Below are 70,125 nucleotides of genomic sequence, written 5' to 3' on the forward strand. Positions count from 1 at the left end.
GTACACCCATGGAAGGTGTATGGTGGGATCCAATATTTTAACTGGTTTTCTAGCAGGGAAATATGGCCCAGGGTGTGGTAGGTGCATGACAATGCTGGTGATGATGGGTCAAGGCACCCATCCTGAAGGTTCCTCAAAGAACTAGCCTAGACCCTCTTACAATGCCACAAGACATGTTTTATAATTGGCTCCTTTTCTTACCGCTTTCAGGTGAGCAGAGATTGCTTGTCTTGTTAATTGCGGAGCTCCCACTGCCAGAAGGCGACAGGTGCCGCAACCTTGAAAAGAAGTTCGAGGATTGTTCTTTGAAACAATGAAGGAATAAATCCAAACCATTGAGTTCCTTGCATTGTGTGTAGCAAAAACGATAGTGAATATCATCCCCATCCCCATCATCACACTACCGTCACTAGAAAACCAACTTGCCTGAAAGAAAACCGACTAAAAAGTCAGATTCTACCGAAAAGTGGAGTGAAGCAGAATGACGGCCCCGGTGTCTGGGGGAACGTTTCTATCACCTCACCATGCGCACTTCAGGTTCGAGTGATGCTGGCCTGTCTGCCTCTGCTGATCCCTTGCTCTCATCCTCACACCTCTTTGACCGGCCCTTTTCAAAGAAGAAGACTAAGCCCTTCCACCCACCCACACTGGACCTCTGACCACAAAACCAGTGACTGCTCATTATTACAAAAATCTCCCTAGTAGGCTCCCAGGTTTCCTTGGGTAGATGGGAGGGGGGCAGATAATTCCTGATATAGGTGACCTCTGGTTCCCATGGCACTCAGTTCTCCAGGGTACTGAGTTGACAAGAGAGTCCTCCCATGGAGTCCGGCATGCGTTCCTTAAAGGTATGTGTCACTGGCTTCAAGAATCAGCACGGCTCACATCCATATGGTATTTCCCTTCAGGACCACATGTATCAATAATTTACCCTGTATGGCCTGCAATAGAACCTCAGTAAGGAAATAAGTGTTGAAAAACACACACATAAAGGGAGGGGGGGTATATCTGAGCATTCCCAGGCAGAACTGCCCATTTTCCACAATTAGGAAATGAGATTTCTCCTATTTATTGAAGACATTCCTTCTGACCCTTGAGAGATTCCAGAGGCTAATAACCTTTAGAGGCAAGAGTATCATTTTTCCTTGCCTAACCTAAATTTCTCTAGATGCAACTTTAGAGCATTTTTCTGTAATCCTCTTCCCTGGCCACTGGGACTAAAACCTACTTCTTCGCAGAGACAGTTACTAATTCATTGTTTTAGCCTTTCTTCAACAAATTTAATCCCAGGCCCTTTATCGTTCCCTCCCCTAGGGTCCTATTACCCAGTCCTCTCCCCGTTCCACTGCTCCTTGGGCCCTTTGCCAAGTTCTCAGAAAGCAACAGGGGCAGAAATGGCGCCCATTGTTCTCCTTGGTGGACAAACACACAGCTGCCTACGCACATGCACACAGGACTCACACCTCTACCCACCCGTTATCCTCTTGGGCAGACACTCAACACAAGTTCCTCACAGTCTCCTCACGTAGATTCCTCTCTCCCACCTGGGGCCCATGAGTCAGTCCTCACACACACACCTGGGTACACACTCACACAGGGACAGGGCAAACCTATGCTTGTTCTCAAAAGCGAGCCAAACTGGGTGGAGCTTCTGAAATCCCCCGCCCCCTTCTCTAATTCTTCCTTCTATTGGCCACCAAGGGCCACGCCTACTTCCTCTACACCTCCAGAGTGACTTTCGGCTTCACGGATGAAGGCAAAGCAAATGACGGAAAGTTGACTCCGCCCGCCGTCTTCCCCCCCCCCCCCCCGTGCTTCTCCCACGCTCCATCCCCCACCCCCCACCTCAAATCATCAGTTTGTCTTCCAATTGCATACACACACCCTACCCTCCATCCACTTCGCAGCGTCTCTGGCAGCAGGGAACAAAGCTTCTTGGGGTTTTGCTTTGTGAAAATTAGCATGAAGGAAGCATGGGGGCCTACAAAGGCGCTTGATCCCAGCTCAGATCTAAGGAGTGGTTGGGTTGCTGTGCCTCTGGGCTGGCTGACTATCTTACTAGGCAAGGGGATTTGAGAGCAAGCAGCTGGTGTAACAGGTCGTTCGTTTATTCATCCAACAAATATTTATCCAGCACCTGTAGCACCGATCTACACAAAAAAAAAAAAAAAAAAAAAAAAAACCAATAAAACCCTGCCTCTGTGCAGTGTAGATTCTATGGGCGGAGGCTGAAAATGAGTAAGTAAAACATATTGGCTCTCGGACAGTCATAAATGGCAGCAGGAAGGGAGGCAGATGCAGGCTGAGGAGGCGCGCACGGTTTTAAGGAGAGTGGTCAGAAATGGTGATATTTGAACAAAGCTCTGAGGAGATAAAAAGAGCAAACCATGGAGGGACCTCCAAGGAGATTGTTTCGGGTAGTTGGACTCTTCCTGCAGTATCAGTTACAAAACACACACAGAAAGCCACAAAGAACGGGTACTGGGAGATGACAAGCAACCTAGGGGACATTGTACAAAGGGGCTGTTTCTCCTGGCATCAGGGTTGGGACCCATTCTGGGCTCCAGGGCTTGAAATGGTGCCAGGAAATTAGAAGAGCCAAGTCAGGAGTGAAACTGACCTCAGCAGGGACCAAAAGCTAAAAAGAAAACAGAAAATGATACAAGATCTTAAGATGCTAGAGCCCCAAAAGGGTTTTTGGCTTAGTTTGCTCTCTGTTGGTGTAAGGAAGACATCAGCAACAAAAGCAACTTGGCAAGAAAAGGATTTATTTGTTTTACAAGTCCTAAGTCACAGTCCACTGGGGAGAATCAAGAAACTCAAGGCAGGGACCTGGAGGCAGGAACTGAAGCAGAACCCATAAGGGAACACTGTTTACTAGCTTGCTCTTCATGGCTCATTCAGTCTGTTTCCTATTATCAGACCCAGAACATCGTGGCCTGGGCCCTCCCCCATCAATCGTTAATCAAGGAAATGCCCCACAGACTTGCCTGCAGACCAATAGTTGGAGATCACAGCCAGAAGGAAAATGAGCGTCTCTTAGACCCCACTGCTTTCTGCCTTGGAAAAGTCACTCTAGAGTCAGATCGGGCCAGCTGACACTTCATGGTCATACTCAGCAGTACAGCAGTGCTGGGCTGTCGCACCAACAGGCTTCAGCAATCTCCCAGCCCACTGTGCACACCAAGTCCACTCTTTATCCCCTCACTTCCAATTCTTGGGTCTTTACAAGTATTCACCATGCAAGTCCTTTCTGTTCTGGGCTTACACGGCCTTCACAGGAGCCTTAGGAGAACTCAGCCCCCCATTATCCCACCTTACATTCACTGCCCAGTCCCTCCACATCCCCGCTTGTGGTTGAGCCTGTAACAGCAAAGGCTGAATGAACTCCACCTTCAGCCAGGTTCCCTTAGGGCTCAAATATCCGCTCCTTCACGGGACCATGGCTAAGTTTCTTGCCCTTTATCACACCTAAGGGGATAGAATGGGAGCGATAACAAGGTAATATCCATCTCCTGGACTTCTATAAGGATCTTCTGGGACCAGGCAGCATTAGTGCTGAGGCATATCCCATCCCAGAACACTGCAGTGTGTCGACAGCAGTTTGCAGCTCTAAACAGTTAAATCAGGGAAGGATGTTAAAAAAAAAAAAATCAGTAGATTCTGTGTTTTCTCTGCAGTGACATCACCTCTCACACTGGCAGTCCACAGAGTCTTCCTGAAGGAGAGATAAAGAGTGACAGCCAACCCCTGGAGATTTATACAGAGGCTGCAGTCTATCTTATCTGTGCCACAGTCCCTCGCAGTGCAGCAAGCAAGAAAACGCTATCTCTTCCATAGCGAGGTGTCAGGATAAGGCTGAGAGCCATGGGGCCAATGGCTATAAACTATGGCACAGATGGCGTCTGGCACACAGTAGGTGTTTCCAGGATCAGACTGCAAGACAAAAGCTCCTTGTTTACAACCTGCTGCATTACGTGAGCCTCAGGTACAGTTTTGTGGCTTTCTGCTCTGAAAGAGATGGGTAGTACCCAAAGCAGAAAGAGGAAGAGGGACAAGGGACACCACAGCCCTGAGACTGGCTAGCGAGGGTGGGCAAAGGTCAGGCATTAGCTGACCCAGCGTCCTTCAGGTTCTCCGTGGGAAGACGTGAAACCAACATAGGAAGTCTTGAGATAATGGGAGGCCTATAGGTCACATGCATTCATTACTGGGTTGGGCTGGGGACAGAGTGACCCCAAGTTGATTATCTTGTCCAAGGTCAAAGTCTAGAGGAAAGTTATGGCGAGGCTCTCCCTGGGATGCAGCTCACAGGTGCTGGGGGTCAATGGACATGACATCTCCACAGTCAGCTAACTCACTCCCGCTCATTTCCCAGCTTTGGGTTCCATCCAGCCACTGTGACCCCCACCTTCAGCCCCCATGCTGGAACAGCCTACTCCAACATGGGCCATCTTGTCCTTGTCCAGACACAGCCAGGAGCAGCAGTCCACTCACCCAGTTCCCTGAGGAAAAAGTTCTCCCATCCAGCAAACACAGCCAATGTACTCTGCATTAAGGCTACTACCCCAAGTGAGGTCCTGTCCCTTCTTAATCCCAGCCTGTCCTCTTCTAAACCGGATGACAGAAAGAGGATGCAGAGGAAAATGAAGACAGGGCTCAGCCCAGCAACCTTTCACCTCTGCCCTCCCCCTCCTTGCCTGGTATGGCTCCCGCCCCCGACGTAGGCGCAGTGGCCCTAGATACAGCCTGACTCCATCCAAAAAAGAATGAAACTCTTTATTGAAAATCAGCAAACACATGTTTCCTCAAGCCCCAGACCATGGTGGGCAGCTCTTCCACCTCTGCCTCCGCGGCTCCACCCCTTAGCCACAGTGAGAGGAATGGAAAATAAGAAGCCAAAAGGGCCTCTTGCTAGGGAGGAAAGCTGCCCAGAAGTGTGCTAAGTACAGCCCAGCTGTGGCTGGGGTGACAGCCACAGGCCCCTCCTTATAAATTAAATCCCTGCAGCCACAGCTGTAGGAGAGGCATACTCGTAGAAGGAAGGTCAGCGTGGCACAATGCCACAGGGCAGCATCTCTGACTCCTAGCCAAGGAATGGACTGGAAGCACAGAGGTCAGGAAAAGAGAAGCAGGCTGGGGGAAGGAGGCTTTTGGTCCCAAGGGGAAGGTGGTCCAGTTTTGATGGCTGTGGGGAAGGAATGTATTAGTAAGCCCAGAGAGAGAGGCAATCAACGGGCACTGCCAGAAGTGACAAGATAATTTGGACCCCACTCTGGCAGAGGGGAGCTTAGAGATCCAGGGGCTTTCAGGGAATGTCACTGCTAAAACATATATATATACATATATATTAACCATTCATGAAGGGCAGGGGCGGGGGTTTGTGTGATCAGAGGATCTGGCGTGGCATCCCATAGCCGGTCATGCCTGCCTGCGATGCTCCACGATTGGTGCCCATCTGTAGTCCAATCACATTCTTGCCCTCTTGCAACTGGTTGTCCGAGAAGTTCCGGGGGTTCTCCTTGGATTTCCTGGGTAGAAGGGGGGTACTAGTTAGGAGGCTGTCAGAGGCTAGCTACCCCAGTAAATTCTTCCCTGGACATGTAAGCTGATATCCACTCTGCCTTTGAGACCTCTGGGCTGCTAAGAAGCACCTCTTTGTCTCTCCAAAAGGAAAGTCATTGCTGCCGCCACCACCTCCCACCACCTTCTGGAGTTCTAAAGGCGCTTTGTAATGGCTGGTTCTACAGCTACATCATTTCTTTTCGACAGCCAGGAGTGAGTGAGAATACTGTACCAGCAGGGCCCTATGGCAATCCCACAGATACTTACTTAGGAAACCAGTTGGGATCCCCAGAGAAGAGTCCATCATCCCTGGCTACCGCCAGCCCACCCAGGTTCATTAGTGTCCGCTGCACACAAGCCATGTTCTTTCCTGGAAAACAAGTACGCCGCCTGAGCGGAAGTAGGGTACTAGATGCCTTCTACCTGCCAACTAGGTCCAAGCTTGGCATCCAAACTCCTTAATTCATTGTTCCCACCCTACCCTGCAATAGGGCCCATCTTCCATCAGGCACGCACACACTCTCCTCAGGAAATCTACCACCTATCGTTTTTCTGTTGTAAAGATAGCACACCCCAACCCCGAGTCTCCTGGGTAACGGCCCTGGGCCCCGGCTCACCTTCCCAGAGATCCACGGTTTGGAAGATGTCAGTGGTGTTAATGCCATAGCGCTCAGCGGCTTGCAGGAACTGAGAGATCTGCTCCATCTGCTTGAAGGCCATGGTGGAGGCCTGGATCTTCTTTACCGGGGCCTGCCCCTCAGGGTATAGTGAGTTAATGAGCTCACACAGCACCTGGAAGAGGTGAGAACATGCCTACTCAAGACCAGAGCACCAAACAGTGAACCAGAGAGGTGTTCTCCCAGGGTGAAACATCAAGGTCCCTCCTGCCTCTGAACCCAGATGAAGAGCCAGTGCGTGGCGGCTCCAGAATCGCCGGCCAGAGCTTACCTTCTCACCCTCTTTCAAACAGCCAACATTCTAGTATTCTTTTTTTATTATTTATTTTACTTTGTGTGCGTGTGTGGTGGGGGGCTTTTTTATTTTCTTTTTATTTTCTTTTTTTTTTATTTCGAGATAGGGTTTCTCTGTAGCTTTGGAGCCTGTCCTGGCACTCGCTCTGTAGACCAGAGCTCACAGAGATCCCTCTGTCTCTACCTCCTGAGTGCTGGGATGAGAGGCGTGCTCCACCACTGCCCGGCTCAAACAGCTGCTGTTCTAAGGGGCACATCCACCTTGACCTTCACCCCATGGAGAGGTCGGAAAGCACGGGAGCTCTAACAGCCTCTGGAAAGATTCAGGCTGATGACACACTTGGGCCCACTTGTCCTCTTTCTTCTCCTGTTCAGGTTAAAGAGCCCCACGCCCTCCCAGCACCTCCCAGCGTGCTCTCACCGTGCCATCCTTGAGCCAGTTCTGGAAGTTCTCACGCCCAGGCTGGGGCCGGCCCACATCCTTGCGGCACTGAGTGGTAATCCACTGGATCAGGATCTGCTCCAGGTCCGCATCGTACTGCTTCTCAATCTTCTGCTGCACCTCTCGGCTCAGGCCGTAGGAAGGTCCCCGGTTGGCCATTCTGACAGCTGTGGTGACAGTGAGGAGCTGTGGGAGGATATAATCAGGCCCACAGTCAATTCTACAATACTCAGAGTGCCTGTGAGGGCCAGAGAGGGAATTCCTGCCCAGGAGCTAGCACAGCAGGGCTCTGAACTCTGGCCCTCTGGTGTGAGGCTACACAGATACTAAATTTCATTTGAATGAATGGATGAAGCCTAGGACCCACGGGAATAAAGGATGGGGTAAATGCTTTCGGTTCAGATCTTTACTGGGAGTAATGAGGCCTGACAAAGGCAAATCAGTCATTCTAGCCCCCAACCCTGCTCTTCGGAGCCTTAGAAAATGTTTCAGGAACGGAGCATATAGAGCATAAGGGAAACCCACGCCAAGAGGGGGAGTGAGTGGCATTACCTTCCACTAACCACTAGGTTTCTAACTGACATCTGTAGTAGGGATTATAGCAGAGAACAAAGTCTTCAGCCCTGAACTCTCCCTAGTGCCATCGCAGGGACACAGGGAGTGAAGGTGATCATGTAAACAGTGTACATGATGAACACTAAGGTGCAGAGTTCAGATCATGTTACAGGAATTAACAGACCCAGGGCGACAGAAGCAGTCTGGGTGGGCTTGCTGGGAAAGGGAGGCCAGCGTTTTAGATTGCAAAGGGAATTTCCTCTGTGAAACCTCGCAGTAAAAAACCAAATGCTTTCCCTTCCCTTCGAGGCCTCATGGTAGACAGAATAACCCCCTTCTTCCTACCTTCCTCTCACCACTGAAGGTGTCCACACACTAATTCCCAGAACTGGAGGATAGATCACCTTACAGGAGTTAAAAAAGGAGGAGAGGCGCATTTGCAGACGGAATGATTACCGTGTCAGCCAGGCGGGCCCAATATTCTTACAAGAGTTCTCATTCTCAGTAAGAGGAGAGGGCAGAATGGGAGGGGGGAGGCAGAATGGGAGGGGGGAGGCAGAACGGGAGGAGGGAGGCAGAATGGGAGGGGGAAGGCAGAATGGGAGGGGGCAGGATGGGAGGAGGGAAAGGCAGAATGGGAGGGGGGAGGCAGAATGGGAGGGGGAAGGCAGAATGGGAGGGGGAAGGCAGAACGGGAGGGGGCAGGATGGGAGGGGGAAGGCAGAGGGGGGAAGGCAGAATGGGAGAGGGGAGGCAGAGGGGGGAAGGCAGAATGGGAGGGGGGGCAGGATGTGAAGGGGAAGGCAGAATGGGCGGAGGGAAGGAAGAGTGCGTATATCAGGCAGAGTCATGAATCAGGCAATGCCCCCTAGAAGCCCAGAAAAGAAAAGGAAATGGATTCTGCCCTAGCTCCTCAGCCCCAGTGAATGCAGCCCCGCCAGCACCTGGACCTCCACCAGTGATATCCCACCACGACCACCACCACACACACACACTCACTGGGTTTCTAGACCCATTAGAGCAGCCCGTGTGTCACTAGGTTCATAGTCTGTTAGAGCAGAAATGGGGAAGTTAACCCAGAGCCTTGGGCCTTATTTTCAGGGAAACCTGGGGAGAGAAACAGCAGTGGGGTGGCACAGTGCACGGCTGAGTTTAACTTTCCTGGAGGACCTTGGTTAGGAACCGGTGGCTTCTGACCACAGGTCTGAGTTGGCAGCGTTTCACTGTGGGCAGCCGTCCCCACCCACCACTTTCTGACAGGTCCCACACCCAGGAACCTGGGAGCAGGCGCTGGAGATGCTGCTGCTGCGTGAAGGAGCCAGGAACAGAGGAGGGACACTGTCCCTCACTTGTGACTCCCAGCCCCTGTTTAGGGGTCCTTCTCTGGTCAGAAATACAGCTGGCTGTCTCTGACAGCTCAAAAATTGGTATTCCCAGGACAAGAGCCTCCATTCAATGAGAGGCAGGGAGCCCACATCTGGCTCTAGGCCAGGTCAGACTTAAGGGATGAAGTCATTCTGGCTCCCTCTCTCATGCACCCCAGGTTAAACACTCCCACCACCCCCACAAGGGCGCCGGTGCTCCGCCAAAATACAAGAAGCCAGGCTGTCTCCAATAATGTCATGCGTTTGGGCAGAGGTTGTGTGCTGGGTCAGCACCCCCTCCCCCACCCTTCAACATGGCCGCCCCTCCCTACCCTGGGTTATCCAGCTGCACATTTCCGGCAGGATCCGTCCCATAAATCAGCTATTTTTAAGCTTCATTGGGAGACTTACCCCAGCCAGACCAGATAAATGTCAGGCCGGGTCCCGACCCACACCACGCCATGGGCCACACACACAATCAGCATGATGAGGGCAGGTAGAAGTGTGGAGTGGCTGCGGCCTGGCAGAAGAGGTGAGCGAGCATCCCCGCCCACACTGTCCACCCGCAGCCACGCAGCTCCCAGTCTATACGCTCTAGGTGTAACTAGAAGACAGGACAGGAAAAGGAGATGGATAAAAGCTCTCATCAGAATCAAGACTCCTTTCCCTGCCCAATTTCTAGACTTCTCTTCTGGAAATAGCCTCACCCCTGCCACTTAGGTCTGTTTCCATGGGCCTGAAGCCCGGGCATAAGTAAAGAAAGGACAAGAGAATGATTAACCCAGATACCGGGGTTAAGAAGGAGTCCAAAGACAGACTCTTCCAGTGTCCTCCCGCTGCCCCTGATCTATCTCCAGACAGAGGACTACTGAGGGTCCCTCCCCTGGCTCTGGAGCCTGGACACAGCTGGCAAGGTCACTGGCGTCCAGCTGCAGTATCTCTCTTCCACTCTGAGGCCATGACCCCAGAACCCCAAAGTGGCAGAGCCATGGGGCGGAGTTCTCAGACGAAGCTATCTCAGCCAGGCCTGCCTGGCCAGCAGCTGTGTCTCTCCCTACCCCCTCAGGCAGACAGCTGATGGGTTGTGGCTGCTGCAGCTGGAGAGACCCACCCTAGTTACACCCAGGAGACCTACCCCAGCCCTCCCTCAGAGAAAGAGAAAATAGCAAGTCTCCCTCCCGTGTGGGCTAAAGACATCTGTCCAGCTGGAACACAGGTGTGGGAGACGGCCAGAACCGGGTATCCCAATGGAGGCAGCAGCTGGACAGCCTACATGGCAGGCTGGCAGCGAGAACTCCAGAGCCAACAGCAGCCCTGGGAACAATCCTCACTCAGGCCTACAAGGTTACGAGAGCTAGGAAAGGAGGAGGGGCCGCAAAAGGCCTTCCAGCCCTGGGCTCCACCCAAACCACGGCTGGCAGCTTACCTTGCCCCATTCAGCGTCAATGCTGAAGTCAAGGGGAACACCAAGTTGGGAAGGGTCGGACTTTGGGATTCCTGACTGAATGTCTATTGGGAAAACAAGGGGGACTGTCCTCTTATGGTGCAGACGGAGCATAGGGAACTTCCCAGCTGGGACTGTTGGGACTTTTCTGAAACAGAAATGCCCAATGAGTAGGCAGAAGGCCATTGGGGAGCACTGTGGTTAAGGGGATGCCTTGCAGGGGAAAGACCCTCCCCCCACCAGGGGGCAGCCCCCTCACCACCTAGAATCCTGAGCAGAAGAGAAAGCTCCACAGACAGGAAGCCACAAGGCCTGCTCAGGAGAGGAGGGGGTGGAGGCCGTTGCCATGACTTCTGTGTACCAAACAGAAGAATGGAGGCAGGGTGGGGGCCCCCCAGGCAGGAACACCCACTCCACACAGACTTGGGTGGAGGCCCTGGGCAAAGGGGTATGAGGAATCCTAACTGTTCTCAGGATACAGGAGGCAGCTTTGGAGGACCGGGAGGACATATGTAGTTTGTGGGTAGAGAAGCAAGAATCAAAGAAGTCTAGAGGGCACATCCTGGGTAGGAAAGGCATTTCTGAGCTAGAAAGCCCACACCTGGCAATCTCGAAGGGCAAGGCCATGGAGTGAATGAAGACAGGCTAGGCGCCAATTCCCTGGGGTTTGGCATAGACAGTAAAGTTATGGGTGCGCAAGGGGATGGCAAGGACAAAGATTATTTTGCTGGCTCTGGAACGATAGCACCCTGCTCACCCCTCCTAACCTTGTTCCGAAGTCTGAGGTGTACCCTGAACTGCAGGAAGGAGAAACTGGGAGGAGCTTAGAGATGAGGCGCTGTCCCTGACTACTGCTCCGAATTAAAAGAACAAGGGGAGCCCGTCCAGCTACAGGTCTCCTACACCGCACCTCCATTGTCCATCACCGCTGCTTCTGCTCCAGATACCAAGTATTCCAGAACCTCTCCCATACGAACACGGGGAGGCCTGAGGAGCCCAACGAGGAGGCAATCTACTTCCGGTCTGCAGGTCCAACCCCTTCAGCCACCGCCCCCACCCCCACGGCCACACCCTGGGCCGTTACTGCGGATGAGTCACCCACCACCCTCCCGCCACTGGGGTGACGCAGGTCTGGGCAGCCCGCCCGCCCGCCCGCGGCCACCACCAGCTTTCCCAGCAGCAGGGGGCACGGGAGGGGGCAGCGGGGCTTAGGCTAGGGTAGAAGAGCTTGGACCGCAGCCAACCCCTCCAGACAGGACACATCCGAGTGCAGTCAGGGCTGCAGCCCCGAGATGTCCGAGGTCAAAGACTCTCCAGGAAAGGGATGGGGTCGCACAGAAGACCAGGCCACTGTGCAAGTAAGGCACTGAGACCCGTGACCCCAGGTGGTGAACCCGAGTATCCAGAAAAGCAAACTAGCAGGAAAGGGCGCAAAAGGGCAGTCTCGAGGACACAGAAGGCAGGGAGTGCCCACACGTGCTCCTGGACCAGGAAGTGAAAGGGTCGCACGGTAAATTCAGGGACTGCGGAGACGCACCAGGGCGCGCTCCAGAACCCTATTCTCGCCACCACTCAACGCCAGCCTGCGAACGTCGGACTCCCTCCTTCCTTCTTCCCCAAGAACTCGACGCTGGAGTAGACTGCTGGGGCTTGGGACCCGACCCTTGGGTCGGGACGGACGCCCTGTCTAAGCACCAGCAAAGCTCATCTTACTTAATTGCCCAACAATGCAGAGTCAAAGCTTGGAAACCGGACCTGACAGCACGGGGCGGGGCGCCCGGTTCAGACCCTTGCAATCGCCAGTCTATAACCCCCATGCTCCCTGGAGCAACAATCAAGTGTTGGCTTCTTGCTTTCTACAAACCACACACATACTCCCCCCCCATCCCACCCCACTTCCTTGGTCCCTCAGTCCTGCTCACCGTCCAAGCGGGCTGGATAAGAGCACGCGCACGTCAGGGTATGCAGCGGCGAGTGGAGCTGAAGACCCGGCCGGGCTTGGAGTTTTCTGGAGGGTCCCGCCTCAGACGGGGCGGACCAGGGGCGGGGCAAGGGCCGAGAAGGTTTAAAGGCGCAGCCTAGAGGAATGCTGGAGTGCTTAAGATAGGTGGTCCCTAGGCAGGAATGAAGGTTAAAGGACCTGCTGAGTCCTTGGCGCCCATCCCTAGGTCTCCACTCATGAGAACTCAATCTCCACTCAGCTACCTCAGACTTGCAATCCAGTAGAAAACTTTCTGCCTAGGTTAGCTCGCGATTGCAGGCTTAAAAACTGGCAAGGTAAATGAAGGTACTTGAAGAGCCTTCCCCCAGGACTGAGCAGGGTGTGACCAGACTGGGGCTTACAGGCTGGGACAGCACCCCCACGTGGTTCTGCTTGCCATTTAACTTCAAGCCTGGGCAAAAACTAACAGTGAGGTCACTCCTTGCCCAGAGACCAAGGGGTGTGGTAGGACTTAGGGCCTGGGGTTCAGACCCAGCTTCTCTCTCCCACCCTTCCATCTCCTGTTTAATAACCTGACATTTTCCCTTAAATTTTGGCGAGATCGGAAAGGGGGGGAGGCTTAGTGGAGGAAGCGGGCAGGCATTTTTCTGCCCCTTAGGGTGGAAAGCAATAGTTTAAGGGTGTCTAGGACACCTTCTGCTTTTTTCCAGGCTTCAATTAATGGAGTCCCACTTAAAACCCACCAGTGCTGTCTTTCTTCACATTCTAGGGGAGTCCTCGGTTGAGCCTTATTAAAAAAAAAAAAATGACAGCTAGTTCCACCCTGATCTTTGCATTTTCTATTGCCCAGAGTACCCACTCATCCCTTCAGAATGTAATTAGGTCCTCTGTGCCTTTAGGGTGTCTTCCCCCCAACCCCTGGAAGGTTTTTGCTTTCTTCACTGGCACCTCACCTGCCCTGTCTCTTACCTGCCATGTGGCTTTTGCTCAATTATGAAAGCATCTTAAGCATTAGTTGCCCGGTCTACAAAATAAACTCAAAGCTGTGGCGACTTAAACAGCACTCAGAAAGAGTGCAGAACCGCAGAACCGTGTCTGGCACACAGGGAATGTTCTCAGTCTTCTGTGAGGGTCCCAGGAAGTCCCATACGTTCTAAGTACTTACAAAATGACGCAACCCGGACTCTTTGTGCCAGTGTAATAGCCAGCTTACGGCTTTATCACAGAACTTAGTCTGCTGTAAATGTTTGTCTGCCGCGCTGACCAGAAAGAACTCCCCAAGGACAAAGCATTATCTCTGTGACTTCTGTATTTTCTCATGGCTTCTAGCCTAACAGTAAATCTCCACTAGCTGACCCTACTAGGCCCTCAACATCTATTTTTTGAATGATGGTTGAATGTGTCCCATTCAGTATCTTTTCTGTACAGGTCCAAGGACTTCCTCGCCTCTCTTAGACACAAAGATAGGTAACAGAGACATGTTTTTCAAACTTTTATTCACCTTTTTTTTAAAAAAAAGAACCTGCACCACCCACACTATAAACACCACACACACACACACACACACACACACACACACACGCTTCAACCCCCCAGACTCAACTAAAGAGTCAATACATTCATTCTACACCGAGCTCACAAGCCTACCCTCAGGCCATCATCAGGGGTCTATGCCTGGGCACAGAGGGGTAGGGGCAGTGGCCGAGCTTGGAGTCAGAGTCTTAGCCTCCTCTGCAGATCCATATCCTTTACTAGCCTCACTGTGCTCATAGCAGAGTAGCCTGTTCCGGGTAGGAGATGGACTGTTGATAGGCCGGTAGCCGGGCCCTGCTAGCATCTCGGCGCCGGCGGAAGGCCAGAAATTCCTCCCGAAGGGCAGCACAGCGGGCCTCAGGGCCAGAAGCATGGCCTGTGTTCAGGAGGCAGCTCTCCTCTGGAGTCTTCGCACCTTCAAAGGGAAGAGCCAAGATGCAAGATGCTGTGACTAATTGGGTGAAAGGCTCAGGCCTGAGGCTCCAAACGCCCTTTGCACGCAATGAGCCTGGGGAGCAAGAGACACTCCAGGGCAGGGAGCCCGGGATTCAGGAACTGACTGGGAAACAGACGGACCAGCTCAGAACACGGGACAACGAGTGTGGGACAGTGCAGCCGGCTAGGAAGTTCACCTACCTAACTCTGGCTCAAGTTCAGGGCGGGACCGAGAGCCGGGCAAGCCCTGGTGCCAAGTCTCCAGCAGCTCCATGTCCCCGGGGAATTCTGAGTCCCATTCGTAGTTCTCATCCACAGATGTGTTCCTCCTGTTAGGACAGGTGGAAAGTGTGAGTAGAGGAACAGAGAGCATCCTAAAGAGTATGAACCCAGGCTCCTCTAAATCAGACTGAGCTTCCTCGACCTCAGCAGAACTTCTCCCGGGTGGGAGCGGAGGAACATGGGAAGGCGAAGAGCGTAGGCGAGTGGGGGCGGAGCAGGGGAGAGATCTGGACTGACAGGGCAGCATGGAGGGCCAGGGCAAAGATGGGTAGCGACTGCCTTTACCTTTTGCTGACTGTCACCACATGTTCCCTCCGGGGCCACCTCTCGGGGCCGCTGGCCCAGCTGCTGGTGTCTCCTGGAGCCGGACTGAGGTAGCTTCCCCCTGCAGAGGGGGCTGTGGAGGGGGGCCGCAGGAAGGAAGCACTTCCTCTCCCACTGCTCTGGCTAGTGAGGCTACCACGAGGGGCGGCAGGGAGAAGCCCCGGCAACACCCGCTCCCTCAGGGTCCAGTCAGTCAAAGCTGTGTAAGGGGGCTCTGAGGAGGCCCCCACCCCCGTTATTGTCCTAGGAAGCACTGCCCTGAGGTTGATGGGAGGTGAGTCAGGCGGCGGAAGGAAAGATGAAGGAGCACAGGGCTCCGTGAAATCCAGAGGTGCAGCAGGTGTAGGCTCCTCCAGAGGTGGCCAGTCCCCATCGACATTCATCTCCCGGAAGAAGGGTAGGCTCAAGTACTGGAGCAGGGGTCCTGGACCTGGTAGGGGGGCTGCAGGAGGCGGCCCCACAGGACTGATGTCTGCAATGCAGAGGGGCTGTGGTACCCCACTGGGGCTGCTACTGCTACAGTCAAAGGACTGGGCCAGGCGTTTGGCTGAGGTCTGAGGTTCTGCCTGCTCCAGACATAACTTTTCTTGTGGAGGGGCCACAGTGGGTCCCATCACAAAGCGGCCATCTGGGCCCCGGCAAATGGGCTCCAGTGGCAAGGGTCCACAACCAATTGGAGAATCCGGGTGGGGGCTCGGAGGTCGGGCAGGCTCCCCCCAGAGCAGACTCTGACGTAGGCTGGGGACTGGAGAGCCCTGGAGCTTGAACTTGGTCACACTGTCGGGGCTGCCTGAGCCAGGAGCAGAGCTAGGGAAAGACAGAAGATCGGGGTCTGGCCTTGCAAGGTTTGTTGTACAACAGAGCGGAGCTACAGCCAGCAAGCAAGGGCAGTGCCAGGTGGTGGGGGTGGGAGGGAGATAAACAACGTGGGACTAGTCCCCAAGCCAGGGCCAACACGCTTCTAGTCTCATTTCCCTCTGTTTTATTCTAATTCCTTCTGAAGGTACAACAGAGGAAGCGACAGGGAGGCAGAAGGAAGCCAAAGAAGTCAAGGGACTTACTGCGTGCCTGACTTCCTCGGTGGGGAGAAGATCAGAGGTGGATCTGTAAGGACACAAGAGCAGCAGGCGATCCAGGTAAAGTTCTGCCCAAGCTCCAGGGATATAACCCTCAACTGCATTCCCATCCAACTGGGAAAAGGGTACGTAAGGGCCAGGTACCAGATCGGAAGGATGCCGCACCAGGACCATGTAAAAAACAAAGGGGGGGGGGGTAGGGGAAAACAGCTCTCCCAGGAAGTGACATCTGGCGGATGGGCAGCCCTTCAAGTAGCTAAGTAGTACTCAGGACCCCAGTGATGAGGATGGAGGAGTGAGGGAATGGCGCCTACCCTGGCGCAGGCGTTTTCTGTGGCGGCGGGCAGCCCTGCGCCGATTCATGAGGCAGGCAGCCAGGATGCTCACAAGGACTGCCACGCCCAAGAAGCAGACCCCGCCCACAACACCAGCTAATACAGGCTGGGGCAGGAGACCTGGTAGCTGTGTTCGGGAAGGGTACACCTCCAGGCCTGGGCAAAGGAACAGAAAAGAGGGTCAGCAAACTGTGTATCCCCATATAACTTCCAGCAATTCCCCCTCCCGCTGGGTTCTCACCAGAGGTGGAGATGTTGGCTATGTTGCTGGGACCACTGACATAGTCATCAGCGAATGCCGCGAGGCGGAACTCATAGAGAGCATCCTGGGGATGAGAGGTGGGGGGCCATGAAGCGGATCAGGGCCAGCAGTGCCCGCCACTGTCCCTTTTGTGAAGACTGCAGTCAGGAGGTAAGAATGAGGTAGGACAGGGGGTGAAAATGACTGAGTCAGGATGAGAAGACAGGATTAGAGAAGAAGAGGACAATGTCAAGTGACCAGAAGGACCTTCCCTCTCTGCACACACCTTGATGAGGCCAGGTACCAGCAGCTGGATTTCTGTGCCTGCCACGGCCTGGTCCAGTATCTCCCAGTCTTGGGAGCCTTGCCGTCCTTCCAGGACATAGCCATCCAGTCTCTTAGGGATGAGTTCTGGGGGATCCCAATGCAGCAGTACTCCCCGGGGTGTCCGCACTGCCACCAAACCTCTAGGAGCGGATAGAGGAGGTGGCGTCTCGGTCGGAGGAAGCCTGGAAGCAGCTGGTGTGGTAGGAAGCCCTGGATGGGACAGACAGACAAATGAGGGATAAGAGTCTCAGACTCCTTCATTCTGCCCCTCCCCTGGCCTTCCCCAACTCCGAGAACCCACACATTTTGCCACAGCCTTTTTGTACCCTCTCTGGACTCCAAGGGGCTCAGCATCTCTGCCCCATCTCCACCCAGGTCCTCCCCGTCCTTTTTCTGTGCAGTGCAGGGATGGGGACCCCTTACCTTCTGGTATAGACAGGACAATCTCGCTGAAGGGCCCACTGCCCAGCTTATTCTGAGCAAGGACACTGAACTGGTACTGAGTATGGGGTTGCAGCCCGGGCACTAGGAGGTGTGTAGCCCCCATAGGCACAGCCATGGATACCCAGTCATGGTGGGCTCGGTCAGGACGTTTGGCCCTGGGGAATATAGGGAAATCTCATCATCAAGGAAGATCAGGATGGTGTGGGCTTCAAAGAGCTGACCTCACCCCTCTGCTCAACCACCAAAGTCTCAGGGCCTTAGTCCTGAATGTTACGAATCTATGAAAATAAAAGGTAGCAGAGCTAGCGTGTGGCTAGGCACAGAGGGATGGAAGGAAGGGCAGAGGGCCAGGTAGATCCGGGGTGAAGTCAGGGACAGGTCACTCACAGTGGGGTATACCAGACACTGAATCTCTGCAGATAGCCACCATCAAAGCCAGGCTCCCAAGAGACATTGGCACCCTTGGGTAAAGGTACCACAGACACATTGGTGACGACATGGGGGCTGGTGCCTGGGTAGGGGGAATGGAGGGAGGGATGCTGATCAGGACCCTGAAGTAGGGTAAATAAAGAGTAAATCGGAGGTTCGTCCTCCACCCATGACCCTGGGGGAATCCCATCCCCACAAATCCCCACCTAGACCTCCCAAGAACAATACCTCCATCTCCTGTTTCACACGGCTTCCCCAGCCCCATCCCAGACCACTAACCTAGCACATAGATGTTGGTAGAAGCGGCCACTTGGGCTACAGCGTTGCTGGCACGGCATTCCCATCGTCCATGGGCCTCCTTGGTCAGGGGTCGAAGGATGAGGCTGCTGTTGCTGTCCACCTGGGCCTGGCCCTGCAGCCCCCGGCCCACCTACAGAACCACTGATGAGCCCTAAGGACACATGCAGCCACCCCTCACCAAGGGGGCCGGCCACTCATCTCTCTAGGTGATCCTTCCCCACCTTGCCTCTGACAGCCTATACCTTCACGCGTCCTCCTTTCCAAAAATACAACCAGGGGAAGAGCGGGCATGGACCCAGGTCGAGCGGAGTCGGGACTCAGGAGCCTTACCTTGGCCCAAGACACAGTAGGAGGAGGGTCTCCTCGGGCGGAGCAGGGGATGAGTAACTCTCTCCCCACTTCTTGGAAATACTCTTCCTTGGGCTCTTCTATAAAAGCTGGGGGAGCCTGCAGGCCAGATCTGTATCGGGAGGGGCCTCTTTCACAGCCCCTCTCTCATCTCTCAGCTCGGGTGTCCCCCCTTCCCAGACCCCTGCCACGCTGTCTTAGTCTCTAACTTATTCTTCATCTCTCAGTTCTGTGTCTTTGCTTCCAAGAGGTAGGACTGAAGGGCAATGGTGGGCTGGAGCCAGACTCTCTGAGACAGGTGAGTCTCTACAGATCATTTTCCCTCCCTTCTCTCTCCCTCCCTTCCTCCCCCCTCCCCTTTCCTCCATTCCCTGTGGAACTCCCGCGAGGGAGGCAGAAGGCTTGAGATTAGACAGATATCTCATTTTGTGAATGTGTACGTGACTGATGTCCCACTGCCCGGTCTTATGTCTGCATTGTCTGCTGGCTGTTGCTATGGCCACCACAAGAAACAGACTTAGGAGTCCCTCCCACACCTGTCTGCCTGTCTCCACCCTCTGAACATGGCTTAGAATGTATTATTTTCAGCCACTCAGCCACACCACAGCAGGTTGGCTGTGAGCCTCACCTTGAGCAGCACTCGGGTCACGGAGGAGGGTCCAGCAGTACCAAGGCTGTTGTAGGGGGTACAGGAGTATTCTCCCAAGGCATCCTCATTCCCCAGGGCAATGACGAGTGAGCCCTCTGGGCCCTGCGACCAGCCAGGGAACTAGAGGGCAGAGGAAATGAAAAGTGGAGAGAAACTGGAGAGGCAAAGCAGGGGAGGAGAGAGGCAACTCAGGAGAGGAAGAAATCTGGGCAAGTCTCTTGTGGAAAGCCAATCCATCAGCTCTAGGTCTGGACTCGAGACCTCCACCTCTCTCTCCTGTCAGGGGCTATTATCAATGCCTGTGAGACTGCACAGCGCAGCTTCACGGTGCGACTCCCTTCACAGACAATAGCGGAGAGTAGTGTAGATGCCATGCCTAGAGTTGGTGGGGTTCACTTCCTGGTTGTCCTCCCAGCACTGCATTGCTCTAAATTCTGCATCTCCTACCCCAAAAACCTCTTCTATAAGAAACCCCACCGCACCCCCAGGCTCCTGAATGAAGTGTAGCCCCTCACTCTCCATATCTAAATCCTCATCCGTTCGCCATTCTGGTCTGAGTGCGAAGCCTGTTTTCAGGTCCTCTCTAGCTCAGGCCCCACAAACTCTCACCCGAACTCTCTCTTAATCACCTTCCAGCTGACCCCTCCGAACCCCTACTCACAGCCCTGATGCTACACCACCGCCAAACCCCATAGCTGCTATTGCCTCAAGATTTCTGTAAACTTTCAACAGAAAATTTACCGAAATTGTTGTAAAAGTTGTAAAAAGCCCGGGGGACACTGTGATGAAAAGACGCAAAGCCTCAAAGAATTTATAGTCTCCTCAGACAAACAAAAGATCTCAATCAGCTTGGAATGAGGTCATATGAAGTTGGCGTGCAGTTTTTCCTTAAGACCCAACCTGTCTTTCCAGCCCTTTCTACACCACTCAAGTCCCTACAGGTGCTCGCAGCTGCTCCCACATCACTGCACGGTCCGTCGTCTCTTCAACACACTATCCAATACCCTGCCTCTCTGACGTGGTTTCTGCGTGGAATGACTGCCCACTTTTCAAGATCTATCACCAAGGTCCCCGAATTTGTTACTGCTCCCTCCTCAACCAGACCTAAAAGCAAGCAAAGCCTTGTTCCTTCTCTGGCCTCCCAGGACAGTCTCTGTAGCAGTTCTCTCCCCAAGGTAACACTCTAGGGATGGATACTTCTTTGTTACACCCCCACACCCACCACCCAACACAGTATCTGGTAAGAAGCATGTTTCCTAACCACAGCACTGAATTACACTTAGCCACCCACTGGAGTTGGCCATCGGAACATCACAACACCTGGCTAAGACCTTCCTTCCCCTGCCCCAAGTCTATACCTTGTCCAGCTGCAAAGCCTGCCCATCTTTGGTCCAGGTGACAAACAGCAGTGGGGGATTAGCACGAACTGGACACTGGATCACCCCCCGCATGCCAATGGGCAGGGGTGTCTCGGGAGGCATGACTGTCACCTGTGCTGGGTCTGAAAGAACATAGAGACAAGTTGGGGGACAGGGTCTTGGGCCTGTCTTGGGGGTAGGGGTGGGAGCGGGGTTGGAAGCGGAGGCTCAGACTTACAGAGCACAGTGAGATAGGCAGAAGCGGAGGGTGGATGCGGAAAGCCATTGCTGGGCACACAAGTATAGTGGCCAGCGTCATCGGGCTGAGCGGCCTGGACCCACAGGCTTCCATCTACCAGGATTCGCACTCGAGACTGTAGGCGGCTGCAATGTGGTATGTGTGAGGAGAAGCCCGGGCCTCGCCCAGACAGGGAGTCCCTCACGTGCTATTCGTCAATTCCCTGTCTCCACTTCCCTACCTAATGTGGAAGACATTGATGCCATCCTGGAACCAGCTGTAGGTGAGGTTAGCGGGGTATGCCTCAGCCTGGCAAGCCAAAGAAACATCCTGGGAGGCATTGACCGTGCTGTTGTTGGGGGGCACCACAATGACAGGTGGTCCTGTGGGAAACATAGAGCAGAAAGATGACCTCGGCCCCTCATCTTCCCAGGACCCTCGGGGCACTTCTGGCTCTGCCCTTTGTAACAGAGGATAAGTTGTGTCTGGCCTTGAGGGCTTGAAGTGGAAGATGTGACTGGAAACCCATCCTATTCCAGAGGCTGCTCCCCTATTCCAAGGTGGCCTTGTTTCACAAGAAGTGATAGGTAACCCTAGTTACCCTATTCCCTCTGCTTAGAAACTCTATGTGAAGGAGGGTCAGTTTTAACTCTTTCATTTACTCTTTCTGTCCCCATCACATCCGTGTCTCCCACATAGGTACCCATCCGTCATCAAAGATACTGTGCCAATGCCAGGATCTAGACTCCCATGTCACCTCAACACTAATGGCCTTTTATGTAGAAAAAAAACTTTCACCCCAGTGCCTACCTACCCATAACCCCTTCCTGGCCACCCACTTTTCCGTATGTCATTGTCATCTAGCCAGTCTGGGCATCTGGCTGTCCCCATGCCAGACTGATTCCTTTTTGTTCCTAGTGAATCCGAGGTCCAGAATGCCTGTCTAACCTAACCACACACATTCTGCAACATTGTATCTAGCTACCATGCCCCCATTGCCTTCTTCATCGCTGGGCCCACACACACAGCCTGTTAGTAACAAGTGGGAAATGACCTGAGTGTGCACACACACGTGCGCGCACACACACACACACACACACACAGCACCGGCCACAGCCCTCATGCCTAGCCCACTGCTGGCTCATCTCTTGAGCCCTCACAAGAACCAGTGATCCAAGATTATCTTTCTGCTTTGGCAGATGAAGAAGTGAGGTTTCAGAGGCAGGCACATTATGAGGTAACTCGCCCCAGGTCAAAGAGGGAGGCAAGACTTCTACTTGGGCCTTCCTGATGCCAAGGTCTCTGTCCTTTAACTGTGACCCAGCACTGCCCTGTGACAATGGCACTTCAGTGGATCATAGATTGATCTGTTTCCCCTCCAGGAAACCAGGTGCTATGAAGACAGATTCCTGCCTCACACAGCTCCTTTCCCTCCTCTTCTCAGTCAAGCTGAGCACGCATGACTACATGCCACTTTCTGTGCTTGTCAAAGTCCCAAGAGGTAGGTATGAACCTCTTTTTCGAGATAACACTAGCACCCATGTTCTCTCCACTGTAATACAACGCTGGGCACTAAAATGCCCATTTCCTCATCCTTTCTCTCACTCTACAGGGGCCCCTTCCTCAGATCTGAGCCTCCTCCCCATCTGCTGTGTGCTTCCCCGCAACACAGGTCCTCCCTTCTCACGTAGGTGGCCCGTGTCCCCAGCTCTCCCACCAAAGAGCACCTAGCACCAGCAGTTGTGTGGTATGGGTGACGCTGCCCTCCGTGCTGGAGGCTTGGCAGGTGTAGTCTCCAGCGCTGCCTCGCTGCACCCGGCGGATCCACAGTGTCCCGTTCTGCACCTAAGTAATGAGTCTAAGTAAGGCCCTTCCGGTTTGGTCAGCCTTACACCCTGCACTTCCAGGGATGGCCAGCAGAGGGAGGCAGCACTCCAGCTCAGGGAAGCCAATGACCAGCCCCTCCCTCCAACCCATCTCCCAGTTTGGCTTTGGCGCTTCCCCTGCCCGCTCAATTTTGCCCTCCCACTCCAGGAGGCCCACTCACTTGCACCTGACCCTGGCCCTTGCCAAGGTCCTGTCCTTGGAATTTCCAGGTCACGTAAGGCTGGGGGCTGCCCCGAGCCACACAACGCAAGGTAACAGCCTCCAGTTCCTTCACTTCCAGTACTAAGGGAGGAGTCTCCTGGAACTGAGGGGGCGCTGTGAGGGAAAGAGGCATCAGGGGCTGCCAGAAAGGATATCAGCACCCAAAGCAGTATTCAAAAGCCAGGGAGACCTGTCTCAGAGCTGTTGCCTGCCCGGGTACATGAGAATACTAAGCCCAGGGACACCTGTCTGCTGTACCAGGGACGTAGGACCCTCCCAACACTGGCTGCATGTCCAGAGCTAGGGGAGAGTCACGTGTGGGTCTTAGACTCATCTCCCACCACTCATTGGTGGCACACACTGCCTCTCTGATTCTCTGTCTCCGTGTCACCTAGGAAATGGGAATTGGTTACAACTGTCTCCCGTATAGTGCTGAGGAGTAAGCAAGGTCCCGGATGAAAAGAGCCATGCATGGGTGAGCTGTATCACTCAGAGCCCAATACACCATAACCAAGACCTCCACCAAGGGAGAAGTTTTCCTGACTCAGAGCCTAGAGGCTGACTGGGTTTTCTTTGAAGAACTGAAGCGGGGAGAGGGAGCAGGGGTAAGCGGCAAGTTCTACATGAGCAAACACAGTGAGCAGACGCCAGGATGGGCAGGGCATCAGTGATGCGCTGGGACAGACAGAGCTCCCTCTTCTCCTTCACCACCCGGGTTCCCATCACCCCCCTCCCTCCCTGCACTGCCTGCTCCCCAGCTTCATACAATTGACTGTCAGGTGCACCCAGGAGCCGTTGGCAAAATCCTGTTCAGGGCTGTGTTGGTCCAGGAAGAGCACACGGCACTCGTACCAGCCCTGGTCTTCCACCCGGAGCCCGTCAATCTGGAGAGATGCTCCTGTCTGCAGTCGGACTCGTCCTGTGAGGAGGGAAGTCCTAAATCAAGGGTGGTGAAGGAAAGGACTCTGCAGGGGCCCCCACCTGCCTCCGGGTCCTGGTCACTCAGGCCATTCCCAGAGGTTGAGAACAGCCTAGGTCTGTTATCCAAGAGTGAGGGTCTGCAGAGGAACAAATATGGAATTGAGATCACTGAGGGCAGATTGCTATGTCTAATCCTTCCGACTGCTCCTGCCTTCAATAGCTGAGACCCAGACCAGAAAAATTCAAGGCTTGGCAAGTGAAGAGAATGCTATCCTCAAATATTCCGGACTTCCCAGATGTTAGGGGATGGAGTGAAGAGCCAGTGTTTGGTCTCCCCTGGACTACTAGAAGATCCACTATCCCTGAGTCCCTTTATAGGATCAAGATAGAAGTCCTCTGGGGGTACTCCTGCTTTTAGACGACTCTGTCCCTGGAATCCCCAGCAGTGTTTGGCCCTCCTGGGGACCCATACCTCGCATGCCAAAGCCCGTAATCCCTCAGAGCTATTATCAGTGTCCTAAGCGCCTTAGAGTGGCCGGAGTCCAGCCCAGCCAGGCAGCGGTGTCAGCAGCCTTCTCGGCTCATACCCTCCCCTCCACGCCCCAGCTGACTGACCACATGCGGCCCCACAAAGCCACACATCCCAGCACACAATGACATCTCATTCCTGCCAAGTCAGCACCCACAGCATACCACCAGGCTGACTGTGATGCCCACCCAATCCCTCAGTACCCTCCTCTGAGGGAACGTTGCACTCGGACACCATGGCGATGCCCCTAGCAGGGCAGCAGAAGTGAGAAGGGCGCAGGCTTGTCAGCCCCAAATACCCAGGCACGAATCCAGCTCAGCTGTATGCTCCTGGGGGCAAGTTACTCGAACTGTCAATTTCAGTTTCCTCATCAGTAAAAACTGAGAAGGGGGAAAATTGGGATGAGGTGGAAAGCAAGAGGTAAAGCGGAGATAACGATAATGGCGCCTGGCATCACCGGATGCTCCAATAAAGGCTGTGAAAGCAATGAGTAAGATGCAGATTTGAAATCAGGAGTTGACACTCAGTCTTGGCCCCATCAGTCATCTAATAACGTATCTCCTCCCTTTCCTCTCCCATGCCCAGTGAACTACCATCATGCTCCAGGTTGCCCTCTGGGGAGCCTGGCACAACCTGGATTCCTCCGTCATCACCTGCCATACACTTGTTCATTATATCTTCCAAATCCACCTCCTAAGTATAGTCTTTCCCTCTCTGCCTCCTTCCACCTTGAAGCCTGCCGTCCGCTCACCTGGGTTGTCCAGCTGCTTCATCCCCCTGCACCTACCAGGCGCCCATCCCCACTTGACCTTTGCTGGGAACAAATGGGATTCCCTAAAATTCAGAGGACAGGCAAGTGCAGCTCCCAGGTGGTGCTTTCCGAGTCCTGCCTCTCCCAATCCTCCCTGGCAGGAGCAATCCTGAAGCTGCTGTGTGGCCCACTTTCCAAGCAGCTTCCACTCTACCCTAGGGTGGCCTATCTGAAGTAGAAACTCAGCCTGTGTGCCCTTGATGCCACTGGCAAGATGAGAGCCAGAGGATCTAGGGTGGCTAGTGAGCTTTTTCCCTTCTAACAGTTGGTCCCCAGGGTGAGGATTCTTTAGAATGGGTGGACCCGCTTATAGGTCTAGGTGTATAATCCCCTCCCAGAAGATAAAAATGAGCCTAGCAGGTAAATATTTAACATAAGAATACCCTTTCCCAAACCTTCAGGAGTCCTGTCGCTCTCACCTGCCAGGCCACTAAGCCCAGCGGATCCCAGACTGCTGCTTCCTCCAATGCCCCGCAGGATAGAACTTTTCATTAAGGTGATTGCAGAGTTCCAGAGCGAAGGAAGAAAGACTGAGTGCTGAATATGAGCCATGTAATATTAGTCACCATATTTAATCCTCCCCCAAAATCCATTATTGATGAAGGAACTAATGTCAAACTGCTTTCCAAAATTACATAGCTGTTAGGAGATGGAGCCAGGTCTCCCCAGTCGGTGAGCTTTCCACTGAACTCCAACATTAGAATCAAATAGCGTTCAGGGCACTGAGCATAAGCTTCGATTTCACTTAAGAAATGTTAGCCGCTAATGGCTAATAGTCCTGATGTCTGTTATCCAGAATATTCAGTGCAGCATGTTGTACAAACTAACCTCCCTAGGAGGTCCAGACTGTTGGGTTGCAGGGTTTCAGAACAAGGTAACCAGAGTCCAGTCCTATAACTTCCTGTCTCCTGGGCCCACTTCCGACAGGCCTGCCCTCCTCCTGCATGACCAAACCTAAGGGATTTCAGATCTGCCTACACAGGACAGAGTCTGCTCTCTCGGGCTCTGCAGAGGCAAGAAACCCACAGTAAATTAACTATGAGTATGGACAGTTGTATGTTCACACAGAAGTCCTGGGAAGACGCATCGAGGCAGCCGGCTTGGAAGGATCAAAGGCAGAAAGGGGGGATTATGAGAGTAAATTCGAGCCTTTCAGATGGACAGCCAGAGGGATTTGTCAAGCAGCTCAGCATGGTCACAAAACACAAGTCCCTTCTCCTCTGCCGGGCATCCCAGAAACACAGCAAGGGTCAAGAGCCAATCTCCCTGACTCTGCCTTAGTCTAATATCCGTCCCAGGAAACCTAAGTCCAGATTGCCTTTCCCCAGTCTGGTCTGTTTCACACCACCCAGGTGCTATGCTAAATACTTTACCAAAGCGACCTTAATCTATTAGTTCTAGATCATTCTATACCCCCTTTTACTACTCCTGTACTAGTTTTTACATCTAGGCTCCTCTACTTTGCATCTTCTAGAACCCTCCAAAGCCAGCTCTCCCTTCCCTGTGGTTCCCAAAGCTGCTCTCTCTCTCTCTCTCTCTCTCTCTCTCTCTCTCTCTCTCTCTGGGATTCCTCCCACATTCTAGGCCACGGGCCTCATGCCGTCCCAGGCCACATCTCCCCTCCACTTGCCCACAGGGTTTATGACAGAACAGCATTGTCCTCAGCAACCTCCACCTCCTGTTGCTTAGCAACCACGATTGTGAGTCCCCTGCACAAAGGCCGAGAGGCCCCCCTCTTCTGAACTGCAAAGCAATAAAGGGTTAATGGGCTCAGAGGCCTCCCCTCTGGGGTCTTCACCAGAGCAGGACCCATGTGGCTGGCTAGGAGCTCCAGGCTCAGGGGCAAGACGGGAAACAAAGGGTGGAGGTAAGAAGAAAACTGAAAGGCTAGCAATTCGCAGCCTTTAGACCTGGAGAAACCCCACAGGTAGACAGGGAAGCAGGCCATCTCGTGGCTCATCTGTCTAGGGACCAACAAACAATACCAGGCGATCACTGCAGCAAATACCAAGTTTTACAACTCCCAGGTGGAATCCCAAGGAAAGCCCTTCCCACCTCGCCTCTCCCCCCACCCCTGCCTTCTCTCTGCCTGGCGATAATTTGAATTTGTCCAGCCTCAGCCCTGCAGCCAAAGCCCCCTGGGCACAGACAGGCACAGACAGGGAGGCCGGCTGTGCCTGTGCTGTTTCTCTATACTTGTGCTAATTGAGGCCCACTTTCATTAAGTCCCCAGGGCTTGTGTAGACACACGCACACTCTCAGCTAGGCTGTTTGCCAATAACTGCCCCCAGTTTGAAAATAAACTCTCTTCTGCAGGCACCTGCCAGCACCTCCTCCCGTCAGCTCAGCCAGCCCGTGACAAGAGCCCACCCGAAGCCAGAAAAGATACCCCATCAGCATCAATCCAGGTAGCCTTTTCCGGGTTTCACTTCTGAAAAGGAAGCACCAAGGATCGCCCTTGCCTAGGAGCCCAGACCCGTACTCCTACAAGTCCTCCGAGACCTTCCAGTGAACCACTCAGATTAAGGCGCCATCCAGGATTAGAAACAAGCTGGGGTGCAGTAGGAATGAGGTCCTTCTTCAACTGGGGGGTCTACACAGTATGGAGTCTATGGAGCCTCCGCAAGCAGTGACCCAGTCAATCCTGTAGCGTTAGCCTATGCCTAGACCTTTGGGGAACTGAACTGGAGCCTACCCTGGCAACCCCCGTCTGTGTTCATGTTCTCTGACTATGTTCCTCATAACCAAAGAGCCCACATCCTTACAACTCTGCTGTCCCATCAACCCACTCCCCTCAAAAGTCTGGCCCCTCTAGTCTGGCATCCCGGACAGTAGTGAAGACACAGAGCAGCAGGTGGAGAGACCAGCATAGAGCTAAGTGGGGAAACTACAGAAGATCAAGATGGAGTCTGGAAGGCTGCGTGAGATGAGGATAGAACAATTAGCAAGTTAGGATGGGTACCTGGGACAGGGCTGCAGGGTCTCCCGTGCAACAGGCCACACATAACCAAAAGAGCAAAGCTCTAATGTGTGCATGCATCGTGTGCAAATAAATGAATCCTTCAATGATTTAGCACTACTGGGGTGCAGGGCCATGCTTGCTAAAGCAGTTAGGGCAGCTGAGCAGGAGATGCGATTGGAGAGGGCCCAGGGCAGCCTACTCAGCCCTCCTTTGTTGGTGACACTCCCCCCTCCCACTTAAGGACAACTCTTACCCACATAATCAGGGTCAATTCGGGGAGAGTAGAGGCCGAACTGGATGAAGATGGGAAGCAGGAATCCAAAGCGCAGCCACTCGATGACATGCAGAGGGGGACGGCCAGTTGGAGGCAGCAAGTCACAGCCCAGAACTGCACTCTCCCCAGCCCGGCCCACCACAGAGACCACCTCAGGCTTCCTTCGACCTAACGAGGTGGGTAGCATGAGGGAACAGCAAGGCATCAAGATGAGATATGGGTGGGGAGGCTCCATCAACATCTCTCTGGTTTCCTTAAGACTTTGCACAACAGGAGGAACCCCCAACCTCTCTGAGCCAGCCCTAGCCCCTCTCCTATGCTCACAGTTAACCCCTTAGTGGAAAGTCACATCCCAGGGTAACAAAGTCAGTGATCCCCGGGGGTCTGGCTCACCGTCAGCCCCCTGGCTGATGATCAGGCTGAGGATGGTCAGACTGAGACACCAAATCATAGCCCAGCTGGCCTGCTCACCCGGCCCCTCCTATCCAAAGGAGCCTAGATGGAGGGGCCGGAAGGATGTCTGCTGCCCAGCAATCCCAGAGAGCATCGGTCCTTCTGATCCGCCTCAGGCAACCAGTTTCGGCTCTCACTCTTCCAGTTAAAGCCTAGCTCGCGCAACACCTGAGGGAGCAGTTCCAGTCTGGAGAGCCACCAGATCTAAATACAAAATATAAGGCAACATAAGAGTTGGTCAGTGGAGGAGACCAGAAGAAACCCTGTTAGAGCAAGGTGCAGGGAAGAAGGAGGCATCGAGGAAAGGAAGGGACCTGCACAGAGACCAGAGATCTTTGGGGTTGTACTGCTGGGGACCAACTCTGCAGTCTCACTCCTGGCAGACTCTACCACAGCTAGACTCTCCTAGCTCCCAAACCGGAGATCCTGAATCCCTGAGAGTAAGCTAGGATGTGAACACTAGAGAACAAGAGAGTGTGGTCTGGTTGAGACTACACGGGTAAGGGAGCAGATCCTAGAAAAAGCAAGGGAATTCTGGGAATGCCTGGCAAGTGATACACCGCTGTTAGCAAAGGGAACTAAGGGTTCTCACACATGGGAAGTCCATCATGCACTAGCCTCCCAACCCTTCTGCCCTTTCTCCCGATGCCAACAAAGAACAGATGACATGATGGGACCATAATTCACCACCGCCACCCCGTGTGACCAGTAAGGACCCTCAGGATCTTGCTCGAAAGCAGACAGCTAGTCAAGAGCAAACCTCAGGTAGACTCTAACCCCTTCCCCTGTAGAGAATGCTCTACAGAGTGCCCACATCCAATTTTTCACCCTATTTCCCACCCTCTGGATGGCACCCTGGTGCCTGGAGATATTCTCCACTCAGGCAACACTGCTTTTGGAAGTGAGTCAGTCAGGGACTTGGGAGAGGAGGAGCTTGCCTTCCCCACCTGCAGAGGATGGGATGAGGGGGAGGCGGCATCCTCCAGGTCTGGACAGATCCAGAGTTGGCAGCTGTAGCCACTTTCTTCAAGATGTTGCCAGAGAACCCTCTCTCTGCCAGACACCCCGACTTAGCGCCTCACCCTAATTACTCCCACACACTCCTCTCTGGTATCCTGGGGGTGCCAGGATTTGTCAGGCCCTCCATTCCCTAACCCTAGAGGCATGATCTGAGAGTGACCAAAACTGCTTTTGAGTCCACAAGATACACAAAACCAGCCCTGGAGCATGGAAGGTAGGCACTCCCAGCAATACCAACTTCTCAGTGTCTAAGGCAGTCACAAAGGACCAAAGGGCCCTGACCTGGGCCTGGCAAACCCAGTGGACTCTGCTCTGAGGCCTCCACCCTCTTGTGGGCCTCACACAATTCAGCACTGTCTGTAAAATACCCTCCACAGGGGCAGTATCACCCCTGTATGTCTGATCCCTGGTAATTAATTCCCATGCCTCTTGCTGCTCCTCCCAGTCAGCTCTCCTGGACTTCCCCGGAAAACCTTCAAATTGTACCATACAGAGGCCATACTCTTCTAGCTCGACCAAGAGTCTTGTGACCAAGGCAACCCCAGAACGTACCCCACTTTTCCTGGAATTTTTCCAACTCCTGCTCCCCATCCATCCTCTGTCCTTTTGATCGTCCCATCCCATCCAGCAGTCCCTCGTTTCTTCCAGGACTCCCATCCCCGCCATACACTTTTCACAGTGTCTGCAAAATTCCAGCTTCTCACACCTGATCTCCAATTGCAGCAGGTCCTCGCTTCAGAGCACCCCTGGCTGGCCTCCTCCAGAATTCCCACTCGCCTCCCCCTTTTCCCCACCCTGCTCTCCCGGGAATCCCCCAGCCCCCAATCCTACAGGACTCATCCCATAATACACTTCTGATAGCCCACCACAACAATTCTCTGTTCCCTCGCATTCTCTGGCTCCTGGAACGCCTCTCTTTTGGAACCCGCCAAGAACTCCCCTACCTTACCTCTTACACTCTTCAGATCTATTGGAACCCCCACTCACCCATCAGTGATTCCACTTCGCTCCCAGAGCTACCCTAGTTCTGCTTCCCCAGATAATTTCACTTCTCTCTAGAGCTTCTCCGCTTCCCTCTGGCCCCCACAACTCCTCACTGCTCTCCATGTCCCCGCCGGTACCCCATTTCTACGCCCCAGGACACCCCCACCCTCACCTGCTCTGCACCGCACAGCTCTGCTCTCGCAGCCACACAATAGGGGGCGGACCCGCCTCCCCGCCTCAGATGCCCCGAGCGCCTCCCGTCGCCCTGGAGACCGCCAATCCCCCTCCCGCGGCGTCCAATTGGAGCCCACAGAGGCCGGGCAAGGCGGGCGGGACCCTCGAGCCGCCTGGGAGTTGTAGTTTAGAGACAGAAGGACGCGGTCGCACGTGGGCTCCAGTCGCCCCCTCGTGGAGCTCTATACAACTAAGTGTGGGAAGGCTGATTGCCACTTCCCGCCTCGAGTCAGATGGGCTACTGGGTCAGACCGACCCGGGCACCAAGAGCCGCAGAAGCCTACCCCCTTTGCAGCCTGCTTGCATGCCCTCCTTCCTTTATAACTTACCCGTGGCCTTCTCCCCTTTCCGAACAAGTGTGCCACAAAGGAGGCATCGAAGGTTGAAATCTGAGCCAGGAGCAGAAGCACCTGGGGGAGGGCACGATTCCCCGCCCCCTCCCTGGGGATCCTCCCAAGTCCCGGGCCCATCTGATCTCCTCTCTTTATCCCCACCCCCACCCATTTCCTTTCGCTGGACTGGAAATACCTGTCTGTATTGGCTAGCTCCCAGCTTTTGCTCAGGCGCCTCCCTTGTGTGTAGCTTGCTGAAGGCTGAGCTCCTAGTTTGGGGCTGCCGGAGCAGCTTCTAGCATCAACGACCTAGAGAAATTAAGCCCAAGGGGAAGAAATGACAGGCACCCTGACAACGAAGATTGAAAGAGAAAGAATGAAATATCTGATTCTACACCGAATCCCTTGCAGGGTGCCAAACCCTGGGGTAGATTCATGCTTTGCTTCGTTGCTCCCATAAGCTGTACTGAAACCCCGCGAAGAGAGTGCAGCTCCTTTTGACTAGTATGAAAAGAGGGGCTGGACCAGATGGAGGAACCTGCCAGTCAAAAGTTCCCACCGAGGCACATTCAGGGCCTGAGATCCAGCCTGGATCGCGGAACCCACCCCCTTGCGACATTTCACCCACAAGCAGAATGTGCCTGTCCTCAGAAATTAGTACCTCTCAGCTTGGCGCTGTTGTGGGGGTGCAGGCTTGCTATTTGCTTTCCCACCAGGCTCAGGCTACATTGTCCAGGAACTTCTCAAGGTGTTCCTCCCTGAACTGACTGGGAAAAGCTCCCACTGAGTGTAACAGGCATGTAGTTAATGACATCGGGGTCGGGAGCAGACCCTGGGTAAGATTTTAAGCACGCCTGAATCAATATCACACCACCCCGAATGCTGGTCATCCAAATCAGATCCCATCGCTGTGTTTGGCCTTCCATCTTTAGTAAGCCTTGAGAGCTGAAACATTCTCCCAGGTGTAAGGGCCTGAGTGTTGGGAGCCACACAAAGAGCTTGGAGCAGGGGAAAGCAGGCTGGGACAGAAACATGGTCTTTCCCACTGCCCCAACAAGGACCCAGAACTAGCGGCTTTGCTAGTTTGCATAGTAGGCTGCCCTAACAGTTGACAAGATGACTTCATGTTAGTGAACAGAGCATGATCATAACCGCAAACTATAAGCTCAAGAGGGGAAGTCTTTGATTTCTTGGTTCCTCACCAATTGGAAGACACTGGCCCCCACCTCTGGTCCGAGAGTTTCATTTCTGCTGTCTATGGTGGTTTCTGGTAGAAAGACAAGCTAATCTCATGTGGATGTTAAAATTATTTTTTTAAAAAAAAATGAGATTTTAAATGGTTTTCAAATTTTAAAAGCTTATATGTTCATGATTTTCCTGAATTTTTTTATTGTCATTTTTGTCTGATTGATGTATTTTATGTGTTTGTTTTGTTTTGTTTTTATAAGAAACGAAATCTAGTCCTGTCACTTGTACCCTCCTTACTCCAAAAGTGAAGTAGATTTAAAGAAAAAAAAGAAAGAAGGAAAGAAAAGAAAAGAAAAAAAAAGAATCCCTAAAGGTGAGAACTAAAGATTTTCCTCCCGTTTGTCCTTGAGCCATAATGACTGCTCCTCTGGAAAAATTCATACAGCCAACCAGTACTGCCTCTAATGTATCAGCGACTTTGTATATTTCAATTCCTGGATGAGACTATCAGAAAATCATGAACCTGAGGAGTCTGTTGGCAATGTGTGCATGAGCCCTGGTCCCCTCACCGTTTAGAGCATGCCTCTCCAGCCTGCTTTCTCAAGCACTCTTTGGTCGTAACGTGTGGCACGGCAGTCCCTAGGTGCTACGATACTTCACATGTGAGCATCTTGGTGTGTGTTTCCTGTCTGGCCGGAATGTCCATTCCCTGGTTTGCTTTAGCCTATTCCAAATAACGAGTAAGAGCATCTTAACATGCTACTGGATTCCAATTCCAGCTTCTGAGTGTACACTTTCTTCAAGGCTTAAGCCTTCCTTTTCCAGGCTGTTTTGGGCTTTCTCTATTCAGAGATTGGCTCTGAGAAGAAGGGGCTCTGCCAGCTCCAGGGAGATCCCTGGACTAAGCCACACAGAGACTATTCATTTCTCTGTTTGCTTTCTGTATGCCAGCTCCTAAGACAAGAGAGACAGGCTGTCCCTCCAGGTGAAGGACGGACTCCAGGTCGTTTGCCCAGGCCGGCCCTCACCCTACAGTGGCCCTCCTCTGACAGGCATGGAAAGTGTCAGAAGTTGGGGTTACAGACCTTTTTTGAAGACAAGAGTGTTCGGTACCTAAAGGAGGCACAGTCTCTGTGAGAACTCTAAGAAGCTACACCTGTGTCTTCCTTTCAAGTATGTGTTCTTTGTGGAGCTGAACTGATGGATGCTGGGTAAACACAGTATCCCAGGACAGGGGGAAGCGGCAGGGCAAAACCTAGGTTTCCTAAGATCGCCCCCAGCCCCCTCCTTGGCACATCCTATATCACCTCCACCAATCCATTCGTTACTTACACCTGTCCTACTGATCAAGTGGCTTCTCTTGTGCCCCCCCCCCCCCCCGCTCCCCGGCAATTACCTAAGTAAAACATCCAAGATGGAACTTAGGGAAAATGATATGATAGGCACATTAGACCTAGGACTACGGAAAGAGCAAGAGTAAAGAGTAAAGAGCTGTACATTGACCAAAGATTCCAGAAATCTGTAAGAAAAAAACAGAAAGGCCAACAAAATCAACTCAGACACGGTTTTTCTGTCTAGCCCTTGACTGTCCTGGAGCTTGATCTGTAGACCAGGCTGGCCTCAGACTCAGAGATCCACCTGCCTCTACCTCCCAAATGCTGGGATTAAAGGCGTGGGCCACCACACCTGGATAAACTATGTCAACCTTAAACAGAAGTCAAGGGTGCAAGATCTTAGTAATTGACCCAGTAAGTTGTCACTCCTACCAGGTGAGCAGCAGGGCTCAGAGCAGCTGGCATCAGGGAGACAACAGAGGTCACTAAACTCAACTACAACCCAGGGAAAGACTGAGCAGGGGCCTCCGCCACCTCCTTGTGGGACGGTTTCTATATAGACTTAGTACAGTAGGTAGAAGAGTTAAGTAAAGTTACCTGTCAGAATGAGGATAGGGGCAGGAGAGCGAGGAGTCTTGGGCATAGCACTTACATAGAACTCTAAATGACTGGCTGTCACAAGTTCAATCAGGCGAGAACGCCTGCTGTGTAGTTTAGAGTATTGTGAGACTTAGGTTAGTGAAGAATGGGAAGCACACAGTAAAAACAAACACTTCACCTAACGGGGTCTTCAGACTTGTTTTCCTGCCCAGAGGCAAGCCTGAGAAGGACACACAGCTTCAGTAAAGACAGGAGGACAGGTAGCGAAGGCGGAAAACAGGTTTTCTCTGGGCTGCTGAGCACAAACAGAAACACCAAGCACAGCTCCTCCAAAGGGGTGGGGACTTGACTTTATTGCCAGATGGTGTCTCTCGGGGAATATGATCCTTTCAGGTGTTTAACCCTGGTGTGCCCTCCCACCTGCCCCCCAGATGATTTCCCTGGAGGCTAAGAGGAGTCAGAGCTCAGAACAGAGATCCCCCAGGGATGGTGAGACTGGACGAGGACCAGGTTTCCCCTTCTTCCTCAGTTTAATTCGGTTTCTCTTGAGTTTCCTCACCCTTGACATCTCATAATTTTTCTGGGCTCGGAAGACATAGAGTCCCACAGCCAGAGTCACCAAGAGTAAGAGAAGGAGCAAGCCCTTGGCCAGGAGGCAGAACATTGGAGATTTCTCAAGAGAGCCAGGATCTAGGATAGGAAGAAAGAACAAGAGTTCATTAAAAGAATGATAAAGTTTAGAGGGCAGATGTCTACCTGAAGTGTCTCAGAAAGGCTCTTGGGAGAATAATCAGCTCATATCTTACAGCACATGTCTCTAGAAATACCTATTCTGTGCACAGACGCTCAAAGACTGATATCTGGTCATCAGTCTCAAGCCAAGTACAGAAGAATCCTCTGGGAATCCAGAGCAATTGACAAAGGGAGGGCCCCTCTCTGATCCAATGGCAAGCTTCTACCGGAGAGCTTTATGTTCTAGAGTTCAGTACTCTCCTTAAGAGCCCCAGGCATGGGAGGAGGTGGTGTCCTCAGTCACAGGACTTGCACAGTCTCAGGAATTGTCTCTAGGGTTCTGGTACCTGCACAGAAGGACCCAATAGGGATGAGACGGGAGCTGGTGCTGCTGATGGGGTTGCTGACCCTACAAGTGTAGGAAAGGGCTCTGTCACCGGGCCTCCAGGATGTACTGATGGCAGAGCCTTCACGAGAAGTGTTAGTGCTGTCCTGTGAGGAAAGCCAGGTGTAGGTCGCATCCATGCCTGCTCTCTCTACAGAGCACATCAGGGATATATTACAGGCACCTTCCTCGGAAATCTTAAAGGTCACAGTGACATGAGGCTTTGACAGTCGCCCTAAAAGAGAAAAAACAAAAACAAAACAAACAAAAAACCCACAAAGACCCACTGAACATTCTGAAGTTGGGTCTGTTTTCCTACATTTCTCAAGCCTTGGGTATTCTAGCTATCCTGAGAGGCCCTTTGCTCAAAAAACAAATAAAACCAGATAAAAACAAGCATCTAATTTGTGGTTGCGGGGTCCCAGGGAATGTGCTTAGACAGATGTACACCAGTACTCCTCTTAACTTCACTCTCTCAGCTGTAGATCCCTCCTTCTTCCAGATTCTCTTCTGTCTCACTGATTATACAAAACATTACCACCTTCCCAAGGGTATTTACATTTTAGTCATCTCTCCAAGATCCTAAGTAGATTCAGTATGGCAGGTAGAGAGAAGAAATGTTGGCTCAAGCGGGGAAGAAATGATTAGTAACCTTCAAATCACACAAAAGGATGAGGGGCTAAAGAGCTATTTATCTAGAGGATGCAGTCTGCTGGGTGAGAAAGGACCCTTAGATACCCTTGCTATACACGATCCTCATCACTCACTGCTTTGGGAACCTCTGTGGAAACAGCCTCAGTACCTAATGGCTGCTTGTTCCAGCTCAGTCTCCCTGTGGCTGAGCTCAGACACTGGAGCAGAGCATACTAGAGGCGGTCTGCCTTCCAGTTTCAGCCTCTTAAAGCTTACCTTAGCTCCCAAGCTCCCATGCCAACCTCAGAAAAGCCAGAATAATAGGAGTCTAAACTCACGGTAGATAAGGAGATCGTAAGACTTCGTGATAGAGAACTGGGATGTCTTCAAGTTGACTATGGCTTGGTAAAGTCCCGAGTCCTCCCAAGTCAGATTGTTGATATACAGAGAGTAGCTGGACTCTGAGACATCCACTCGACCATGGTAGCGAGGATCCATCACCTTGATGCTGGTTGGCTGTCCCTCTTTCCCTGGCACCACGATGGCGAGACTTTTTTGAGAGAACCAGGTGATGTTCTCAACCTCTTCATTGGGTGGTATTTCCAGAGAGAGGCTGATAGACTCTTGAAGGACTGCAACCACTTCCTCAGGGTCCTCATCATCTCCAGAAAACCCTTTGGCTGAAAAGAGATGTATGTAGGCCAGCCGATATCTCTGGGAGACCGAGGCTAGTTGGCATGGTAGCCGTGGCTCCTTATCTGAGCGCCGTCCCTAGCTCCATGTTCAGTGTGACTCTCTAGCTACCTCTTGTAGTTCTAGATTTCCATTGCACCCAAGCTGACCAGGAATGGTCCCCCCTTATCTCGTCGCCATCCAAAGTTTTCCCTCTTTCCTTGTCCTTCTTGAACTGCAACCCCATCCACGTCTCCCAGATATCCTCCTCTCTCATCCCTTGAAGATCAGAATGGAAGTTCCTCAAAACTAGGCTGGGATCCAGCTATATCACTCCTGGGTACATACTCATTACAGTCTAAGCCAACATAATGCTATGATGCATGCACACCCACGTTTACTGCAGAGCACGTCACAATAGCCAAGCTAGAGAATCAGTCGAGGTGCCCATCAGCAGGACTGACACATTCATCCCTAAAGGAAGGGTCTTGTTAGCCTAAGGCCAAGTAGAGCTGAGGGGTACAGAGAGAGTCTTACACAGCACAGGCAGCTACTCACCTTCCCGAAGCAGCAGAAGGAGTGACCAGAGAAAGGTCCCCATATCAGCAATCCCTGCCTGGGAAGAATGGCCTGGTCAGTTCCACGGGCTGTGGAAAGAGAAGTCGGTATGGGGTTCTCCAAGAAGAATGACTGATTGATATTGGCAGGAACAGAGAGGGAAATTCTTTGCACTCCAACTTCCTCTGTCCCCATTAAGTTCCTCCCTGGCCCTCATGGGACATTTCTCCCCAGTCTAACAGTCAGATGATTTATCCACTGACTCAGATTGCCCATCCCCCAAACTCAGCTCAAGTCTTACTTCCTAATAACAACTTTCTACTTCCAATTTTCTGCATGTTCAGATCCCATGGAAATCGTATATGCACGCACCAGCCTGCTGCCGGCCCTCGGCATGCGCTCCCCGCCACCTCAGTGCGTCCTGTGTTGCTGTGCTCTCTATCTCCCCTGAGAGTCTATTGTTTATTTCTTCTGTATGTTTCACTGTTCCTGGCCCATGTTAAGTGCACACTCACAGCATTAGAAAGGATGAGTGAGAGAAGTCCTTCTGCTTAAAGCTATCTGTATTCCTACCTGGGATGCTATTTGGGGATGGGGGATTGATCTCTTGTTTTCTAAGAAACTATTTGTCTTCCAGCCACCTTTCTCTTCTGCTCAAGAGTCTGTGAAACAGTTGATGACCACTCAGTAGTGGTTCCATCTGATTCCACACCCTGTGCAGTGAGACCTGCAGACTACACCCCAGTGGCTATCTGAACATTCTGATCATCACTAGAGGACACAGGCACACCTGCAGGCCAGTCTGTCACCTCCCGTCTGGAAGCAGTGGACTCAGGAGTAAGTACGGTCCATTCACCCTGACATTCCTTCTTGGTCACAACCTTTCTATCTGCACCTGCTCTTCCTTCTCAATCTCTTAGAATCTCTATAGAAGTAGGAATCGGGCATGACCAGATGGGCACCGTTGGTGCTCATCAGAGATTGTGCCACACGTGTACAGAACTTTGACCAAACAGGGTTCACTGGGTGAATATCCGTTTGTCACATGGAATGGCAATGTCAGCAGTGCAGAGGAAAGTCTGTGTTACACAGAGCAGTGGTAAGTAGGTTAACATAAGACATCCTATTGAGAAGCCGGTGGTCAGCTCTGGGATTGGGCACCACCAGAAGACATCACTCCCTGAAGTTCTCTTAGATTGGTTAGTGAAAGTCCTAGGAGTGGAGTGGCTGGCTGGCCCCAGGGATTTCTAGAGGAGATGATGCTGATATCAGCAGGGTTCTCAGTGGAAATGATGGATGGAGCCATCATCAACAGCTTCACCAGGTCCTCCTCTGATTTTTGATATAAATATCATCACTTTGCCTTTTGCCGTTGGAAGTCAAGGTTGGTGCCACCTAAGTGGGTTCCTACTGCAAGGAGTTTGAGGACATTCTTCTTCTTCACTTGCAGGATATCAAGGGCTCCAGACACTGTGTGAGTTTCCCCTTAAATTTCAGTGTGAATTGAGAGAAACATCCTGTAGACACCCGCCCCCAAGGCAGCACAGAAAGGCTGATTCTCTTTTAAAATTCTGTTTCAGGCTAGGCATAGTGGTGCACACTTTTTAACACCAGCACTCAGGAGGCAGAGGCAAGTGGATTGTTCTGAATTCCAGGCCACCCTGGTCTATATCATGAGCTGGAGCTACACACAGGGAGACCCTGTCACAAAAGGAAAATGACAACAATAATAACAGCAGTCATTTTAAAAGGAGTTTGTTAGAGTTGTTAATGTCATAGAAATATTTCAAATCATTCAGATTATCAATCTTGATCAAAGATATAGAGAAAATCAGATTTGAGAAGAGATTGTAGAGAATCAAGGTATGAGAAACATATCCTGAAAAAAAAAGGAACCCCTATGTGCAGTCTTGGCAGTGTGGTGGACAATTAGCTTTACATGTCTACTTGACACAACTTAGAATCCCTTGAGGAAAGAGTCTCAATGACGGATGATCTACACTGAGTTAGTCTATGGGTATGTCTCTGGGGTTGATTGATGTGGGAAGATCCAGCCCACTGTAGGCAGCACTATTCCCTAGGCAGGGGTCTTGGACTGTGTAAGAGGCAAGCATAAGCAAAGAAGCAAGCATGTATGTATTCCTTTCTCTCTGTTCTTGTTCATCTGGAGCAACAGTCTTAGGCTCCTGATACTGTTTCCCTGCTTTGATAGACTGTAGCCTAGAATCATGGGCCAAAACAGTTTTTCCACTAAGTTGCTTTTAGGGTATTTTATCACAATAACAGAAATGAAACTGTATGTAGAACTGAAAGTAGTAGAAATATAAATTAATTAGGTCACTATGGAAATCAGTTTGGAGGCTTTTTAAAAAAACTGAAAAGAGAACTATCATATGATATAGCTATTCCTGGGTAATATACTCAGAGGAATCTAAATCAGCATCCTGCAGTGATCCTGCACACTCAGGTTTACTGCAATGGTCTTCACAGTAGCGGTTATGGAACCAGCCTAAGTGCCCGTCAACAGGTGAATGGATAAAGCAGACATGATATGTATACACCAATAATTTTATTCATCCATAAGTAATGAAGCTACAGAATTTATAGGAAAGGAAATGAAACCAGAAGTAATCATGCTAAACAAAATGGCCATGAGTTGGGTTTTTTTTTTTTTTCCTCATATGCAGAATCTAGGCTTTTGAAAACCTAGATGGTTAATTAGGAATAGGAGAGACTGAGTAGGGGAGGGGGACACACGAAACAACAATAGTGTGTAAGCACGATCAAAGTATGTTAGATGCATACATAAAAGCGTTACAGGGAAACCCATTATGTTGTAGAAAAGATTTTGGGCTGGAGAGATGGCTCAGTGGTTAAGAACACATCTGTTCTGCAGAGGACCCGAGCGTGATGTGCAGCTCACAATTGCCTGAAACTCCAGCCTCAAGTGACCTGATACCCACTGACCCCTTCCTTATGCATGCACACATGCACACACACACTATAATTGAAATTTTAAAAATAGTTAAAAAGAGAACTGGGCAGTGGTGGCACACACCTTTAATCCCAGTACTTGGAAGGCAGAGGCAGGTGGATCTTTGTGAGTTTGAGCCCAACCTGGTCTATAAGAGCAAGTTCCAGGATAGCAAGGGCTGTAACGCAGAAAAACCCTGTCTTGAAAAAAAACAAAAACAAAAACAAAAAACAAACAAACAGAAGGTTAAGAAGAAAGAAAAGGATAAACTTTGGCTGTAAAGATTCAATGGGCTGTGTTAGATAGCATTCATTCCCTGTATTCAAGTTAAGATGGACAGTCACTGGTTCAGGTGGTCCACAGCATCTCTACACCAGATGGATCCTCAAATTGGATGGCCTTGAAGTTTCTAGCAGTGCTCAATTCAACAGTCCTATGCTATGACAAGGAAGCCAAAATGATATTTCATGACTGTCTTAGTTTAGATTTTTATTACTGTGATGAGACACCATGACCACAGCAACTCTTATAAAGAAAACATTTAATCAGGGTGGCTCACTTACTACTTCAGAAGTCCAGTCCATTATCATCACAACAGGGAACACAGCAGCATGCAGACATGGTGTTGGCTACATCTTGATCAGAAGCAACAGGAAGACACTGGGCGGTATCCTTCATATAGGAAACTTCAAAGCCCACCCCCACAGTGACACACTTCCTCCAACAAGGCCATACCCACTCCAACAAAGTCTTACCTCCTAATTGTGCCACCCCCTATGAGATTTTGGGGGCCAATTACATTCGAACTACCACAATGAACAAAGGAGAAAGGGGAAAAAAAGGAAGAGCCTCCAACAAGTTCCTGAAGTCAGGAGGGTTGAGGAAAAACTCTCAGAGAAAAGCTATCAAGGATAAGACGTCAAGGATGAAAAGGTCTGCTAAGTGAAGGAGAATGCTCTTGTGCCCTTGAGAACCAAGCCTCTTTGATTTGGAGTTTTCTATAAATACAGGTCAGGTTTTAACTTGAGCCTGGAAGGTTTTAAAACCAATCTTCCCATGTATTTAAAAAGAAATTTGATCCAGCAATCCCAACTGCTTGGCCTGTATTCAAAGGAAATGAAATAAGTATGTTGAAGATCTATCTGCAGTGCCATGTGTACTGGAGCATCAGTCACAATAGCCAAGAGAAGGGCACGGCCCAAGTATCCATTGGTGGATGGGTGGAGAAAGCAAATGTGATATATATATGATGGATACTATCTGACCTTAGAAAAAGAACTCCATCTGCACCAACAGAGACGAAGCAGAATGTGTTATGCTAAGCGGAACAAGGCAACCACAGAAGGTCAGATGCCACATGATCTCACATGTAGGATCTTTAAAAATTGAACCCATCGAAGTAGAGAGTGGAGTGGTTATTTCCAGGGGTTGTGGATCAGGTCAGATGAAGAGACAGTGGTCATAGGACACAAAGTTTCAGGTGGACAGGAGGAATAAATTCAACAATTCAACAGATCTACTATACAACATGGTGATTGCCATTAATGGCACATGCACCTAATTTATAGTATTCTCAGAAATAGCTGATAATATATTTTTGTGTTTATAGTACAAAAATATTTCAGGCTATTAATAATATGTTAATTAGCATGACTTAACCATTGCACAAGGTACACACACATATATATGCTTCGAAGTGACATGTTGTATATGATAAATGTATTCACGATTTCACCAGTTTTTAAAAATAAACTACACAAAATTAAAAATACAATTAAAGCAAGCTAAAAAAGCAAACAAGCTCGTGAGTATAATGTCCAGGGTTTAAAGATTTCAAGTGTTGGAGTCAAGAATAAAAGTGGCTTCACGGGAGAGAAAATGCCTGTGAGAGATAACGGAGGAGAAAGTAAGCCCAAGTTGGGAGAGTGTGGTACCATGATGTAGGTGAGGATGCCTCTGTTGGGTAGGATGGCCCAAGAACTAGATCTTGTGCAAGAGTGTCAGGTACCAATGCCCTCCATGTGTGCAGTTCTTGGCTGGAGCTGCCCTAAAAGTGGTGGGCCTCGGAGAACTGCAGTTGGAGGCTGCCAGCTCCTAACACTCCTTGCAGATGAAGAAAAGTTTTCTCTTGAAGGGTGAGCCGAAGGCCGTCTCCATTGCTGCTACAGTGGACACGCTGACAGCCAGAGATGGCTGTATCATTTTTTGTTTTCTTTCTTTCTTTCTTTCTTTCTTTCTTTCTTTCTTTCTTTCTTTCTTTCTTTCTTCTTTCTTTCCTTCCTTTCTTTCTTTCTTTTTCTTTCTTCTTTCTTTCCTTTCTTTCTTTCTTTCTTTCTTTCTTTTTTTCTTTCTTTCTTTCTTTCTTTCTTTCTTTCTTTTTTGAGCATGCCCCCATAAATATGAACAGTTCATCACATCTTTGGAAAGAGAAAAATGATTGCTATCTACACTCCTCACTGAGCTCTTCCAGGCCACTGTGGAGAGTTACTTCTCGGCATCATTTTCAAAGAACCGTTCTTCAGCTCTTGGACTGTGCTCCAGAGAAAGTTTCCTTGCTTCCTCGCGCTGCCCTTTTAATATTATTCACATCTGAAGTCTACTCCTGCCCTGGGTGAGAACTTTGCTTTAGTCTCAGCTCAGAGTTAAAACTCCAATCCTAACTTACAGTGCAACAATTGCTACCCATTAGCGCAGGTACACAACAGGAGAGGGAGGTCCCTGGGCGGCTCCCCCTCAGCACCTCCACCCCACCCTTTCCTCCTTGCTGCCCCCAGCAGTGTCTCCCACAGCTCGTGATTTCCTATCCAGAAAGATGGGGGGGTGGGGGTGGCAAATTGTTCTTCTCTGAGCGAGTGGCTTTGTACTCTGTCCTGGGAGGAGGTTAAAAGGGACTATTTTCTGTTAAGGAGTTCTGATGGCTAAGGCATCTCTATTCCGGATGGTCCTCCATAAATCCTTCCTCCTTCCATAGACATCTGAAACATACCTCCCTTCATAAACACACACACATGCACACAGAACACACACACACACCTTTAACTGCCCCTCTTATAAGCTTTCCCTAAGTAACCAAGCAGGCCGTGGTTTTAAATATTACTTCCCTGACAGATTCCAGTATCTGCAGTGTAGTATCATGTTTCTAGCTCCTTAGTTGCAGTCAGACCCTAGTCCATAATCAGTTCTAACTTTCCTGGGCCTGCCCTAGGCTGCTGTCCTCTCTGTCTTCTGAAGGGGATACTTCCAAAGTGGATGGTTATGTCCAAGGACGTTCCCTAGCCAAGGGTGTCTTTAGTCTCCAGTCACAAAATGTTTCCCCTGAGCAAAGCTGTGAAATGGTGCTGTCTGTTTGTTTTGTTTTTGTTTTTTTTTTGTTGTTGTTTTTTTTCTTGAACTGGGCTCTGGGGAGCATAAGAGAGGCTCCACCAGCTTCTAACTTGTTCTCGTGGGCTTTCCACAGAACAGCCTTGCAGACTGCAGCTGGGTGGCAGGTACCAGTCCCGAGAACTCTGCTTTTATCTCTTCACACATGGGGGCTCAGAGGCAGTATCTGCTGGAAAGTAGGTTACTTCAGAGCACATTTTTAAAAAGTAGAATCTACTGAGCTCGCCCAACCTCTTATCTTACAAATTAAAACCAAATACAAAATCCACAGGTCAAGGATGTAGAACAACTTCAAATCCACAAAATTTAATGCAAAGTTTGGATCAAAATCAGGTTGTTTAATATCATTTTGTTTTATTGTCTTTTCTTTTTAAAAAATACTGTTTGGGTTAGCATATGAAGTACTGACTTTCATCATAGCATCTTACTACATATGAACCATTATACTTTGTTGTCAATCATTTCTCCTTCCCTGCTGCCCTTTCCCTCTGGTCTCTCCCCCAAATCATCCCCCACTTTGCTTTCCAACTACAAATATACATTAATCTCTCTATTTCCCACCTCGTTTAAAATCTCTTCTTCCCCTCTCATGACACCCTTTTCCATTTTGTGGCTCGTGCACACGCACACACAAACGTGCGTGCGCACACACTGAAAATTTAAATTCAGGTTATGCATAGGAGAGAAAAAAAGAGTGCTTTATCTTTCTGAGTCTGGCTTAGTTTACTTAACAATTTGCAACTTTTGTCCATTTTTTTTGCAAATGTCATGATTTCATCGTTGTTTGCAGTTGTATAAAATTCCATTGTTTTATATGTATGTCACGTTCTCTTTATCCATCTGTTGATGAACAGCTAAGTTAGTTCCACTTCCTGGCTGACCATTGTGAATAGGGTGCCAACCACCACGTTTGTGCAAGTATTTCTGTGATTTGTAGTCCCCAGTTCCTTTGAGTATACACTCAGGAATGCTAGCACAGGGGTTCTATTTTTAGTTTTTTTGAGGAACCTCCATACTGATTTCCATAGTGACTGCGACAGTTTAAGTTCTCGTCAGTGGGGAAAGGGTTCCTCTTCCCCCAGATCCTCACAGTGACTGTTGTCATTCATTTTTGATGGTTGCCATTCTGAGGTGGGTGAGATGGACTGACTTCTGGTATCTTGTTGGTGGGATCTTACTTGATTAAATGGTTTTGCAGTTATAATAGGGCCAAATCTGGAGATGTTCTGGCACAGAGAAAGTACCTAGGAATTGTCATTACTATATTGGTGTCATTATTAATTACTGTATGTAGTCATTCGTTACTATTGATTTGCATTTGAGACTAGAGGTGCACACAGCAAGCGTTAGGAAACAGACAGGAATGAGGAGGGCCGGCTGGCCACACAGACAGCTTTTGCACACACTGACATTTTTCTTAGTTAGCTTAGTACTGTTCAGCCTCCAAATCTTTGCAGTAAACTGTAAATATCCCAGAACTGATCAGACTCTATGATCATTCTTCATGTTATCAGAACTGTCATCAACTGACATGAAATCAGATGTTCTCCTGCAAATATTTATTAAGTTTCATTTAAAAATAAGGCACAATTCCAGACGTAGGATGTGGGGTGAAGAGGAAAGCATGAGCCTTCATTATCAGTGGGTTAGAGGTCAGCGAGAGACAAGCAATACTCAGTAAGTATCTCCCATCAAGTAATGATGTACTGCAATGGAAAACCGGGCAAAATTAAGGGGCGAGAAGCGTCCTTTGCTTGTGGTGTTCAGGTCAGATACACCAACTGCAGTTGCCTTACCCTGGCATTTTCTCCTTATACAGTCAGCGTGGAGTTATCACAGAAGACCACCTAGGAGCGTGGTGCTAAAACAGCGGTTCTCAACACATGGGGCCACATAGGCGATATTTACATATTGATTCATGACAGTGGCAACATTACAGTTATGAAGAAACAAAGAAAATAATTGTGTGGTTGGGGGGTCGTCACAACATGAGTACCGAACGGTTGCAGCATTAGAAAGGTTGAAACCACTGGACTAGAGGAGAGGATACAAGCTAAGGTTCAACAACCCAGCATCAGTCTCTCATGTTCATCTCTGTAATACGGCTCCTTCTGCCCTCTGTGACCCTTGAATGCAATGGTCTGGCTATCAGGGGACTCAGACACAACTCAGCTGGTCTCTGTGGCTCTCATGCTACAGTATGTCACAGTCCCTGGTCTTAATTTCTTAATAAGGGATATATCTTCATTTGATTATTCACTTTTAAATATAATTTCCATGTCTCATCTTGGATGATCTCCGTCTGAATTTCATACTTTGGTCTGAGAAGACAGCCCTCCCCCTCTCCTCTCCCTACAGCCTGCAGCCCTTCTGTTATAACACACAAAATGCTCTATCTTCCCTGTTAAGTTCCCCAAAGAGCTTGTCACCTATGATGGCTTTCCCAGTGCTCCAGGACAGTCTGTTCTCTGGGCTACATCTTTCTTCTGAGAGAGAAGCAGTGAGGGAGCCTGGTCTTGGCTGACTGAAGTGTTTTGGAATCTAGACCAACCATTGTGAGATATTGATACAGGATCTCAGAGAACCTGGATCTCAGAAGTTCCCTTTGTTTCTCTCAATCTATGGAAATATTTACAAAGTCAGGGAAGCCTTGGGGATTCCTCACTCCACAAAAAAGCAAAACACAGACACACACACACACACACACACACACACATACACACACATCCCCCCCCCCAAAAAAAAACTACTAGAAGAGGAAATTAGGGCCCGAAAGGAAAAGTGGAAGATGTAGGGGCATTCAGTAAGCAGGGCAAGAAGGAGTGGGGAGGGATCCCTGAAGTCCTGTGAACAACTATTGGGGATGGGGGAGGAGCGAACAACTGGTCCCAATCACTTCATTTTTCAAAAGATCACAGACATGCAGGTAGAGCACCCATACACATAAAAATAAAACAGTAAAAACCATTTTAAAATAAACAAAAATGACAAAAACATGCATGTTCCCTTCAATGGAAATATTACAGGAACCCCCAGGACTGGTCTAGCCTATCTCAGCAGTTCAATTAAACCTCACGGGAATTTTTCAGCCCTAAAGGTCCTATTGCACCCTCTGCTCACGAGTTGGCAGGTGGGACTCCCAGACTTCTACGGAGAATGATGGATTGCCTTTTATAAAGCCTTCTCCAATGCCACTGAAAATCCTTTAAAAGTGTGTTTCTCACCCTGGCTATGACTTAGCCCTACAAAAATGCTGTACACCCTCGCAGTAATCGCAGGCTGTGAGCTCTGCAGAGTTGGAGGGAGGAAGGAGGGCCCCCACTGTGAATCGTTAACCCGGGAGAGCCGGACGATAAGAAGGATAAAACCCAGGCAATATCAAAGGGGACTGTATAGACTTGCCCAGTAATACGTTTTGCTACAAAACTCACAGCTCCTGTAAAAGAGTATGAAAAAGTGGGACCATTCTTTAGAGGCACGAAAAAGAGACGATCAAGATGCTGTTTGTTACCACTAAGTGTCCTCTTGAGGGGAAAACATGCCTCCCACTGGAAGGATCCGCATTTCTCTGGGCATTCCTGTGCTCTCAGGATACAGCTTGCCACTCTTTCTCAGTCACTGCTAGGAAGCCCGACCACCTCAGGCAGGGACAGAGCACTAATGGATGCAGCTTAGACCCTGACTTCATTCCTTAACTGTGGCTGATTTCCCTACTCTTTCTTCAAGTCTCCCATTCTTAACCCAGCTGGTGTTTTAGCTTGTCACGTTTACGTAGACTTGGAACAGCGTGTGGGCTTTTAACCAAGTGCACAGTTAGAGGAAATGCAGTCGACAGGATGACCGCCCTCACTCTGACACCAGTTGCCAATTCTGAGGGAATTTGAAACCCACCTGCTCACCACTGCAGTCATTTTCTAGAAGGACCACTCAACTGTCGCAGTCCTAGCAGAGATTTAGTATAGGGAAAGGGTACGGATAACAGTCGTGCTGGAGAAGAAGCACCTAGGAGTTCAGAGAAGCATTAAGCACGCGAGACATCTCACATGAGTTCAGACAGCGTCTCCCTGTGTGTTGTGAGCATTCACCCAAGCCTTGGAATTTTTACTAGAGCTATATCACATGCTGCCACCCACATGGCTAACCTTGAGCTCCCAGCCTGTCCAAAGGTTGGACTGATACCCTTAATCTTCAGTTCTCTGGAGATAGAACATATCATACTTGGCTCTTAGCCTCCATGGCAAATTGCATTGTTAGATTGTCTGGTGACCAACACCCCTAGGCAAATAGACATTCTGATCATACCTGGCATGGAAGGTTCTAAAATTAAATCCCAGTAGCTCAGGGTGAAAGCTAGAACAATCTTTAGGGAAGATTGATTTCTTGCTCTATCACATATAAAATTCATCTTTGAAGTAAGATAAGAAAAAGATAGAACAAAAAAGTGGTCAAATCAAGTTAGTAGAGGTATGACCAGACTTTTTATCTTCTTTAATAATGGAATCAAGTCCCATGAGAGAAACAGTGGTAAGGCACTCCAGAAGGGACTCTTATGACCAAAGCCAGTGACAGACCACCTTATAAACTGTTTTTCCTGCTTATGGTACTCTAACGTGGAGCCAGGAGCCAGGATGCCCATTGCGTGAGTGAGGTGAGAAGGGCTGTCCTTCAGTGAATTCTGGGACCAAAGAAAGCATGGAGGTTCAGACTGTCACAGGGTTATTTTACTGCCTCATTTATTTGGATTAGGATAGACTCATGTGTGGTAGAAGGGGGGAACTCCTGCCAGATGTTCAGAACCACTTGAGAAAGACACTAACTTGAGAATGCAGTTGACCCTCAGACTCCAGACCCTAAGAGTCACCTGAGTCAAAACATCTGCTGTCTCTTCTCTGACACTCTGAGAGTCTTGTGGTTCCCAACATGCATGCACCTGCACACACACACACACACACACACACACACACACATACACAACCCCTCACTTACCTACCTGACTGAGAGGCTGTGAACTTTCTATGTAGCATGGCATATAGTCTCATGTCAGTGGTCCATCCAATCAGGAAAAACAGGAAATGCTGTCGGCTCTGGAAGACATCTACCAACCTTGGAGAGCGATGGGCATTTGCAGATCTCCTGAATCAACTGTACACAAAACTCATGTACCTCTATGTCTCCCTGTTCATACACTGTGTGCCTATCTCCCTCACCTAGCCTGGCAGATATCTATGTCACAGGCCAAGATATACAGGGCTTAGCATTGACGAGACCTCAGGAAAACAGTTCTCTAGGGGAAAAAATACCGCAGCTTCTGAGGTTACATGGAACTGTGATTTCTCTCCCTCTCCCTTCACCTGTCTGCCAACCCCAAGCTCTCCACAATCCACCAGACTGTGAGGTTGGAAGATAAGCGGCAATCCCAGGCTTCTGGAGGTTCTGCTGAGATTCTGCATAGTAAACAAGATATACCACCAAGGAGAGCCTCTTCCTGGGGACAATGAACTCACCTCCCGGCAGGACCTCTAGGTACCCTACTCTGATGCTAGGGAGATCTAGGCAGTTCCCCCAAGATCACCCAATCAAAGGAGAGCATGGTAGACAGAAGAACTCTACTGTTTCTTACAGCAGGGCGAGTGGCCCCTTGTCACAGAATGAGCAGAAGACAAGACTCAGGCACCAAATGACGGGCGAGGTGTGAAAAGGCCAGCTTTACCTCTCAGGCTGCAGGCTTCCTCCCCCATGAACAACCCTCCTCCACCCCAAGGCACTCCTGACCCTTGATGCCTAGAGATTTCCCTCTGTCCTTTGAATCTCTCACAAATCAAACTCCACATATTCATGGTATCCTTCAGAGTCAACACCCCAGCCAGTATTCAAGCCTAAAGATCATGACGATGAACTGTAGAAATAAGATGCAGGGAGGAAGATAAATACTCAACCTCCTTTCTGGACCACAGGGTACCTAGCATCACTCCTAAGATACAGAGACTTGTAAGGTCGCGAGCACACTCCCCATTTCCCAAGCCTGGTCTCTCAATCAGTGCTAGTCACAGAACTCTTGAATTTCCAAGTAGCCACACGTTCTCCTACAAGCAGTGACATTCATAACTCACTGGAAGTTTACGTATGTCTGTCACAATGTCTCCTTTTTGACTGATTCACGCAAAGCAGAGAAACAGGGATTATTTATTATTAATTCATCAACTTATTCATCCATCAAACATTTATTAAATACATTCTATAGGCCATACACTGAGGAAATGTGCTGCTTCAAGTCTGATAGATGAGAAAAAGAGACAAGGCATTGTAAGTGTAAATATATAAAGCAATTCTTCCATTCTAACTGGAGAGGAGAGTCCAGTAGGAAAGGTCATCTTGACCTCACCTTGAAACACAGGCAAGTGTTCAGTATGATAGGGACACCAGGAAGTTTCATTTCAAGATGAGGCAAATAAGGAAAGGGTAGAAACCAGGAGGATTCTTGGACTCTGGGACACATGGCAAGGCTGGAGAGGCAGGCTATGGGGAGGGTGGCCCTGGAGAAGTGAGTCTGGAGAGGTAGTGACCAGTAAAGTTCACACTGTGCCAGAACGATGGGAAAAGGTAAGGAATTGAAATAATACAATTAGATGTACAATTGAGCTCCTAGAGCTTCTGGGTGAAGAGGAATCGGAAGATGAGGCTAATAGAAAAGACGGTGAGGCTGCAGCTGCATAGGCAAAAGAGGAGAGCATCAGCTGAGAGATTGGCTATGGGGGAAATAAGGGAGAGGGTGTAGTGGTGCCAAGGAGCTAAATACCCAGCACGTAATGATGGAGGAAGAGGGTATGGAGAAAGAGGAGCTGGAGACCATGGGAAGCTGAGAAAGAGCTGGTGTGTGGGAGAAATGATACGTTAAATCAGGTAAGGCACTTTTGCTATTACCCGATGGGGGCATCCATCAGTTTAGAGTCTGTGTAAATTAAATGTCTGTTCTAGGCTGGAAGAAAGATTCAAGAATCTAACATTTGGTGACACATGATGACCAAGTGTGTGGGTAGAGTACTTAAGGATGAAGGGTAGAGGGGGAATATGTGTGTTTGTTAGACTAACTCCTTTGTTTTTACATGTAAATATGTATAAGTCAGGTTTTATTGATATGATAACTATCAAAAGCAACTTAGGAAGGATTTATTTTATTTTATAGCTTGTAGTCCATCATCCAGGGAAATAAAAGCCGGAGCTCAAGGTAGTAACCTGGAGGAACTGGAACAGAGGCCATGGAGTAGTGCTGCTCACTGGCTTGCTCCCTGTGGTTTGCTCAGACTGCTTTCTTATCCAACCCAGGACCAGAGGTTCATTGAGTGGCACCACCCACAATGGGCTGGGCCCTCCTGGGCTGGGCCCTCCCACATCAATCACCCTGCAGGCTCGCCTACTGGTCAATTCTTATCCAACCCAGGACCAGAGGTTCATTGAGTGGCACCACCCACAATGGGCTGGGCCCTCCCACATCAATCACCCTGCAGGCTCGCCTACTGGTCAATCTGGTTGAAGGCATTTTCTCAATAGAGGTTCTCTGTTGTCAGATAATTCTAGCTTGTGACAAGTTGACAAAGACTCATCGAGACTGTATAAAAATAATGTGGATAGGGGCTGGAGAGATGGCTCAGAGGTTAAGAGCACTGGCTGCTCTTCCAGGAGCCCTGAGTTCAATTCCCAGCAACCACGTGGTGGCTCACAAGCATCTGTAATGAGATCTGGCACCTTCTTCTGGACTGTAGGCATACATGCAGGTAGAACACTGTATTTATAATAAATCCAAAAAAAATAAATAAATAAAAAGCGAAAAGAAGCTGGACGGTGCTGGAATAAGTCTTTAAAAAATTAATGTATATAGTTTCTTATAGATAGATAAAAACAAAAAATATCTACTATAAAGGGTTAATTAAATTATAATCTAACTATATAATAAAATATGATAGAACCACAAGAGAAAAAGAGATAAATCCTTAAATACATACATAGAATGAGTCCTAAGATAAAGAATTGTTGTGGCAGGGTGGTAAAATCAGCATCTAAAGTTATGTATGTAATGTCCCTACCTATACTTATAAATTATATTTTAAAAAAGTACACCATCATATATATTTACAAATTTCATAACATCAGGGCAGACTGTGCAGGTCTACACAAAAATCTGAGTTTATAGAATGGAGCCAGTCTTTCTGACTGAGCTAAAGTCAGGGCCTGTGGAACCCTTTGCCAGACAGCTGTCCTTGCTGACAGTCACAAACGGCGTGGGTGGTCGGAATGGGACAGAAAAACAGGAACAACACACAGGGACATGCAAGAAACGTGAAATTAAAGGCTCACCAAAGTTTCCACCACAGGAACCTGCAGTGGAGAAAAGTAGGGGGATTAGACTAAATAACAGGGGCTTCCTGGCAGAAGCAATTGTTAAGGACTGTTGTAATGGTGCACACAGGAGATCTGTGGACTCCCTCCCTTATATTTTCTCTACGGATGTGGGGAGTGCCATTTGCCATGATCCTTCTGCCCTGCCCAGTCTCAGTTCCTAATATGTTCCCCGGGAGCACTTCTACACAGCCTCTGACCGCCCTAGCTGTAGGATCTCCACCCCCCAAATGCTTTTCCCCATTTCCCTCCACTACTGCTTCAGGAGGACCAGTGAGCAGAGACCAGATGGTACATGAAAGACAATTACCACATCCTCTAAGAAGGAAGCGGGAAAAGATGCAGGGGTAGACATGAAGATAGCTGGGGAACTTGGCAAGAGAGAGCTGGATTTTTGTGCTAACAACTGAGGGAAACGTAGATTTGTAGATAGGACACCAGATTGACATGGCGGGTCTCGGGTAGTTGGGGTGAAATCCTTCTCTCTCAGGGGCCTGCTCTGGCTTGAAGGAAGAATGAATCTGATGGGATGACTTCCAGACAGACCAGCAACTAAAGCAATGCAGATAAAGATACAGAGCCCACATCTTATGAGACAGACTCCTGGTTCCAACCCTCCTCCCTTTTTGCTTTTCCCTAGTCTATTGTGAACACATCTAAAGCACTCATCTTCTCTCCGCTATATGTTAAAGGGATAGAACAAAGAGGCCTCACAGCCCTATTCTGTATATATTAGCAGGTAATTAAAGAGAGATTCCTAGGAAAGGCGAATCTCAAAAGCAGAGAGAACCTCAGGTCTATGTCTCTAGCCACCCGACTCCAACAGGAGCTCCTTGTTTGGGTCTGTGATAGCTTGAATGTCCCCCATAGTGGTCCCCAGTTGATGATGCTATTTGGGGAGGGTTAGGGGGTGTGGCTTTGTGGAAAGAAGTATGCCACTGGAGGTGGGCTTTGAGAGTTTAAAGGAACCTCACCATACAGTTTCTCGTGCACGTTCTCTGTTTTGTCCTTGCAGCTCAAGATGTGAGCCCTCAGCTTTCTGCTCCTACAACGATGTCTCCCGCCTGCTGTCACGTCTCCCTGTCATGATAGACTCTTCTCCCTCTGACCATGTATAAACCCAAATAAACCCTTTTCTCTGTAAGTTGCTTTGGTTATTGTGTTTTGTTACAGCAATAGAAACTAATATAAGATCTAACTGCAGATCTCCTAGATTTTGTTACTAGTGAAAAGGAGACAGTTCTGGGGCTAGGTAAATAGCTCAATTGGTAAAGTATTTGCCATGAATGTATAAGGATCTGAGTTTGGACTCCTAGCACCAAAACAAGAGGTCAGGCATTGGGCATGTGCCTGTCATCCTAGCACTGGAGAAGCAAAGACGGTAGGATCCCTGACACTCGCTGGCCAGCTGAACTAGTGTATACCAGGTTTGGCGAGAGACTCTGTTTCAAAAGAAGGTGGATTGCAACAGATGGAGTTACCCTCAGTCCACCTCTGACCTAAAGACACACATGCACACAAAGGCAATACTGTTAGCCCTGTTTATCTTCCGATTCTGTAACTGTAGATCCTACTAACCTTCATCAAAAATACTTTTTCCAGGTCGGGCATGGTGGACCATACCCTCAGGAGGCAGAGGCAGGCAAGCAGATCTCTATGAGTTCAAAGCCAGCCTGGTTTACATAGAGAGTTCTAGGACAGCCAGGGCTACATAGTAAGACCCTGTGCTGGCTAGTTTTGTGTCAACTTAGGGCTGCAAGAACCTCAACTGAGAAGATGTCCCCAACCAGATTGATCTATAGGCAAGCCTGCAAAGCATTTTCTTAATTAGTGATTGATGTATGAGGGCCTAGCCCATTGTGGACTGTGCCACACCTGGGTCCCGGCTCCTGGATGTTATAAGAAAGCAGGCTGAGCAAGCTAGAGGGAGCAAGCCAGTAAGCAGCACTCCTCCATGGTCTCTGCTTCAGTTCCTATTCCAGGTTCCTGCCCTGTCTGAGTTCCAGGCCTGACTTCCCTCAGTGAAGAACTGGTGTGGAAGTATAAGCTCAATAAAACCTTCCCTCCCCAAGTTGCTTTTGGTTGTGGTGTCTTATCATAGTAACAGAAACCCTAAGACAGACCCTGTCTCAAAAAAAGAAAAAAAAATTCCCACCAAAACGTTCAAAAGCTTTTGTTGTTGTTGTTGTTGACAGAATAGAGCCTGCACAAAGATGTTCTTGTCAATTCCTGAACAACACAGAATAAGAACTCCTTCCACAGCATCGGCTAGTGTACATTTATATAGCTTATGTAATGAACTTGAGCATCTGAGATATAAATGTACAGTTCTCAGCACTTGGAAGGCAGAGGCAGGCGGATCTCTGTGTGTTCAAGGCCAGCCTGGTCTACAAAGTGAGTTCCAGGATAGCCAGGGCCATTACACAGAGAAACCCTGTCCTTAAAAACCATAATAATAATAATAATAATTTAAATAAATATTATTATTATTAAATGCACAGGTCTTCCTTGCAGCAACACTGGCTGAGCAGTGACTTTCTCTTCTTAAAGACGGGTTTCTCCAGTCCTTTCAACTTCCCTGCCCCAGGGCTGACCTCAGAAATATTAATCTGACTGTGTGAAGACACAGGTTTTGCTTCTGGTTTGGAGGATTAGGGAAACCTCTGCTTACTTTCCATGACATTAGTCTTGTGTGTAACTAAATGAGCCTTGCTATGCTGTCAGTCTGGCTGCCTTTTTATTTCTATTTTGCCGTGTTCATTCTTCCAACTTGTGATTCATTTACTTTGCAAAATTGGTGTGAGCAGAGGGAAATTATAACACTGGGTACATCCTGAGTCCCTGGATTCAAGTGCAAGGCTCTGGGTTCAATCTCCAGCACTGGGTGAGAAAAACAATGTCTCTCCCCATCACAGTTTTCTAAGAGCCACCCTGACACTAAGTTTCTCTGATTTTTTTTTCTTGGTTGCACTACCTTCCTCCACTCAGTTTGTCTTTTAAAATGCAAATGCTTCTAGGAATATCAGAAGAAACCATATCTCTGGTTAGAAATCGTTCTAGAGCTTTATAAATGGTCTGAAAAAATGCAAATTTTTTTTCAGATAAACAGGCTCAGATGAAGCTATGAGCTCATTTTTGTAAAACTGCAAGCGTAAGCATTGGAGGGCAGTACTTTAAATCAGTCTGAGCTTCAAGAGGCTGAAGTTAAGAGTCAAGGCCTAGTAGGGGGAAAGAGTTTTTTGTTTTGTTTTTACTGAAAGAAACCTTAAGGAACCCTTTACCATACGTGACCTAGTGAAAATAACATAAAACAATTTCTTTGAATTCACTCAGCAATAATTTCTGCAATGCTACACATGAGTGCATGAGACAGCTGCAAGCCTTGAAAGAATAAACAGATGTGGAGACTCAGAGCAAAGTCCCAGCATCCCAGGCACACGTCCCACCCCTCTGAAAGTTTCCAGCATGGCTCACGAAGGATGAGAAGGCCAGTGTAAGTGACATAAGTTATACCTGAAGGAACAGGCATGGACAAGACACAGGAATGGGGATCACGTGGTGTAGGGGTGAATAGAAATAAGAGCCCTGGAACCGAGATGAAGCAGAAGTTTAGGGGTAGTCAGCAACCTGTGTCCTCCACTCTTCTCGATTTCTTCCACTGATTAGAGACTGGAGGACATCGACATCCTGCCATCTGAGTGATCCCCAGGGGCATGCTTAGGGTGGACCTCTGGGCCACACAAGCTTCTCTGCAGTGAACTGAATCCATAATCCCACTCAGATCAGCACTCACTGCACTGGCTCAGCCTTCCCAGTCTTACCACCCTCCCCAGGCTCTTTCCCCTTTCTACCTACCCCTAGCTCCCGGACACACCAGTCTCGGCACATCTTATCCCCTATCCCTTCACCTCACAGCTACCTCTGAAGTCTCTCAAAGGTGACAATGATAGTTATCCTACATGGTGGTCCAAGTGCCTCTCCACCCCCTCTACTCATAGACAGCATTTAAAGGGATACCAAGGGCCCTTCTGATTCCCTTTACCATGCCCAGTGTCAAAAGCAGGAAATACAGGTTCAGGCCTGGTGTGAGATTCCCCTCTATATGCTGTGAAAATCATTGACTAATAAAGGAGCTGCCTTGGGCCTATTGCAACACAGAATAGGGCAAGGTGGGAATTCCAAGCACATAGAGTAGGAGAAAGTAGGCAGAGTCTACGAAACACCATGTAGCCACCGCAGGAGACAGATGCTAGACAGCCACAACCAAGTGGCAATACACAGATTCATAGAAATGGGTTAATTTAAGATATGAGTATCAGCTAGCAATACACTAAATGATTGGCCAAGCTGTGTTTTAATTAATACAGTTTCTGTGTAATTATTTGGGTCTGAGCAACTGAGGAACGAACGAGTGGTCTCCACCAATACAGGCCACCATATCCATCACAAGTCCAGGGCCTCTTCATGTGTGAGGGAGCTGAAGAGGTAATATTGATTATCTTCTTTTATGGGTTCCAGACATCCATAGGATTGATTCTCTGGCCCTCCAGTACATCATAATGTGACCATATATGGAGTCTTTAAAGAGGTGAGTGAGTTAAAATGAGATTAGAATAAGTCCTATGCTGGCAAGTTTTATGTCAACTTGACACAAGTTAGAGTCATCAGAGAGGAGGGATCCTCAACTGAGAAAATGTTTCCATAAGATGTGGCTATAAGTGAGCCTGTCGGACATTTCTTAATTAACGATTGATTGGAATGGTGCCACCCCTGTACTAGTGGCCTTGGATTCTATAAGAAAGCAAGCTGAGCAAGCAGTAAGGAGCAAGTCAGTAAGCAGCATCCCTTCTCAGCCTCTGCATCAGTGCCTGCCTCCGAGTTCCTGCCTGTTGACTTCCCTCAGTGCTAGGCTACAATGTGGCAGTATAAGACAAACTTTCTCTTCCCCAACTTGCTTTTGGTCATGGTGTTTCATCACAATGATAACCCTAACAGGCCCTAAACCACCCTGACGCATAGTCTTATAAAAGGGAGACACTTGGATACAGACACACAGGAAGACCCTGTGAAGCTCATGGAGAAGATAGTCCTCCAGCTACACCTGGCCTCAAAAGAAAGAGCCTTGCTGTCCCCTTGATTTTGAGCTTCTAGGCTCTAGAACTATTCAAAACTAAAATCCTGGTTCTTTTTGTTCTCCTCTTCCTCCCCCTCCTCCTCTTCCTCCCCTCCTCCCCCCTTCCTCCTCTCCTCCCATCCTCCCCCCTTCCTCCTCTTCCTCCCATCCTCCCCCCTTCCTCCTCTCCTCCCATCCTCCTCCTTTTTCTTCCTTATCTCATATAGTCCAAGCTGGCCTCAAACTTCCTGTGTTGCCAGAGATTATCTTTAACATCTGATCTTCCTGCCTCCAACTCCCAAGTGCTGGAATTACTGGAATAAACCACTCGGTTTATACAGTGCTAAGGATCAAACCCACGCTTTCATATGAGATAGCGAACACTTTATCAACTGAGCTACACCTCCAGCCTTCCAATGTGTGGTTCTTAAGCCCCTATGTCTGTGAAATTTTGTTACAGCGGTCTCAGCAAATTGACTCAGCCTCCTAAAACCCTGCGGAAGTGGATGGACTGGAGAGACATTCGTAATATTCTCAGTGCCTGCCAAGTCCATGGGCCTCTTCTGAAAAAACCTGCTTTCTGCTGATACCTGCAAAATTGGCCAGACACTGAATTTTATGATCGAGCTACCTTGGGTATGACTGATTAGAGCAAAGGTCAAGGGTCTGACTAACCCAGTGGTTTCAGAGGTGAGCTCTGTTTTGTACAGAGCCAAGTTCTCTTAGAGAACTTTGATCACCAACTAGGAGGACAGAAAGCAGTGAAAGTAGAGCGGAGGAAGGAGATAAGCTGTAACTAAAGTCCCTTCTGCAGGGACAGCAGGCTGCTTACACAGCCAGAGTGGCTGCCATTTCCCCACACTTCCATGAGGCCAGACTAGGAGGCTGTTAACAGAAGAATCCTCCCTTGTTAGTGCTTGCTTGAGCTCTCCTACGCCTGGGCCTGACTCTTAGCAATCTGAAGGAACTGAACTAAAAGAGTAAGCTGCCCTTCTGTGCTGTTACCCTGCCACACCAGCCAGGCTACCCTTCAGGCATAGTGTTTAATGATCTTCCTGAGAACGAGACAGATATCTCCACCTCTCTGCAACTCATTATCAGGAGCTAATCAACACAATATCTGTGTGCACCAATATCAAAAGAACTTGTCTCAAAGGGACCAGGTTATAAATCTATTCATCCAATATGAAAACGTTTATGCTTCAGAACAAATCTACATTTTTGCATAAGTATATTAAATAAAATACACATATAGATGATAAGAAAACAGAGGAGAGGGCTGGGATAACTCAGGGTATCTCAGAGTACTTGTCTAGTGTGCGTGAGGCTTTGTGTTTGACTCCAAGCAGTGGATAAGCCGAACGCTGTGGTGCACACCTGTAATACCAACACTTGGAAGACAGAGGCAGAAGGATCACAAGAAAACTATCCTGGGGTACATATACATAGTGATAACCTGTCTAAAAAGAATAAGCATTTCATATAATGTAATGAAGGAGAAAGTTGAAAGTAAGTTTGAAATAAAAACTAAGTTGAAAAATAAGTTGAAAGTAAGCTGAAATAAAGTTTCTTAAAAATTAGTCCTGGAACTGATAAGTAGGAAGATGATCAATAATTGACCTTCAGGAAGGAGAAAAGAGTAAATCTGATCACTCTAACCAGGTAAAGTTGAGAGAACTGACTCCTAAAAGTAGTCCTCTGATGTTCACACACATACACCTGAACACACACACATGCACATGCACACATGTGCGTGCACAATCATCATCATCAAAGAAAACAAAACCCAGAATCTGGACAGCAGGAAAGTCCTGGGTAATAAGAAGCTAAGATGGAAAGACCCTGATAGAATGGCATTAGTTTCAACTCAAATATAGATCACATGGGCTGGGCTGTGCACCCTCCAAGTCTATTTACTGATATCCTGATCCTCAGGTTTTCCAAAAGTAACTGCATTTACATACAGGACTTGTAAAGAAGTAATTAATCAGATATAAGGTCATTAAATAAGTCATAATCCATTCTGATGGATGTCCTTAGAAGTAAAGGAAATCTCGCCACACAGAGAGACCACAGGGATTTGCATGCAAAGCCCAGGTGAGCACACAAGGAGAAGATGGCCATCTGTGTGCCAAGGAGAGAGAACTCAGAAGACGCCAATCCTGCTGAGCCCCCAATTCTCAACTTTCGGTCTCCAAAACCATGAGGCGATAAGTCTGTTATTCAAGTTCCAGTGAGCTATTTGATACTGAAGCCTGAACTGTTTGTGCATCTACTGAGCTTGTGGTATTCCAAAAGACAATGGAAGGGGACATCCTGACGCTGCAGAAAAAGGGAAGGGGGCAGCAATCACGTGCACAAGAGAAACAGCTGTAGCCTTTAGGAGAGGCTAGCAGATACCGGCTTCAGTTTGTCTGAATGGGGCGCCCCAGGAGGAGGGCTGCAGATGGAGGAACTGCCTTTCACACTGCTCTATTCCTCAGTACTGCCAGCGCTCCGACTGTGCTGCCTTGGCCCTCTGAGGTAAACTGGCGCTCTCGGGTCTCCTGCACAGAGACTCTGATGTGAAGAGCTCAGTTGAGTGACAGCCTCCAGGCACTGCACCTTTGGATGTGTCCGATGCTAACTGAGTCTATGGTCGCTCCCCTCCCCGCCCCGAGCTTTTTCTAGCTAATGACTGAGCACAGCTAGGTACTAGAGAAAGAACTTCGCTAGGACACAGTTCCTGTTCTGGGACACTCCCACCCTAACCAGTTTAGGCTTTCTCAGACCTGCTCCTCCCATAGGCCCTCTTTCCCTGCCTAATCTCTCTAAAGGTGTCTAGTCTACCCTGACACTGGAAGTCCGTTGCCCAGCCCCGTGCTAGCTTCTAGGCTTCTCGGCGGGCAATGTTTCCCCGAGAGAAACACTCCTGGACTAGTTTTGCTTTACTCTCTGTTTCTTCTGTCTGATCCTGCTGTCCCCACACTGCCTTCTTAATCCCATCCCCACACCATTTAGAGCCTTTCTAAAATTCAAATCTGATCTTGTTACACTCCGCTTTCAAGATATCTAGACATTTACAAGAGACAACTGAAAGATGAAGTCTCTTCGGATTTGGCCTGTGCTCAAGTGTCTGCTCTCCTATCTATCTCCCAACCCTACCCCATTCTGTCAGTCATATGGAATGTTCTGTACTCATAACCCCGCCTGCTATGTCATCATGTCATCTGTTAGCTGAAAATCCCTTCATGGAACATCCTTCCCCACTACCCAACCTTTCTACACACACACACACACACACACCTACCAATCTTTGGATTCTCACTTAAGGCCCACTTCAAATATCTCTTCCATAAAAGGTTCCCAAGAGCAAAAGGCCTTCATCCTTGAGCACACCACGGCCTCCTAACAAATAACCCAGACTAGGGGCCTGGACAATATCTTCCCCTCACAGTTCTGGAGGCTGGAAGGCTGAGATGAAGCTGTTTCAGGGTTGGTTCCTTTTGAATCCTTGCTTCTTGACTTGTAATTGGCTGTCTTCTTCCCATGAGCTCGCCTGATTTTTCCTCTGTCCCCATGTATCCTTAAAGTATCCCAATTTCTTCTTCTTACAAAGACATACGATGTTAGATTAGGACCAACACTAATGATCTATCTTAAGTGCTCTTAAGAGACCCTAAATGCAAATGTAGTCACATACTGAGTCCCAAGCAGACACTCCCACCCAAAGAGCACACCCACCCAAACAAAGTCATAGCCCTGTTGTGCTACTTTTGTACTCAACACTAACACCTAAGACATTTATCAAACTTCCCAGCAATTCTCCTTCTCTCAGGGAAACCTCTAGGGTAGAAATGAAATCACTTCTGTATTCTTCACTCTAGTGCAGTACGCATACATAGTAGGTTATCAAACTTTGTGGAGGGGTAGTGTACCTACATGTGTTTTGGGGGGCACACACATGTATCTATAACACATAACATTAAAGTCCCTAGCTTATATCGCAATACTTTGCTTAGCTGTTAGTAGGATCTTGCCTAGCTCCTCTTGTAGCACTTCACCCCAGGGACCTTTTCTCTGGCCCCATCAAGGCTCTGTGACTCTTCATCCATCTGGTGGAGAAAGACACACAAGACTTGTGGGTGTCTGAGGACACCTGGCCTTGAGCTTCTTAGCCAGCATGTCCCAGTTGTCTAAAGGGAACAAGGACCGTTCCCTTTCCTAAAGAAGGGATCCTAAAGGTTAGAAAAGGGATCCTGAAAAGCAAGAAATTGGATCTCCTAAGGAAAGGCTCTCTGTCAAAGGCTCTCTGTCCACTATTTTTTCCTGTGATGTCAATCCAAGTTTACTTCTATTATTAACAATTATTAACTTGAATGATCATTGTTAGGAATGAACTGACTTGATTGAGAAAGCAACTTGGGTTGAAGGTCAATGTTGGCCTGGACCCTGTAGAACATAGTTGATATGGAAAGCACGGTAAGGATGGAGTGTTGAGTCTAGGTACCTCTTAGGTTCCTCTACAAGGACACACAAACCTCTTCCGGTCAATGACTCTGGCCATTCACCTCCATCTTCTCACCCAAAATTAAAAGTAGAGGCATGACAAAACGCTTCTTGAAAATCTCTAAATCTGGGCTGGAGAGATGGCTCAGTGGTTAAGAGCATTGCCTGCTCTTCCAAAGGTCCTGAGTTCAATTCCCAGCAACCACATGGTGGCTCACAACCATCTGTAAAGAGGTCTGGCGCCCTCTTCTGGCCTTCAGTCATACAGACAGAATATTGTATACATAATAAATAATATTAAAAAAAAAAAGAAAATCTCTAAATCTGAAGGGAAAGGGTGCATTCGGTTCCCAGAACTAACACACATGGCAATAAGGAACCGAGAATGGAAGGATGAGTGGGACAAGGTGAAGAAACATTGTGTCTCAGCAACAACCAGCAGCACTACAGACAATGGGGATAAAGGAAAGTGTTTCCCAGAGAAGCAAGGTGAGCTGAATTCACCAGTTTTGGATGAGGAGCACAAAAACTGCAGGCTCGGCTCACAGCTTTCCTTATATAATTGTAAAAAAGTCACTTTTTTTTTTTGGTTTTTCGAGACAGGGTTTCTCTGTGGTTTTGGAGCCTGTCCTGGAACTAGCTCTTGTAGACCAGGCTGGTCTCGAACTCACAGAGATCCACCTGTCTCTGCCTCCCGAGTGCTGGGATTAAAGGCGTGTGCCACCACCGCCCGACTAAAAAAGTCACTTCTACAGAAATTGAATAATGATCCCCAAAGATGTCCACATCCTAATTCCCAGAACATGCAAATGTCACATTAAAGGGTGAAGAAGACATTGCATATGCAACTAAACCAAAGATCTTGAGACAGGGAGGTTATCCTGGATACCCACTAAAGACTGATGTGCAGACGGACACGATAAAGTAATCTCACATGAGCTCAGAATGGGGTATAATAAAGGGTTCTTTATTTTGAAGTAGACTCATAGTCCTCTGCACGAGCGGGGAACAGGAACCGAATCCAGCAGCCAAAAGAGAGAGCAAGCAAGCGTGCCCATTTCTAGTACCCAAGGCCACGCCCAACCTGGCTCAGGATCTCAAAGGCCATTGGCTGAACGAGTTTCCCCAGCACCTCCCCCTTTTGTCTAAATAAGAGAGTTTCAAACCCAATACAAACTATATACAATAAGAACAGATATCAAGTAGAAAAATTAGAACTACAACCAACATAAACAATACTAAGCAAGAAACATGTTAAATGTTTCAATAACTACTCTATCCTAAGGAATCTAAGTCTTGTATTATAAAAGGCTTGGCTAAGTCATGAGAGGAAAGGAACTACCATTATCTTGTCTTCAACCCCATCGAATACCTGAGAATGGAAAAGATAGATAGAAAACTTTAAAAAAAAAAAAAACTTTTAGACTCACTCACAAAAATAGGATAGTAATAGTATTTTCCTTAATGTTTCAAATATAAACAGACTAAATATTATAACTATAATTCTTCCTTCATTACTGTTTTGTTGTATGTAATCTTGCTATGTTAAAGTTAAAACCTTTTTATTTAGACAGAAAAGGGGAGGTGATGTGGGACTCTCCTCTGTAGACTGTGAATATGTTTTATTACCATTGGTTAATAAAGAAGCTGCTTTGGGCCTGTGACAGTGCAGAGCAGAGCAAGGTGAGAATTCCAAGCAGATAGATGAGGAAAAAAGGCAGGCAGAGACAAAGAGATGCCATGTAGCTGCTGAAGGAGACAGGCACCCCAAAACCTTACTGGTAAACCACAAGCCTCATGGTCAGATATAAGATAAAGGAAATTTTATCTTATATTTTTGTTGAGCAGGGGCACCTTTGTTCTGAGATTCCAGATTCTTGGCTGAGCAACTGTTAGTTTACCCAGCTTTCCAACCAGCAGGTGGACTCTGTGGGGCCATCTAGCCTCTGACCAGGAGAGCCAATTAGAATTAGAAGAGTCAGAGGAACAGGAAGTTTTCTGTGAGGTCCATCTCATAGAACCGTCAGAGAATCTATGCCTGTGGAATCTCAACAACATGACTGCCTATTCAAAGACACCCGCCAATAGACGTTCTAAGATGTAAAGGGAAAATCTCATAAGGGCTCAACCCTGAACAAAGAAGTACAGGCAACTAAGGAAAGGAAAGTAATCCTCCCCAGGGAAGAGCCCCTAGCTGGTTACCCAACACAACTGGTCTGCACTGAAATACATTATAAGGACTGCAAAGGTTATATTTATATATTTAGGACGATATACTAGGAGTATATTCTCTAACTGTTGTTACATACATCTGTATATAACAACAATATATGTATAACAATATGTATAACAACAATATACATATGTAAGTAACAACAACTACAGAAATAGGGGCCACGAGCCGGGCGGTGGTGGCGCACGCCTTTAATCCCAGCACTTGGGAGGCAGAGGCAGGTGGATCTCTGTGAGTTCGAGGCCAGCCTGGTCTACAAGAGCTAGTTCCAGGACAGGAACCAAAAACTACGGAGAAACCCTGTCTCGAAAATAAAAAAAAAAAAAAAAGAAATAGGGGCCACGAATTTGAGGAAGAGCAAAGCAGTATGGGAAGGGTTGGAGGGAGGAAAAAGAAGGAAAAAATGATGTAATTATATTTCAATTTAAAGAATTAAAACTAATTTATAAATGTCCTCATAATTTCATAAATATCTTATTGATTCTGTTCTTCTGGGGAACCCCAACTAATGCTCTTAATGAAAACTAGAGAAGTGTGTGAAATAGTTCTGTAGCTTTAATATTTATTGTATGCTGAAATGATATTTGGGTAGAGCAGATTCAACAGAATATATTATTGATTTCATCAATCTCCTTTTACCATTAATAATATGTACCTAGAATGCTTTAATTTCTTTTTTTTTTCTTTTGTGAGACAGTCTCTCATGTATCCCTGGATGATCCCAAACTTGTAGCAAAGGATGGCATTGAACTTCTTATCCTCCTGCCTCCACTCCCGTGTTCTGGAATTACAGGTGTGTACCGCCACACCCTACTTATGGGGTGCCCTGAGTGAACCTGGGCTTTGTGCATGCCACACAAGCAGTTTGCCACCTAAGCTTGGCTGCAGCATGAACCCTGTCCCTTTACAGCCCCTATAAACAGAGCCAGGCTGTGACCAAATAGGTTCCCAGCCCATTCCTTACTGCTCACTTCCCCTGGAAAACCCTCCCGGCCTCGCTCAGCTCCTCTGGACCATGTCCCTTCACCGTTGCCTTCAAGCATGGTTTCCTTGCCTGAGAGCCTAGCGGCACCTGAGAAATGCATTCTCTTTTGGTCTGTAGACCTTGCCACAAGAAGTTTCAGTGAGGGGATGGAGAGATGGTTCAGTAGTTAAGAGCACTGAATGCTCTTCCAGAGTTCAATTCCCAGCAACCACATGGTGGTTCACAACCATCTGTAGTGAGATTGATGTCCTCTTCCAGCATAATTTTGTACGAGCAGATAGAGGACTCATATACATAAAATAAATAAATAGATATTAAAAAATAACAAAGTTTCAGTCAGGGATGTCAGCAAGAACGATCAGCTATATACTTTACATCAGAGACTTTGTTAGTAAACAAGCTGTTTTTGTTGCTCTTGTTGTTGTTTGTTTGTTTTTCTAGACAGGGATTTCTCTGTGTAGCCGTAGCTGACTTGGGATGTACTCTTTAGACTAGGCTGGTCTCCAACTTAGAGATCAGCCTGCCTCTGCCTTCCTAGTGCTGGGATTAAATGCATGAGCCTTCATGCTTGGCTTTGTAAACTGATATTTTGATATTTTGACTACCAGCTTCTAAACAGAAATTCTCACTTGGTAGTTCTGAACTCAAACAGGAAAGAAAGTTGGTAGGATCTCAGCTTTATTGTTATCAGACTAGATGACCATACCCAGGGCTTTTAATGAAGCCCTGTTTCAGAGCCTTATCTAAGGGAGGCAACTGAGAAGTACTGATCATTAAGATAACTCCCTAGCTTCGGATGGGTTCCTGATGCTGGGTCCAGGGCTCAACAAAGTGTATTTTTTCCACTGGCAGCTTCTTCATGGTTGGTTTCTACCAAAAGTGATAGATGCTAGAGACTAGCAGGCCATAAGGAGAACTGCCCTGCCTGTGGCTGGCTGTTCCTGGTCTTCCTACCAGTAGGCTGGTCCCTGTCTTAAGTTTCTATCAGTGCTCCCAGAAAGAACCTCATGTCACCAACTGGACCACCCACAACAGCCAGGGATCACCCGTGCTTAGAAATCAGAGCTCTGCCAGCCTCCTCCTTCCATGGAACTAACTATTCAGTAAGGGACTTAACTAGGTGGATAAGGACTTTTCAGCCACATTGAAGAGCAGGATGGTTCTGATGTTACATCCTTGTTCTCCAGCCACTAAGAATTAGTCTGTTGTGCTCTCTCTCATTCTTTCAGTTCACTAACTAACTGAACACATTCTGTTAGCATGCTTTGTGTGCTTCCTGTCTTCCTGGGTTAGCATTCTGTGGTAGAGAGATGCTTAGGATCCACTTCGTGATTCCAGAACTATTCCTTCTCCTTAAGTGGGGTAAGCACCTGTGACCAGAATCTAAACCACAGACTGTGGCAAAGGGACTTCATATACATAATTAAGAGTCCCTAAATATTTGCTTTTGCATTCACAAAAGGGAAGATGATCTGGGCTGGGTGTGACTTGATCAGATGAAAATCCGTAAAAGAAGACTCAACCCCCCACCCCCACCCCGCTGAGGTCAGAGAGACCTTCAGTTGTAAAGAGCTAGAGGTTAGCTTCGAGAACCTGGGACCTGCCTCCAGATGGCACCAAGCAACGTTCTAAGATCCTGTTCTTAAGAAACACTCTATGGTTATGCAATCTCAAGAAAACAAATTTGGCCAACAAGCTGAACGAGCTGGGCAGAAGCTCCCCTGCAGCCGAGCCTCCAGAAACAAACAAATCCCAGCGAACCCTGGTCAGAGCACCAATAAACCATGCTGGGGCGCCGATGGGCGCTGCAAGCCAGTGTGCTTTTCCTTTCAAGCTGCTGGACATGTGGCAGTTTGGTACACAGTGACAGAACATGAATGCAACTTCTAAAAGCTTCCCACGAGGCAAATTAAACATAATGTTTAAACTATCCATGAAAACCCCGGGAAAGCTGACACTGGTGCCCATCACAGCTGGGCTTTCTCTGCTTGGTTAGAGCACACAGCGCCAGGGAAAGCAGGCGGCTTTCACTTAGGTACCACACTGTTCAAAAGTACATGTGTTTTGAAACATTAGACTCACCCTCATCATAACAAGATATCACGCGAGAAAACTGAGATTTATGAAGGGAGAAGCACTGTCTCCCTCACACCCACAGCCCACAGCTCTCACTGAACGGATGAGCAAGGAATCCCCTACCTACTTACTGTATTCTACTGCTGAAGCCTATAATTGTGTTTACTTAAGTCGGACAAGAATATCATGCAATGCTTCTTTATTTGAGCTTTTGTGTTTGCATTTTTAAATTAACAAGACATTTGTGATAAGTATTGAAGAAGATTCTTTTTGGGGGCTGGAGAGATGGCTCAGTGGTTAAGAGTACTGCCTGCTCTTCCAAAGGTCCTGAGTTCAATTCCCGGCAACCACATGGTGGCTCACAACTATCTGTAATGAGGTCTGGTGCCCTCTTCTGGCCTGCAGACATACATACAGACAGAATATAGTATATATAATAAATAAATATTTTGAAAAAAAAGAAGATTCTTTTTCTTTTTACTTTAAGACACTTAGTTTATCAAGAATTGTATGGAACCTGCTGCTAGTCCATTGATAAAAAAGTAAAGAAGAAAGGGAAAAGAATTCAAACATGTGAGTCTCATGGATGCCACAGCTCATTGACAGACTCAGCTGTTCCCAGGCTCATCCTCCAGCCTCAGGACCATACTCAATGAAGAGGATGTGACTCAGGCTGCCCTGCTAGGCTTTTTTTGGCCTCTCTGGTGTGAACTACACTTGATTCATCACTTTCCAGTCAAAACTGTTCCATTATCTACTGTTAAAGGGATCAGAAGGTCAAACGGAGCCATCACCAGCCAGTCCAACGAAAGAGGACACCACTCAGCCACAGCAGTGGGAAGAGAATACCAGCAAAACCCAGATGCAGTCATTCAGTTTAGGCAGCAGGCCCCAGGTCCCGCCCTGAAGCCCTGGAATTGGGGTGAGACCTGATCCAGCCAGTTGAAGTGTAGAAAATCCTCAAGAGACTGAAACGTGGGGGCTGGACTTGGAGGGGATCCTGATAAATCTCATCTCAACCAATGAGATGGCAGCGTCTCCAAGCTTCTGATCTTCTGTGCCGCGCTGATGGGAGTTTTGGAAAGAAGATCAGACCATGGCTTAGGCAAGCCCAAACTAGACTCCCATTGAAGGGTGTTGATTTTGGGGTTTCCTTTTGGGCCTGGGCTGCCAAAGATCTGGACAGAACTAACCATAGGTATAGGGCAAAAGCTTGGGGGAAACTCACAGAAAGATGTCTGGAGTCCATGTGTCAAGGTGAGGAAGCAGATTCATTATCCTGGATGCTCTGCACCCCTTGTCCAGTTCAGATCAAACTCCTTCACTAAGGGCTGGGATTCCTGGGAGTTGGAGGATATGGAGAAGGTGGCCCCAGTCAGGGAAAAACACACAGGGTACAGAACTGTTTTCAGCTGGGAACCCTTAAGGGACTGCCTGAAGCTACAGACAGGCTCTTTTTTTTTTTTAAAAAAATTGATTTATTTTTACTTTTTAATTTTTTTTTTTTGAGACAGGGTTTCTCTGTGACTCTTTGGCTGTCCTAGAACTCACTCTGCAAACCAGGCTGGCCTCAAACTCAGAGAGATCTACCTGTCTCTGCCTCACAAGTGTTGGGATTAAAGGTGTGTGCCACCATGCCTGGCTACTCTATTTCTTTTTTTATAAGGACTTTCTCTATCCTTTCTATTTTGTCTCCCAAGCCTAAGTATATTTTTAAACACACTGTAAACTCTTCAGAGGGTTTTTCCCCCCATAGGGAAGTTTCTGTTCCCATAGAATTGGGACATGTCACCTTCCTGCGCATAAATGCATTTGCTCTCCAGGAAGCTCTTGCACCCCATTGTTTAGAGCTTTTAAGAGAATTCCCTGTTGACAGGCATAATTAATGAAACCAATGGCTATATCCATGGGGGAGGACTGAAAGTTGCAAGACATGGTCTCTAGTGACTAGCTGCCATCCTCAGTCCATCCAGGGGCTCCACTGAGAGTTGCCTTCTTAGAATAAACACAGACACAATTGAAGGTGCTATGCTGTGGGATATCTGAACAAGCTGTGTAAAGATGTGTCACTGTTTTACCTTGCCTGCCTAAGGCACCTGATTGGTTTAATAAAGGGCTGAATGGCCAATAACTAGAAAGGAGAGATTAGGAGAAACTTCTGGGGAAAGAGGGGAAGTGGGGAAGAATCTAGGCATGTGAAAGATACCAGTGAGACATGGAAAAAATCGGACATATGGAAGAAAGGTAAAAAGCTACGTGGCAGAATGTAGATTAATAGAAACAGGTTAATTTGACTTACAAGAGCTAGTTGGGAACAAGCCTAAGCTAAAGGCCAAGATTTCATAATTCATAAGAAGTGTGATGACCAGCATTGACTGTCATCTTGATGGAATCTGGAGTCTTCTAGGAGATGAGACTCTGATCCCACTTGGAGAAGTCTTCACCAAGGATAGCTGCTGAGAATGTCTGTGAAGAAAGTCTTGATTCGGCTCATTGATTTGGTTAAGACCCATTGTAACTGCAGGCAGGACCGTTCCCTCTGTGTGGATCCTGGACTATATGGCATTAAGAAGGTCGGATGAGAGCCGGGCGATGGTGGCGCACGCCTTTAATCCCAGCACTCGGGAGGCAGAGGCAGGCGGATCTCTGTGAGTTCGAGACCAGCCTGGTCTACAGAGCTAGTTCCAGGACAGGCTCCAAAGCCACAGAGAAACCCTGTCTCGAAAAACCAAAAAAAAAAAAAAAAAAAAAAAAGAAGAAGGTCGGATGAGCACTAGCATCCATCCTTCTCTCCATTCCTTATTGTAGATGTGATGTCACCAGAAGCTCTCCTAGCTCCTGTTGCCTTGACTTCCCACAGGGAACTGTGAGGTAAAGCAAGCCTTCCTCCCTGTTACTTCTGTCAGCAACAAAAAAGTAACAGTGAGCTCTGGTATCCAAAGGTTCATGCACATGTCATGATTCAAAATGCATTCAGTTCGTATTCTGAAGTCCCATTGGAAGGACTTCACTTCTCTTTACTGACGCTAATCTCCTTAACAAACAGACTGTCCTTTCAGGCCAGACTGCATACTTTTCAGTTCTTTTGCTCTGCATTTTGTTCCCGATCCTCACTATAAACTTGACTAAAAGCAGCTTACAGTAATCTATGCTGCTATACCATCTTGGG

General features: G+C 48.8%; 3 protein-coding genes and 1 pseudogene across 3 annotated transcripts; 1 reads left to right on the forward strand and 3 right to left on the reverse strand.

The window, feature by feature from the left end:
- Window positions 1–4,764: 4,764 nt before the first annotated feature.
- Tagln2 (transgelin 2) lies at window positions 4,765–12,395 on the reverse strand. The gene is made up of 5 exons (XM_057769857.1): window positions 12,264–12,395; window positions 6,958–7,164; window positions 6,183–6,357; window positions 5,833–5,935; window positions 4,765–5,531 (listed from the first exon to the last, which is right to left on the reverse strand). The coding sequence occupies exons 2-5, from the start codon at window positions 7,135–7,137 to the stop codon at window positions 5,390–5,392; spliced, it is 600 nt and encodes a 199-aa protein (XP_057625840.1). The 5' UTR covers window positions 7,138–7,164; window positions 12,264–12,395; the 3' UTR covers window positions 4,765–5,389.
- Window positions 12,396–13,819: 1,424 nt separating this feature from the next.
- Igsf9 (immunoglobulin superfamily member 9) lies at window positions 13,820–28,638 on the reverse strand. The gene is made up of 20 exons (XM_057769962.1): window positions 28,581–28,638; window positions 28,167–28,355; window positions 23,457–23,609; window positions 22,650–22,804; window positions 22,330–22,447; window positions 20,844–20,985; window positions 20,603–20,748; window positions 20,365–20,507; window positions 18,986–19,126; window positions 18,340–18,456; window positions 17,989–18,139; window positions 17,668–17,791; window positions 17,260–17,435; window positions 16,796–17,046; window positions 16,510–16,594; window positions 16,248–16,424; window positions 15,919–15,961; window positions 14,819–15,664; window positions 14,453–14,580; window positions 13,820–14,231 (listed from the first exon to the last, which is right to left on the reverse strand). Exons 1-20 carry the CDS (start codon window positions 28,636–28,638, stop codon window positions 14,050–14,052), a joined length of 3,525 nt encoding a protein of 1,174 aa, XP_057625945.1. The 3' UTR covers window positions 13,820–14,049.
- Window positions 28,639–34,682: 6,044 nt separating this feature from the next.
- On the reverse strand, window positions 34,683–37,421 carry Slamf9 (SLAM family member 9). Its single transcript, XM_057770516.1, has 4 exons — window positions 37,313–37,421; window positions 36,421–36,762; window positions 35,412–35,684; window positions 34,683–35,022 (listed from the first exon to the last, which is right to left on the reverse strand). Exons 1-4 carry the CDS (start codon window positions 37,353–37,355, stop codon window positions 34,790–34,792), a joined length of 891 nt encoding a protein of 296 aa, XP_057626499.1. The 5' UTR covers window positions 37,356–37,421; the 3' UTR covers window positions 34,683–34,789.
- Window positions 37,422–50,340: 12,919 nt separating this feature from the next.
- LOC130874576 (FK506-binding protein-like) lies at window positions 50,341–68,382 on the forward strand (annotated as a pseudogene).
- Window positions 68,383–70,125: the final 1,743 nt, after the last annotated feature.

The sequence above is a fragment of the Chionomys nivalis genome, chromosome 5 (assembly GCF_950005125.1).
Source record: "Chionomys nivalis chromosome 5, mChiNiv1.1, whole genome shotgun sequence".
NCBI lineage: Eukaryota > Metazoa > Chordata > Mammalia > Rodentia > Cricetidae > Chionomys > Chionomys nivalis.

What these genes read in the sequence shown, in the direction of transcription:
- Igsf9 (XM_057769962.1), bottom strand. Translation starts at nt 28,638, where the DNA reads ATGATTTGGTGTCTCAGTCTGACCATCCTCAGCCTGATCATCAGCCAG. An exon ending in CATCAGCCAGGGGGCTGACG is followed by an intron (nt 28,356 to 28,580) that starts GTGAGCCAGACC and finishes CCACCTCGTTAG; the next exon opens with GTCGAAGGAAGCCTGAGGTG. An exon ending in CACACAACTGCTGGTGCTAG is followed by an intron (nt 20,986 to 22,329) that starts GTGCTCTTTGGT and finishes TGTTTCCCACAG; the next exon opens with GACCACCTGTCATTGTGGTG.
- Tagln2 (XM_057769857.1), bottom strand. Translation starts at nt 7,137, where the DNA reads ATGGCCAACCGGGGACCTTCCTACGGCCTGAGCCGAGAGGTGCAGCAG. An exon ending in ACTGGCTCAAGGATGGCACG is followed by an intron (nt 6,358 to 6,957) that starts GTGAGAGCACGC and finishes CACCTCTTCCAG; the next exon opens with GTGCTGTGTGAGCTCATTAA. An exon ending in AACCGTGGATCTCTGGGAAG is followed by an intron (nt 5,936 to 6,182) that starts GTGAGCCGGGGC and finishes CTTGTTTTCCAG; the next exon opens with GAAAGAACATGGCTTGTGTG.
- Slamf9 (XM_057770516.1), bottom strand. Translation starts at nt 37,355, where the DNA reads ATGGGGACCTTTCTCTGGTCACTCCTTCTGCTGCTTCGGGAAG. An exon ending in CCTTCTGCTGCTTCGGGAAG is followed by an intron (nt 36,763 to 37,312) that starts GTGAGTAGCTGC and finishes ATCTCTTTTCAG; the next exon opens with CCAAAGGGTTTTCTGGAGAT. An exon ending in TTACGATCTCCTTATCTACC is followed by an intron (nt 35,685 to 36,420) that starts GTGAGTTTAGAC and finishes TTTCTCTTTTAG; the next exon opens with GGCGACTGTCAAAGCCTCAT.